Genomic DNA, 64,329 nt, shown 5'->3' on the forward strand with positions numbered 1-64,329 from the left:
GAGCGGCGAGACGCTGGAACAGGTTGTGCCAAGGGAAGTTGTGGCTGCCCCATCCCCGGAGGTGTTTGAGGCCAGGTTGGATGGGGCCTCGGGGCAGCCTGATTTAGTGGGGTGTCCTTGCCCGCGGCAGGGAGGTCGGAACTAGATGATCTTTAAGGTCCCTTCCAGCCCCGCGCTGTTCTAGGATTCTCTGAGGCTCCCAAAGCTTCTTCCTGCCCCTGAGGAAAGGGCAAGAAATATTTCTGCTTGTTTCTTTCAGGTGTCCGGGTTCGAAGCTCTGCCTTCGTCTGACCGTGTGAAGCTGCCGGAGGAGGTCAGAAGCCCAACTCAGCCCGAGCTGTTCCTTCTGCGGGTGGATGAACGGGATGCTGCTGCCCTCCAGAGCTGAACGCGGCCGGTAGGATGAGAAGGAAGGGTGAGGGGCACAGCTGGACTTGAAGCGGCGTGTGTCGTTGCGATTGTTTTCAGCAAGCGTCCTGCCCGAGTTGTACGGGGATTGATATTCGAGCAATGACCTGTCCCGTCCTGGGGGAGAGACTTGTCCTGTGGATTGGGGGGGGGGGGACCGGTGCGTTTGAGGATTTCCTTCCCCCTTTGAGGTCAGCGATGGGATTTCCCACAACTGTATGAAGAGCTGTGAGGTATTTTGCGAGCAGGTCTGTGCCCAGCTGGATCCCTTTGCTGATCCCTTTGTGCCTGGGCACTTATCGGCGTGTAAACGACCCGCTGCTTTTCTCGTGGGAAGCCTGCAGTGGGCACCTGAAATTTTCTCGAGGTGATGTTTGGCAAAAGTAACTGGCAGGCAACACGGGACGTGACTTTCTGGTTTCGCTACGGTTTTCTAAGCAAAGGATTTCCTCGGCCTGCCTTTTCCAGTGCTGCGAGTGGTGAAGTTGGGGCGGGGGGAGAGGGTCTTTTTGTTAACATCTGGCACCGGATGTGGACTCTCTTCCCTCGCTGCTTGAACAGGGCTTGGAAAGGCAGGAGGGTTTAAAGCTCGTCCCGTCACGGTGGCGTTGCCGGGAGCTTTCTGTCCTTCGAAAGGAAACGGAGCTGTTGTCGGGTCGAGTGACAGAGGCTTGGCTGCTAACTCAGCACTGACGCTGCTGAATGATGGTTAGGCTGGCCGCTGCCTCTTCTGTGTCGGCAGAGCCGCCAGTGCCCTGCGCTTACCTGAGCGATTCCGTAGCGGCTCGTGTCCCCAGGGAGCGGGGGGAGGTTTTCATCTCTGCACCGTTCCCCTGTCCCACGCTAAGGTGGCGGCTGCATTGAACGAGTGACTGGTGTGCGTGCCGGCTCGGGATCTGGGTCAGTGGGACGTGGGGAGCACCCCGCGGAGAGAGCTGTCGCTCTTCCCGTTCCTAAGGGGGTGAAGGCATCTATAGCCAAGGGCAGACTGAGCTTCGTTGGGCACGGAACCAGCGAAAAACTCATCCGTATTAACAATTGCGTGCGTGCCTCTCCCATGAGAACATCTGTGACGGGGTGACGTCTGTGCGAACAGGTCTCACGTTTGGGCGTAAGGTTTCCCCTTTTCCTGAGGCCCGGAGGTATCTAGTACCTGCCCGCACGAGCTGAAGCGCTCCAGAGGGAGGCTTCCGTTCGACGCTAGTACCGCGCTGCTTCGCCGGACTGTCTGTGCGCCAATGTTGTCTCCTCCTGCTGCTAAACTTAGAGAGTCCTTTCGGTGCTGCAGTTCTTGAAAGCCTTGTGCCGGCAACGAACAGGGAGCTGCGAGCGTTTGAGAAACGGTGGGCAGGTAGAGGAGCCGTAAGGAAGAGGCGCCGAGAGCGGGTCAGGCAAGACAAGAGCAGTGGGAACAGGAAGAAGTTTCTCTGCCAAGACGAGAAAATGGTAAGTGTGCTCTTTGTGAAGGGGGGGGCTGCAAAGTAACCCGGAGGGATGCGAGGGTTTGCTAAACGAGCCAGTGTCGCTGTCGAGCTGCTTTAAGACGGTCTTTTCGAGTTTTCCTGTTGCAAACTGACTCCTCCTTAACTTTACGGCTGGTCTGGAAAAAAAAAAAAAAAAAAAAAAACCAAAAAAAACCCCGCAAAACCACCCCCACAAACGAAAGAGGCAGCTCTGCTGAGACGGCCGGGTTTCGGAGCTGCACAAGCGTAGTTGCGGGAGCAAGAATGATCTTTGTAAAATCCACAACCTCGAAGCATGCCTTGCCTGTTCCTGGTGGCTCGCTCCGGTGCCCGAGGCAGCGAGCAGTCTCGCAGACCGACGCCCGCCTTCGTCACACCGATGAACTCCCCTGCGAGTTCCACCTTCCTCAAAACTACAACCGTTTGCCTCGTTTTGGCTTTGATTTCTTTTTTTTCACAGGTTCACGAGGCAAACCCGGTGCGCAAACACCGCAGCGCAGGAGTGGAGCCCAGCGATCAGCCGCTGACTGTGCCGAAGTCTGCCGACGTCTCAAGTAGACTCCGGTGCTGACGGGCATCTGTGTCCGCTCTCCGGACAGGCAGAGAAGAGAGGGAGCAGTTACTTTTGTGCCATCGCTCTGTCTCAGTGCTATGCTTGGTTCCATTCTCGTTAACGCTTGAAACGGCGGATGGAGGCGAGCTCCATCTGAGGCAGGTGTCTCGGGCACGGCAGGTGGGCAGTGCCGCGTGTTCTCTCTGTGGCCTGGCTTCGGGTCTAGGCGCCTCGTCCTCCGGAGACTAACCCCTTGGCCTTGTTACTTTGTACAAATATCGGGTACCTGAACTAGATCAAAATTCCTAACCGGACTGCTGTCCCTCACTGCTGGGCTGAATCCCTTTCCTGCAGAGGCTTTGGTGAAAGGCACTTGCCCAACGTGCAACAGTGTGCGTGTCTGGAAGAGGCGCCTTGCTGTCGTACCTCTCGCTCTCCAGTGAGTGTTTCTTAGGCTCGTGGTCGGTGTTCAGCTGGAATTGTGTGCAGTCTCCGGGGCTGCGTGTGTGTGCGCAGTGCAGGCAGGAATGCGTGTGCACGGCTCGAGGTGTGCAGAGCCGAGCGTGTGCCCGCAGGTTGAGTGTGCAGGGCTGTGTGCGGGCGCGTGCGTGTGCAGATATGTATTGTGCGTGTGCACATCTGTGTGCGTGTGCTGGCGAGGGGACGCCCCGGGGGCTCTGGGGACACCCCGGGGGCGGTGGGTGCTGGCGGTCCACGATGTCCGCACCCTCCAGCCGCCCCTCACCCCCACCCCACCCCCCCCCCCCAGACCCCTCCAGGTGAGGCTGCGGGTACTGAGGAAGAAGAGGTTGAAGGCTTCGGCCAAGGGCGCCGCAGCCCCACGCCAGCCCCGTGAGTACACGCGTGTGAAGATGCCCCAGACGGCACTCGGGTGTGAGCACACCCTGCACACGCATACGAATGTGGTTGGCGTGTGGAGTGTTACTGGTGTGCGATTGTCATGTCGTTAGTGTGTGACTGGCATGTGATTGGTGTAACTGGTGTGTGAATGGTGATTTGCGTGTGCCTGGCACGTGGAGTGCGAGTGGCATGTGATTAGCCTATGAGTAGCACGTTATTGGTGTGTGACTGGTGTGTGATTAGCGTGTGATTTGTGTGTTGTTGGTGTGGTCTTGGCGTGTGTCTGGCGTGTGATTGGGTTGTGCCTGGTGTGTGACTGGCGTGGGGTGTGTCGGCATGTGACTGGCGTGCGGTTGGCGTGCGATAGGGGTGTGGTAGGCGTGTGGCTGTCATGTAACTGGCACGTGACTGGCATGCGATTGGTGTGTGACTGGAAGGTGATTGGCGTGTGGTGCGTACTCGGTGTGTGGAGTGACTGGCGTGTGACTGGTGTGCGATTGGTGTGTGGAGCGTTACTGGTGTGCGATTAGGATGGGATTGGCGTGCAGCTGGCGTGTGACGTGTGATTGGTGTGTGATTAGTTTGTTGTTGGCGCGTGACTGGCGTGTGATTGGGTTGTGACTGCGTGTGTTTGGCGTGTGCTGTTTAATTGGCACGTGTCTCCCTTTGGCCGGGATCCCTGTGCTCGGGAGGGAACGGAGCAGGGGCTCAGTGCTGCCGTGCCGTGGCCGCAGAGCGGTACTGCAGCCTGTGGGAGGTTGGGGGGGGTAAGTGTGTGTGCGCGCGGGGCGGGGCACGGTGGGGCGGTGCGTTTCAAAGCTCGTCTGGGCTCCGCCCGGCGACCGTTCGGCACGGCTCGCCTCTGCTCTGCTCTTCGGCGCCCTTCCTTTCCCCCCGCCCGCTGCCGACTGCGGCCGGTGGGACGCAGGCTGGGGCTGGGAGAGGGACAGCGCCCCGCGTCCTCCCGCCGAAGCCTCCCCATCCCTGACCCGGGTGTCCGCGTGCCCCGTGTCCCTTGACAGCCCCGTGTGTCCCGGCCCGGCTCGGCTCGGTTGGGCTGCGTTGGGCTCTTCTCTTTTCATTTTAGTTGCGCTCGTTGTCGGCAAACTACCAATGGGGCGGTGCGGTGCAGAGAGCTCAAAGCTCGGCAGCGAATCGGCGCCGGCAGAGTGCTCGAAGGGGGGGGGGGGGGAGGAGACATCGCTCCCATTGGCTGAGCCGCGCGTCACTCAGCGAGAAGCGACCAATCGGCGGCGAGGGGGCGGGCGTAGGGGAGACAGCGGCCATTGGCTGAGACGGCCGTCACTCAGCGAGAAGCGACCAATCGGCGGTGGCAGAGCGCCGAGGGGGCGGGCGGAAGGGAGAGCGCTCCCATTGGCTGAGACGGCCGTCACTCAGCGGGCAGCGGCCAATCAGCGGCGGAAGACGGTCGAGGGGGCGGGCGGAGGAGGGAGCTCTTCCATTGGCTGGCACCCCTAGGCTCCGGCATGAAAGCAGCGGTGGCTCAGTGCTGCCGTGCCGCGGCCGCGAAGCGGTACTGCAGCCTTGGGGAGAAAAGGGGTTTGTGGGGGGGGGGGGGGGGGGGGGTGCGGCGCGCGGCCGGCCGGCGCGTTTCAAAGCTCGGCTCGGCTTCTGCTCGTCGGTGCCATTCGTGCGGCAGCGGCCGCCTGCGGCCCGTGGGATGCAGGGTGGGGCTGGGAGAGGGACAGCGCCCCGTTGTTTCCCCCCCGCTGCGGTCTCCCGCCGGGAGTCGCCCTGTCCCAGCCCGGGGCAGGGGGCGGTGCGCTGTGGGTGGGCTCACGGGGCTGGGCTAGCCGTGCCGGCGAGGCGAGGGGGGCGGGCGAAAGAGAGGTCGCTCCCATTGGCTGAGATGCCCGTCACTCAGCGGGAAGGGAGCAATCAACGACGGCAGAGCATCGGGGGGGGGGGGGAGGGCGGGCTGCGGGGGGGCGAAAGGGAGAGCGCTCCCATTGGCTGAGACGCCCGTCACTCAGAGGGAAGTGACTAATCAGCGGCAGCAAAGGGTCGAGGGGGCGGGCGAAAGACAGGTCGCTCCCATTGGCTGATGCGCCCGTCACTCAGCGGGCAGGAACCAATCAGCGGCGGCAGCGGGCCGAGAGGGCGGGCAAAGGAGCCAGCGCACCCATTGGCTGAGGCGCCCGTCACTCAGCGGGCAGCGACCAATCAGCGGCGGCAGCGGGCCGAGGGGGCGGGCGGGGGAGCCAGCGCTCCCATTGGCTGAGGCGCCCGTCACTCAGCGGGCAGCGACCAATCAGCGGCAGCAGGGGGGCGAGGGGGCGGGCGGGCGAGCCAGCGCTCCCATTGGCTGGTACGCCCGTCACTCAGCGGGTAGCGACCAGTCAGCGGCGGCAGGGGGGCGAGGGGGCGGGCGGGGGAGCCAGTGCTCCCATTGGCTGGTACGCCCGTCACTCAGCGGGCAGCGACCAATCAGCGGTGGAAGACGGTCGAGGGGGCGGGCGGAGGAGGGAGCTCTTCCATTGGCTGGCAGCCCTAGGCTCCGGCATGAAAGCAGCGGTGGCTCAGTGCTGCCGTGCCGCGGCCGCGAAGCGGTACTGCAGCCTTGGGGAGGAAGGGGTTTGTGGGAGTGGGGGGGGGGGGGGTGCGGCGCGCGGCCGGCCGGCGCGTTTCAAAGCTCGGCTCGGCTTCTGCTCGTCGGTGCCATTCGTGCGGCAGCGGCCGCCTGCGGCCCGTGGGATGCAGGGTGGGGCTGGGAGAGGGACAGCGCCCCGTTGTTTCCCCCCCGCTGCGGTCTCCCGCCGGGAGTCGCCCTGTCCCAGCCCGGGGCAGGGGGCGGTGCGGTGTGGGTGGGCTCACGGGGCTGGGCTAGCCGTGCCGGCGAGGCGAGGGGGGCGGGCGAAAGAGAGGTCGCTCCCATTGGCTGAGATGCCCGTCACTCAGCGGGAAGGGAGCAATCAACGACGGCAGAGCATGGGGGGGGGGGGGGGGAGGGGGAGGGCGGGCTCCGGGGGGGGGGGGGGGAAAGGGAGAGCGCTCCCATTGGCTGAGACGCCCGTCACTCAGAGGGAAGTGACTAATCAGCGGCAGCAAAGGGTCGAGGGGGCGGGCGAAAGACAGGTCGCTCCCATTGGCTGATGCGCCCGTCACTCAGCGGGCAGGAACCAATCAGCGACAGCAGCGGGCCGAGGGGGGCGGGCAAAGGAGCCAGCGCTCCCATTGGCTGAGGCGCACGTCACTCAGCGGGCAGCGACCAGTCAGCGACGGCAGCGGGCCGAGGGGGGCGGGCAAAGGAGCCAGCGCTCCCATTGGCTGAGGCGCACGTCACTCAGCGGGCAGCGACCAATCAGCGGCGGCAGGGGGGCGAGGGGGCGGGCGGGGAAGCCAGCGCTCCCATTGGCTGAGGCGCTCCTCACTCAGCGGGCAGCGACCAATCAGCGGCAGCAGCGGGCCGAGGGGGCGGGCGGGGGAGCCAGCGCTCCCATCTGCTGAGGCGCTCCTCACTGAGCGGGCAGCGACCAATCAGCGGCGGCAGCGGGCCGAGGGGGCGGGCGGGGGAGCCAGCGCTCCCATTGGCTGAGGCGCTCCTCACTGAGCGGGCAGCGACCAATCAGCGGCGGCAGCGGGCCGAGGGGGCGGGCGGAGGAGGCAGCGCTCTCATTGGCTGCACCGCGTGTCACTCCGCCGGTAGCGACCAATCAGCCGCAGAGGAGGGTTCGAGGGGGCGGACGGAGGAGAGCGGGCTCCCATTGGCCGAGCCGCATGTCACTCAGCGGGCAGCGACTAATCAGCGATGGCAGCGGGCCGAGAGGGCGGGCAAAGGAGCCAGCGCTCCCATTGGCTGAGGCGCGCGTCACTCAGCGGGCAGCGACCAATCAGGCGCACCGGAGGCTTCGAGGGGGCGGGCGGAGGAGAGAGGGCTCCCATTGGCTGACCGAAACGTCAGTCATGGAGCAGCGACCAATCAGCGGCGGGACAGGGCCGAGGGGGGCAGGCAGAGAAGGTACCGCTCCCATTGGCTGAGCCGCGTGTCACTCGGAGAGCATCGACCAATCAGCGGCGGAAGTCGGCCGAGGGGGCGGGTGGAGGAGGTCGTTAATGGCGCCGCTCCTGCCCGCGCGGCCGCTCCCCGCGGTTGACGGCGCCGCTCCGGGCTCGCTCTCCGGGAGCCGCGGTACTCCCGCGGCCGGGCTGTGCGTTGCTGGCGCCGGGACCGGCTCGGGCTCGGGGCCGTTCGGGGCCTTCGGTGCTGTGTCCGTGCTCTGCGTGAGACGCCGCGGGGGGGGAATCCCCGCTTTGGGGCGGGGGGGCGAAGGGTTAAAAGGAGGGGGAAAGGGGGCCAGCTGGGGAAAAACGGGGCGGGGGGGAAAGAAGGGGGGGGGAGGGGGAGGGGAAAAGGGGAAGGAGACAGTTAGGAGGGAGGTGGCTTTTTTGAATCCCTTCTGTAACCGGGGTTCTTTGCCTTTCAAACCCTCCCACCTCCCACGGTTTTACAACGATGCAACATCCGGTTTCGCCTGCTACAAATCCTCTCGGTTTAGACTTTTCTCTCTTTGCGTTGGCACAGGATATCTGCTTAGCCTTGTCGTGTAGTTGAGGCTTACCATCTCTTTCAACTTATTTTTAGTATCGCAAGCGAGTGCGGAAGGCTGCGTGTGCTCCTGGCTGTCCTAGAACGTGAAGGTGGTGGATTGCCCAGCTGCGGTAAGCTCTGCTGCCTTAGGATGGTTGTGTTGAAGACGCCCCTTGCGTAGGGAGGCTGACGCGCTGACGTCAGCAGTCTCCCGCAGACGGTGCTTGGGACCGGCAAGGGGGGTGCTGGAACTGTTTCCTTGGGCAGAATTTGCCCACGGCTGAGAGGGTGCTTTCCGGGGAGGCGACCGAAACCCGACTCCCAATCCCGGTTCCGTGAAGGGGACGGTTTCTTGAGCAAACCGTGTCCAGTCGGGTCTTTCTCTGAAGCGTGCGCTTGTGAACAGAGCACCGGCGTGCCGCTGTTACGAACGCGGCTCGACCGCTCGTGGCTTTGTTTGGGAGGAGTTGCGGCCTCCCTGCGAAAACCTAAAGCTCCGGCTGCTGCTGTGCCGGATCCTAACGGTCCCCGTGAGCAAAGCTAGCCTCTGCGGTGCCCTTCGAACCGAGCGACGCCAGAGCAGAGGCACGTGGAAGTTTGCCCCTTCTCTTCCGGTGCCCGTGACGGAGCGCAGCGAATACGAAAAGAGGCAGTGCTGGAAGAATTGCCGAAGGAGAGGGTACGAGCTCAAAGCTGCCTCGGGTTCCGGTGCTGAAGCGAAGCGGGTGCGGCAGGACTTACCTCGTGTTGTCGTCTGTTAAACTCCCAAAGCTTTTCCTGCCTCTGAGGAAAGGGCAAGAAATATATTTCTGCTTGTTTCTTTCAGGTGCCCCGGTTCAAGGCTCTACCTCTGCCTTCCTTTGACCGTCTGAGGGCGCCAGAGAAGGTCGAAACCCACGCTCGGCCCGAGCCGTTCCGTCTGCGCGTGGATGAACGGAGAGCGCTTGCCACCGTACGGAGCTGCAAACAGCAGATGGGAGGAGAAGGGTAAGGGGCGCGGCCGGACTCGAAGCAGCGCGTGTGGTTGCGATTGTTTCACAAGGCGTCCTGCCCGAGTTGTATGGGGATGTGAGTTTGAGCAACGGCCTGTCCTGTCCTTGGCGTGAGACTCGCGCTGTGGGTTAGGGATTGGTGTGTTGGAGGCTTTTTTCCCTCCCCCCGCCGTGGGGTTTCCCCCAAGTGGATGAAGAGCTGTGGGGTGTTTTCTGAGCAGCAGCTGTGCGCAGCTGGATCCCTTTGCTGACCGTCTCTGTGCCTGGGGATTTACTGACCTGCAAGCGACCCGCTGCTTTTCCTGTGGGAAGCCTGCAGCGGACAACTGACGTTCTCCTGAGGCGACGTTGGGCAAGAGTAGGCGGCAGGCAACACGGGACACAACTTTCTGGCTTTGATACGATTTTCTAGGCAACCAGTTTGCTCTGAGTCAACCTGCCTTTTCCAGCGTTGCGAGGGCGGAAGTTGGGGCGGGGGGAGAGGGTCTTTTTGTTAACGTCTGGCGCTAGATGGGCTCTCTTCTCTCGCAGCTTCGACGGGGCTCGGAAAGGCAGGAGGGTTGAAAAGCTCATCCCGTCACGGTGGCGTTGCCGGGAGCTTTCTGTCCTTCGAAAGGAAACGAAGCTGTTTTCAGCCAGGGTTCTGGAGACTCGGCTGATGGGCACCGAGAGCCAGTCAGATGGTGGCGAGAGCGGTGGGAAAAGGAAGAAGCTGCTCCTCCGAGGAGACGAGCGACGGATGGTAGGTGGGCTGTTTTCTGTGGACGAGGGCAGCAAAGTAACCCGAGGGGAGGTGAGAGCGTACTGAACGTACACCTCACGCTGTTGTCTGTTAAACCGGTCGGGGGGCTGGAGCACCTTCCCTATGAGGACGGGCTGAGAGAGTCGAGCTTGGAGAAGAGAAGGCCCAGAGGAGATCTTATAGTGACCTTCCAGTTACCTGGAAGGGGCCTACGAGAAATCTGGAGGGGGAACTATTCATAAAGGCTCGTCGGGGACAGGGCGAGGGGGGGAACGGGTATAAACCAGACAGAGGCAGATTTAGACTAGACGTTAGGAAGGATTTCCTCACCGTGAGAGCGGCGAGACGCTGGAACAGGTTGCCAAGGGAAGTTGTGGCTGCCCCATCCCCGGAGGTGTTTGAGGCCAGGTTGGATGGGGCCTCGGGGCAGCCTGATTTAGTGGGGTGTCCTTGCCCGCGGCAGGGAGGTCGGAACTAGATGATCTTTAAGGTCCCTTCCAGCCCCGCGCTGTTCTAGGATTCTCTGAGGCTCCCAAAGCTTCTTCCTGCCCCTGAGGAAAGGGCAAGAAATATTTCTGCTTGTTTCTTTCAGGTGTCCGGGTTCGAAGCTCTGCCTTCGTCTGACCGTGTGAAGCTGCCGGAGGAGGTCAGAAGCCCAACTCAGCCCGAGCTGTTCCTTCTGCGGGTGGATGAACGGGATGCTGCTGCCCTCCAGAGCTGAACGCGGCCGGTAGGATGAGAAGGAAGGGTGAGGGGCACAGCTGGACTTGAAGCGGCGTGTGTCGTTGCGATTGTTTTCAGCAAGCGTCCTGCCCGAGTTGTACGGGGATTGATATTCGAGCAATGACCTGTCCCGTCCTGGGGGAGAGACTTGTCCTGTGGATTGGGGGGGGGGGGACCGGTGCGTTTGAGGATTTCCTTCCCCCTTTGAGGTCAGCGATGGGATTTCCCACAACTGTATGAAGAGCTGCGAGGTATTTTGCGAGCACGTCTGTGCCCAGCTGGATCCCTTTGCTGATCCCTTTGTGCCTGGGCACTTATCGGCGTGTAAACGACCCGCTGCTTTTCTCGTGGGAAGCCTGCAGTGGGCACCTGAAATTTTCTCGAGGTGATGTTTGGCAAAAGTAACTGGCAGGCAACACGGGACGTGACTCTCTGGTTTCGCTACGGTTTTCTAAGCAAAGGATTTCCTCGGCCTGCCTTTTCCAGTGCTGCGAGTGGTGAAGTTGGGGCGGGGGGAGAGGGTCTTTTTGTTAACATCTGGCACCGGATATGGACTCTCTTCCCTCGCTGCTTGAACAGGGCTTGGAAAGGCAGGAGGGTTTAAAGCTCGTCCCGTCACGGTGGCGTTGCCGGGAGCTTTCTGTCCTTCGAAAGGAAACGGAGCTGTTGTCGGGTCGAGTGACAGAGGCTTGGCTGCTAACTCAGCACTGACGCTGCTGAATGATGGTTAGGCTGGCCGCTGCCTCTTCTGTGTCGGCAGAGCCGCCAGTGCCCTGCGCTTACCTGAGCGATTCCGTAGCGGCTCGTGTCCCCAGGGAGCGGGGGCAGGTTTTCATCTCTGCACCGTTCCCCTGTCCCACGCTAAGGTGGCGGCTGCATTGAACGAGTGACTGGTGTGCGTGCCGGCTCGGGATCCGGGTCAGTGGGACGTGGGGAGCACCCCGCGGAGAGAGCTGTCGCTCTTCCCGTTCCTAAGGGGGTGAAGGCATCTATAGCCAAGGGCAGACTGAGCTTCGTTGGGTACGGAACCAGCGAAAAACTCATCCGTACTAACAATTGCGTGCGTGCCTCTCCCATGAGAACATCTGTGACGGGGTGACGTCTGTGCGAACAGGTCTCACGTTTGGGCGTAAGGTTTCCCCTTTTCCTGAGGCCCGGAGGTATCTAGTACCTGCCCGCGCGAGCTGAAGCGCTCCAGAGGGAGGCTTCCGTTCGACGCTAGTACCGCGCTGCTTCGCCGGACTGTCTGTGCGCCAATGTTGTCTCCTCCTGCTGCTAAACTTAGAGAGTCCTTTCGGTGCTGCAGTTCTTGAAAGCCTTGTGCCGGCAACGAACAGGGAGCTGCGAGCGTTTGAGAAACGGTGGGCAGGTAGAGGAGCCGTAAGGAAGAGGCGCCGAGAGCGGGTCAGGCAAGACAAGAGCAGTGGGAACAGGAAGAAGTTTCTCTGCCGAGACGAGAAAATGGTAAGTGTGCTCTTTGTGAAGGGGGGGGGGGGGGCTGCAAAGTAACCCGGAGGGATGCGAGGGTTTGCTAAACGAGCCAGTGTCGCTGTCGAGCTGCTTTAAGACGGTCTTTTCGAGTTTTCCTGTTGCAAACTGACTCCTCCTTAACTTTACGGCTGGTCTGTAAAAAAAAAAAAAAAAAAAAAACCAAAAAAAACCCCGCAAAACCACCCCCACAAACGAAAGAGGCAGCTCTGCTGAGACGGCCGGGTTTCGGAGCTGCACAAGCGTAGTTGCGGGAGCAAGAATGATCTTTGTAAAATCCACAACCTCGAAGCATGCCTTGCCTGTTCCTGGTGGCTCGCTCCGGTGCCCGAGGCAGCGAGCAGTCTCGCAGACCGACGCCCGCCTTCGTCACACCGATGAACTCCCCTGCGAGTTCCACCTTCCTCAAAACTACAACCGTTTGCCTCGTTTTGGCTTTGATTTCTTTTTTTTCACAGGTTCACGAGGCAAACCCGGTGCGCAAACACCGCAGCGCAGGAGTGGAGCCCAGCGATCAGCCGCTGACTGTGCCGAAGTCTGCCGACGTCTCAAGTAGACTCCGGTGCTGACGGGCATCTGTGTCCGCTCTCCGGACGGGCAGAGAAGAGAGGGAGCAGTTACTTTTGTGCCATCGCTCTGTCTCAGTGCTATGCTTGGTTCCATTCTCGTTAACGCTTGAAACGGCGGATGGAGGCGAGCTCCATCTGAGGCAGGTGTCTCGGGCACGGCAGGTGGGCAGTGCCGCGTGTTCTCTCTGTGGCCTGGCTTCGGGTCTAGGCGCCTCGTCCTCCGGAGACTAACCCCTTGGCCTTGTTACTTTGTACAAATATCGGGTACCTGAACTAGATCAAAATTCCTAACCGGACTGCTGTCCCTCACTGCTGGGCTGAATCCCTTTCCTGCAGAGGCTTTGGTGAAAGGCACTTGCCCAACGTGCAACAGTGTGCGTGTCTGGAAGAGGCGCCTTGCTGTCGTACCTCTCGCTCTCCAGTGAGTGTTTCTTAGGCTCGTGGTCGGTGTTCAGCTGGAATTGTGTGCAGTCTCCGGGGCTGCGTGTGTGTGCGCAGTGCAGGCAGGAATGCGTGTGCACGGCTCGAGGTGTGCAGAGCCGAGCGTGTGCCCGCAGGTTGAGTGTGCAGGGCTGTGTGCGGGCGCGTGCGTGTGCAGATATGTATTGTGCGTGTGCACATCTGTGTGCGTGTGCTGGCGAGGGGACGCCCCGGGGGCTCTGGGGACACCCCGGGGGCGGTGGGTGCTGGCGGTCCACGATGTCCGCACCCTCCAGCCGCCCCTCACCCCCACCCCACCCCCCCCCCCCCAGACCCCTCCAGGTGAGGCTGCGGGTACTGAGGAAGAAGAGGTTGAAGGCTTCGGCCAAGGGCGCCGCAGCCCCACGCCAGCCCCGTGAGTACACGCGTGTGAAGATGCCCCAGACGGCACTCGGGTGTGAGCACACCCTGCACACGCATACGAATGTGGTTGGCGTGTGGAGTGTTACTGGTGTGCGATTGTCATGTCGTTAGTGTGTGACTGGCATGTGATTGGTGTAACTGGTGTGTGAATGGTGATTTGCGTGTGCCTGGCACGTGGAGTGCGAGTGGCATGTGATTAGCCTATGAGTAGCACGTTATTGGTGTGTGACTGGTGTGTGATTAGCGTGTGATTTGTGTGTTGTTGGTGTGGTCTTGGCGTGTGTCTGGCGTGTGATTGGGTTGTGCCTGGTGTGTGACTGGCGTGGGGTGTGTCGGCATGTGACTGGCGTGCGGTTGGCGTGCGATAGGGGTGTGGTAGGCGTGTGGCTGTCATGTAACTGGCACGTGACTGGCATGCGATTGGTGTGTGACTGGAAGGTGATTGGCGTGTGGTGCGTACTCGGTGTGTGGAGTGACTGGCGTGTGACTGGTGTGCGATTGGTGTGTGGAGCGTTACTGGTGTGCGATTAGGATGGGATTGGCGTGCAGCTGGCGTGTGACGTGTGATTGGTGTGTGATTAGTTTGTTGTTGGCGCGTGACTGGCGTGTGATTGGGTTGTGACTGCGTGTGTTTGGCGTGTGCTGTTTAATTGGCACGTGTCTCCCTTTGGCCGGGATCCCTGTGCTCGGGAGGGAACGGAGCAGGGGCTCAGTGCTGCCGTGCCGTGGCCGCAGAGCGGTACTGCAGCCTGTGGGAGGTTGGGGGGGGTAAGTGTGTGTGCGCGCGGGGCGGGGCACGGTGGGGCGGTGCGTTTCAAAGCTCGTCTGGGCTCCGCCCGGCGACCGTTCGGCACGGCTCGCCTCTGCTCTGCTCTTCGGCGCCCTTCCTTTCCCCCCGCCCGCTGCCGACTGCGGCCGGTGGGACGCAGGCTGGGGCTGGGAGAGGGACAGCGCCCCGCGTCCTCCCGCCGAAGCCTCCCCATCCCTGACCCGGGTGTCCGCGTGCCCCGTGTCCCTTGACAGCCCCGTGTGTCCCGGCCCGGCTCGGCTCGGTTGGGCTGCGTTGGGCTCTTCTCTTTTCATTTTAGTTGCGCTCGTTGTCGGCAAACTACCAATGGGGCGGTGCGGTGCAGAGAGCTCAAAGCTCGGCAGCGAATCGGCGCCGGCAGAGTGCTCGAATGGGGGGGGGGGAGGAGACATCGCTCCCATTGGCTGAGCCGCGCGTCACTCAGCGAGAAGCGACCAATCGGCGGCGAGGGGGCGGGCGTAGGGGAGACAGCGGCCATTGGCTGAGACGGCCGTCACTCAGCGAGAAGCGACCAATCGGCGGTGGCAGAGCGCCGAGGGGGCGGGCGGAAGGGAGAGCGCTCCCATTGGCTGAGACGGCCGTCACTCAGCGGGCAGCGGCCAATCAGCGGCGGAAGACGGTCGAGGGGGCGGGCGGAGGAGGGAGCTCTTCCATTGGCTGGCACCCCTAGGCTCCGGCATGAAAGCAGCGGTGGCTCAGTGCTGCCGTGCCGCGGCCGCGAAGCGGTACTGCAGCCTTGGGGAGAAAAGGGGTTTGTGGGAGGGGGGGGGGGGGGGGGGGTGCGGCGCGCGGCCGGCCGGCGCGTTTCAAAGCTCGGCTCGGCTTCTGCTCGTCGGTGCCATTCGTGCGGCAGCGGCCGCCTGCGGCCCGTGGGATGCAGGGTGGGGCTGGGAGAGGGACAGCGCCCCGTTGTTTCCCCCCCGCTGCGGTCTCCCGCCGGGAGTCGCCCTGTCCCAGCCCGGGGCAGGGGGCGGTGCGCTGTGGGTGGGCTCACGGGGCTGGGCTAGCCGTGCCGGCGAGGCGAGGGGGGCGGGCGAAAGAGAGCTCGCTCCCATTGGCTGAGATGCCCGTCACTCAGCGGGAAGGGAGCAATCAACGACGGCAGAGCATCGGGGGGGGGGGGGGGAGGGGGAGGGCGGGCTGCGGGGGGGGGGGGCGAAAGGGAGAGCGCTCCCATTGGCTGAGACGCCCGTCACTCAGAGGGAAGTGACTAATCAGCGGCAGCAAAGGGTCGAGGGGGCGGGCGAAAGACAGGTCGCTCCCATTGGCTGATGCGCCCGTCACTCAGCGGGCAGGAACCAATCAGCGACAGCAGCGGGCTGAAAGGGCGGGCGGGGGAGCCAGTGCTCCCATTGGCTGAGGCGCCCGTCACTCAGAGGGCGGTGACCAATCAGCGGCGGCAGTGGGGCGAGGGGGCGGGCAAAGGAGCCAGCGCTCCCATTGGCTGAGGCGCACGTCACTCAGCGGGCAGCGACCAGTCAGCGACGGCAGCGGGCCGAGGGGGCGGGCAAAGGAGCCAGCGCTCCCATTGGCTGATGCGCCCGTCACTCAGCGGGCAGCGACCAGTCAGCGACGGCAGCGGGCCGAGGGGGGCGGGCAAAGGAGCCAGCGCTCCCATTGGCTGAGGCGCACGTCACTCAGCGGGCAGCGACCAATCAGCGGCGGCAGGGGGGCGAGGGGGCGGGCGGGGAAGCCAGCGCTCCCATTGGCTGAGGCGCTCCTCACTCAGCGGGCAGCGACCAATCAGCGGCAGCAGCGGGCCGAGGGGGCGGGCGGGGGAGCCAGCGCTCCCATCTGCTGAGGCGCTCCTCACTGAGCGGGCAGCGACCAATCAGCGGCGGCAGCGTGCCGAGGGGGCGGGCGGGGGAGCCAGCGCTCCCATTGGCTGAGGCGCTCCTCACTGAGCGGGCAGCGACCAATCAGCGGCGGCAGCGGGCCGAGGGGGCGGGCGGAGGAGGCAGCGCTCTCATTGGCTGCACCGCGTGTCACTCCGCCGGTAGCGACCAATCAGCCGCAGAGGAGGGTTCGAGGGGGCGGACGGAGGAGAGCGGGCTCCCATTGGCCGAGCCGCATGTCACTCAGCGGGCAGCGACTAATCAGCGATGGCAGCGGGCCGAGAGGGCGGGCAAAGGAGCCAGCGCTCCCATTGGCTGAGGCGCGCGTCACTCAGCGGGCAGCGACCAATCAGGCGCACCGGAGGCTTCGAGGGGGCGGGCGGAGGAGAGAGGGCTCCCATTGGCTGACCGAAACGTCAGTCATGGAGCAGCGACCAATCAGCGGCGGGACAGGGCCGAGGGGGGCAGGCAGAGAAGGTACCGCTCCCATTGGCTGAGCCGCGTGTCACTCGGAGAGCATCGACCAATCAGCGGCGGAAGTCGGCCGAGGGGGCGGGTGGAGGAGGTCGTTAATGGCGCCGCTCCTGCCCGCGCGGCCGCTCCCCGCGGTTGACGGCGCCGCTCCGGGCTCGCTCTCCGGGAGCCGCGGTACTCCCGCGGCCGGGCTGTGCGTTGCTGGCGCCGGGACCGGCTCGGGCTCGGGGCCGTTCGGGGCCTTCGGTGCTGTGTCCGTGCTCTGCGTGAGACGCCGCGGGGGGGGAATCCCCGCTTTGGGGCGGGGGGGCGAAGGGTTAAAAGGAGGGGGAAAGGGGGCCAGCTGGGGAAAAACGGGGGGGGGGGGGAAAGAGGGGGGGGGGGAGGGGGAGGGGAAAAGGGGAAGGAGACAGTTAGGAGGGAGGTGGCTTTTTTGAATCCCTTCTGTAACCGGGGTTCTTTGCCTTTCAAACCCTCCCACCTCCCACGGTTTTACAACGATGCAACATCCGGTTTCGCCTGCTACAAATCCTCTCGGTTTAGACTTTTCTCTCTTTGCGTTGGCACAGGATATCTGCTTAGCCTTGTCGTGTAGTTGAGGCTTACCATCTCTTTCAACTTATTTTTAGTATCGCAAGCGAGTGCGGAAGGCTGCGTGTGCTCCTGGCTGTCCTAGAACGTGAAGGTGGTGGATTGCCCAGCTGCGGTAAGCTCTGCTGCCTTAGGATGGTTGTGTTGAAGACGCCCCTTGCGTAGGGAGGCTGACGCGCTGACGTCAGCAGTCTCCCGCAGACGGTGCTTGGGACCGGCAAGGGGGGTGCTGGAACTGTTTCCTTGGGCAGAATTTGCCCACGGCTGAGAGGGTGCTTTCCGGGGAGGCGACCGAAACCCGACTCCCAATCCCGGTTCCGTGAAGGGGACGGTTTCTTGAGCAAACCGTGTCCAGTCGGGTCTTTCTCTGAAGCGTGCGCTTGTGAACAGAGCACCGGCGTGCCGCTGTTACGAACGCGGCTCGACCGCTCGTGGCTTTGTTTGGGAGGAGTTGCGGCCTCCCTGCGAAAACCTAAAGCCCCGGCTGCTGCTGTGCCGGATCCTAACGGTCCCCGTGAGCAAAGCTAGCCTCTGCGGTGCCCTTCGAACCGAGCGACGCCAGAGCAGAGGCACGTGGAAGTTTGCCCCTTCTCTTCCGGTGCCCGTGACGGAGCGCAGCGAATACGAAAAGAGGCAGTGCTGGAAGAATTGCCGAAGGAGAGGGTACGAGCTCAAAGCTGCCTCGGGTTCCGGTGCTGAAGCGAAGCGGGTGCGGCAGGACTTACCTCGTGTTGTCGTCTGTTAAACTCCCAAAGCTTTTCCTGCCTCTGAGGAAAGGGCAAGAAATATATTTCTGCTTGTTTCTTTCAGGTGCCCCGGTTCAAGGCTCTACCTCTGCCTTCCTTTGACCGTCTGAGGGCGCCAGAGAAGGTCGAAACCCACGCTCGGCCCGAGCCGTTCCGTCTGCGCGTGGATGAACGGAGAGCGCTTGCCACCGTACGGAGCTGCAAACAGCAGATGGGAGGAGAAGGGTAAGGGGCGCGGCCGGACTCGAAGCAGCGCGTGTGGTTGCGATTGTTTCACAAGGCGTCCTGCCCGAGTTGTATGGGGATGTGAGTTTGAGCAACGGCCTGTCCTGTCCTTGGCGTGAGACTCGCGCTGTGGGTTAGGGATTGGTGTGTTGGAGGCTTTTTTCCCTCCCCCCGCCGTGGGGTTTCCCCCAAGTGGATGAAGAGCTGTGGGGTGTTTTCTGAGCAGCAGCTGTGCGCAGCTGGATCCCTTTGCTGACCGTCTCTGTGCCTGGGGATTTACTGACCTGCAAGCGACCCGCTGCTTTTCCTGTGGGAAGCCTGCAGCGGACAACTGACGTTCTCCTGAGGCGACGTTGGGCAAGAGTAGGCGGCAGGCAACACGGGACACAACTTTCTGGCTTTGATACGATTTTCTAGGCAACCAGTTTGCTCTGAGTCAACCTGCCTTTTCCAGCGTTGCGAGGGCGGAAGTTGGGGCGGGGGGAGAGGGTCTTTTTGTTAACGTCTGGCGCTAGATGGGCTCTCTTCTCTCGCAGCTTCGACGGGGCTCGGAAAGGCAGGAGGGTTGAAAAGCTCATCCCGTCACGGTGGCGTTGCCGGGAGCTTTCTGTCCGTCGAAAGGAAACGAAGCTGTTTTCAGCCAGGGTTCTGGAGACTCGGCTGATGGGCACCGAGAGCCAGTCAGATGGTGGCGAGAGCGGTGGGAAAAGGAAGAAGCTGCTCCTCCGAGGAGACGAGCGACGGATGGTAGGTGGGCTGTTTTCTGTGGACGAGGGCAGCAAAGTAACCCGAGGGGAGGTGAGAGCGTACTGAACGTACACCTCACGCTGTTGTCTGTTAAACCGGTCGGGGGGCTGGAGCACCTTCCCTATGAGGACGGGCTGAGAGAGTCGAGCTTGGAGAAGAGAAGGCCCAGAGGAGATCTTATAGTGACCTTCCAGTTACCTGGAAGGGGCCTACGAGAAATCTGGAGGGGGAACTATTCATAAAGGCTCGTCGGGGACAGGGCGAGGGGGGGAACGGGTATAAACCAGACAGAGGCAGATTTAGACTAGACGTTAGGAAGGATTTCCTCACCGTGAGAGCGGCGAGACGCTGGAACAGGTTGCCAAGGGAAGTTGTGGCTGCCCCATCCCCGGAGGTGTTTGAGGCCAGGTTGGATGGGGCCTCGGGGCAGCCTGATTTAGTGGGGTGTCCTTGCCCGCGGCAGGGAGGTCGGAACTAGATGATCTTTAAGGTCCCTTCCAGCCCCGCGCTGTTCTAGGATTCTCTGAGGCTCCCAAAGCTTCTTCCTGCCCCTGAGGAAAGGGCAAGAAATATTTCTGCTTGTTTCTTTCAGGTGTCCGGGTTCGAAGCTCTGCCTTCGTCTGACCGTGTGAAGCTGCCGGAGGAGGTCAGAAGCCCAACTCAGCCCGAGCTGTTCCTTCTGCGGGTGGATGAACGGGATGCTGCTGCCCTCCAGAGCTGAACGCGGCCGGTAGGATGAGAAGGAAGGGTGAGGGGCACAGCTGGACTTGAAGCGGCGTGTGTCGTTGCGATTGTTTTCAGCAAGCGTCCTGCCCGAGTTGTACGGGGATTGATATTCGAGCAATGACCTGTCCCGTCCTGGGGGAGAGACTTGTCCTGTGGATTGGGGGGGGGGGGACCGGTGCGTTTGAGGATTTCCTTCCCCCTTTGAGGTCAGCGATGGGATTTCCCACAACTGTATGAAGAGCTGCGAGGTATTTTGCGAGCACGTCTGTGCCCAGCTGGATCCCTTTGCTGATCCCTTTGTGCCTGGGCACTTATCGGCGTGTAAACGACCCGCTGCTTTTCTCGTGGGAAGCCTGCAGTGGGCACCTGAAATTTTCTCGAGGTGATGTTTGGCAAAAGTAACTGGCAGGCAACACGGGACGTGACTCTCTGGTTTCGCTACGGTTTTCTAAGCAAAGGATTTCCTCGGCCTGCCTTTTCCAGTGCTGCGAGTGGTGAAGTTGGGGCGGGGGGAGAGGGTCTTTTTGTTAACATCTGGCACCGGATATGGACTCTCTTCCCTCGCTGCTTGAACAGGGCTTGGAAAGGCAGGAGGGTTTAAAGCTCGTCCCGTCACGGTGGCGTTGCCGGGAGCTTTCTGTCCTTCGAAAGGAAACGGAGCTGTTGTCGGGTCGAGTGACAGAGGCTTGGCTGCTAACTCAGCACTGACGCTGCTGAATGATGGTTAGGCTGGCCGCTGCCTCTTCTGTGTCGGCAGAGCCGCCAGTGCCCTGCGCTTACCTGAGCGATTCCGTAGCGGCTCGTGTCCCCAGGGAGCGGGGGCAGGTTTTCATCTCTGCACCGTTCCCCTGTCCCACGCTAAGGTGGCGGCTGCATTGAACGAGTGACTGGTGTGCGTGCCGGCTCGGGATCCGGGTCAGTGGGACGTGGGGAGCACCCCGCGGAGAGAGCTGTCGCTCTTCCCGTTCCTAAGGGGGTGAAGGCATCTATAGCCAAGGGCAGACTGAGCTTCGTTGGGTACGGAACCAGCGAAAAACTCATCCGTACTAACAATTGCGTGCGTGCCTCTCCCATGAGAACATCTGTGACGGGGTGACGTCTGTGCGAACAGGTCTCACGTTTGGGCGTAAGGTTTCCCCTTTTCCTGAGGCCCGGAGGTATCTAGTACCTGCCCGCAGCGAGCTGAAGCGCTCCAGAGGGAGGCTTCCGTTCGACGCTAGTACCGCGCTGCTTCGCCGGACTGTCTGTGCGCCAATGTTGTCTCCTCCTGCTGCTAAACTTAGAGAGTCCTTTCGGTGCTGCAGTTCTTGAAAGCCTTGTGCCGGCAACGAACAGGGAGCTGCGAGCGTTTGAGAAACGGTGGGCAGGTAGAGGAGCCGTAAGGAAGAGGCGCCGAGAGCGGGTCAGGCAAGACAAGAGCAGTGGGAACAGGAAGAAGTTTCTCTGCCGAAGACGAGAAAATGGTAAGTGTGCTCTTTGTGAAGGGGGGGGGGGGCTGCAAAGTAACCCGGAGGGATGCGAGAGGTTTGCTAAACGAGCCAGTGTCGCTGTCGAGCTGCTTTAAGACGGTCTTTTCGAGTTTTCCTGTTGCAAACTGACTCCTCCTTAAGCTTTACGGCTGGTCTGGACAAAAAAAAAAAAAAAAAAAAAACCAAAAAAACCCCGCAAAACCACCCCCACAAACGAAAGAGGCAGCTCTGCTGAGACGGCCGGGTTTCGGAGCTGCACAAGCGTAGTTGCGGGAGCAGAATGATCTTTGTAAAATCCACAACCTCGAAGCATGCCTTGCCTGTTCCTGGTGGCTCGCTCCGGCTGCCCGAAGGCAGCGAGCAGTCTCGCAGACCGACGCCCGCCTTCGTCACACCGATGAACTCCCCTGCGAGTTTCCACCTTCCTCAAAACTACAACCGTTTGCCTCGTTTTGGCTTTGATTTCTTTTTTTTCACAGGTTCACGAGGCAAACCCGGTGCGCAAATACCGCAGCGCAGGAGTGGAGCCCAGCGATCAGCCGCTGACTGTGCCGAAGTCTGCCGACGTCTCAAGTAGACTCCGGTGCTGACGGGCATCTGTGTCCGCTCTCCGGACAGGGCAGAGAAGAGAGGGAGCAGTTACTTTTGTGCCATCGCTCTGTCTCAGTGCTATGCTTGGTTCCAGTTCTCGTTAACGCTTGAAACGGCGGATGGAGGCGAGCTCCATCTGAGGCAGGTGTCTCGGGCACGGCAGGTGGGCAGTGCCGCGTGTTGTCTCTGTGGCCTGGCTTCGGGTCTAGGCGCCTCGGTCCTCCGGAGACTAACCCCTTGGCCTTGTTACTTTGTACAAATAGTCGTGTACCTGAACTAGATCAAAATTCCTAACCCGACTGCTGTCCCTCACTGCTGGGCTGAATCCCTTTCCTGCAGAGGCTTTGGTGAAAGGCACTTGCCCAACGTGCAACAGTGTGCGTGTCTGGAAGAGGCGCCTTGCTGTCGTACCTCTCGCTCTCCAGTGAGTGTTTCTTAGGCTCGTGGTCGGTGTTAAGCTGGAATTGTGTGCAGTCTCCGGGGCTGCGTGTGTGTGCGCAGTGCAGGCAGGAATGCGTGTGCACGGCTCGAGGTGTGCAGAGCCGAGCGTGTGCCCGCAGGTTGAGTGTGCAGGGCTGTGTGCGGGCGCGTGCGTGTGCAGATATGTATTGTGCGTGTGCACATCTGTGTGCGTGTGCTGGCGAGGGGACGCCCCGGGGGCTCTGGGGACACCCCGGGGGCGGTGGGTGCTGGGGGTCCACGATGTCCGCACCCTCCAGCCGCCCCCCCCCCCCCCCCCCCCCCACCCCAGACCCCTCCAGGTGAGGCTGCGGGTACTGAGGAAGAAGAGGTTGAAGGCTTCGGCCAAGGGCGCCGCAGCCCCACGCCAGCCCCGTGAGTACACGCGTGTGAAGATGCACCAGACGGCACTCGGGTGTGAGCACACCCTGCACACGCATACGAATGTGGTTGGCGTGTGGAGTGTTACTGGTGTGCGATTGTCATGTCGTTAGTGTGTGACTGGCATGTGATTGGTGTAACTGGTGTGTGAATGGTGATTTGCGTGTGCCTGGCACGTGGAGTGCGAGTGGCATGTGATTAGCCTATGAGTAGCACGTTATTGGTGTGTGACTGGTGTGTGATTAGCGTGTGATTTGTGTGTTGTTGGTGTGGTCTTGGCGTGTGTCTGGCGTGTGATTGGGTTGTGCCTGGTGTGTGACTGGCGTGGGGTGTGTCGGCATGTGACTGGCGTGCGATTGGTGTGTGATAGGGGTGTGGTAGGCGTGTGGCTGTCATGTAACTGGCACGTGACTGGCATGCGATTGGTGTGTGACTGGAAGGTGATTGGCGTGTGGTGCGTACTCGGTGTGTGGAGTGACTGGCGTGTGACTGGTGTGCGATTGGTGTGTGGAGCGTTACCGGTGTGCGATTAGGATGGGATTGGCGTGCAACTGGCGTGTGACGTGTGATTGGTGTGTGATTAGTTTGTTGTTGGCGCGTGACTGGCGTGTGATTGGGTTGTGACTGCGTGTGTTTGGCGTGTGCTGTTTAATTGGCACGTGTCTCCCTTTGGCCGGGATCCCTGTGCTCGGGAGGGAACGGAGCAGGGGCTCAGTGCTGCCGTGCCGTGGCCGCAGAGCGGTACTGCAGCCTGTGGGAGGTTGGGGGCGGGTGGGGGGGGGGAAGGGTGTGTGCGCGCGGGGCGGGGCGGGGCGGGGCCCGGTGGGGCGGTGCGTTTCAAAGCTCGCCTGGGCTCCGCCCGGCGACCGTTCGGCACGGCTCGCCTCTGCTCTGCTCTTCGGCGCCCTTCCTTTCCCCCCCGCCCGCTGCCGACTGCGGCCGGTGGGACGCAGGCTGGGGCTGGGAGAGGGACAGCGCCCCGCGTCCTCCCGCCGAAGCCTCCCCATCCCTGACCCGGGTGTCCGCGTGCCCCGTGTCCCTTGACAGCCCCGTGTGTCCCGGCCCGGCTCGGCTCGGTTGGGCTGCGTTGGGCTCTTCTCTTTTCATTTTAGTTGCGCTCGTTGTCGGCAAACTACCAATGGGGCGGTGCGGTGCAGAGAGCTCAAAGCTCGGCAGCGAATCGGCGCCGGCAGAGTGCTCGAATGGGGGGGGGGGGAGGAGACAACGCTCCCATTGGCTGAGCCGCGCGTCACTCAGCGAGAAGCGACCAACCGGCGGCGGCAGAGGGGCGAGGGGGCGGGCGTAGGGGAGACAGCGGCCATTGGCTGAGACTGCCGTCACTCAGCGAGAAGCGACCAATCGGCGATGGCAGAGCGCCGAGGGGGCGGGCGGAAGGGAGAGCGCTCCCGTTGGCTGAGACGGCCGTCACTCAGCGGGCAGCGACCAATCAGCGGCGGAAGACGGTCGAGGGGGCGGGCGGAGGAGGGAGCTCTTCCATTGGCTGGCACCCCTAGGCTCCGGCATGAAAGGAGCGGTGGCTCAGTGCTGCCGTGCCGCGGCCGCGAAGCGGTACTGCAGCCTTGGGGAGGAAAGGGGTTTGTGGGAGTGGGCGGGGGGGGGGTGCGGCGCGCGGCCGGCCGGCGCGTTTCAAAGCTCGGCTCGGCTTCTGCTCGTCGGTGCCATTCGTGCGGCAGCGGCCGCCTGCGGCCCGTGGGATGCAGGGTGGGGCTGGGAGAGGGACAGCGCCCCGTTTCCCCCCCCCGCTGCGGTCTCCCGCCGGGAGTCGCCCTGTCCCAGCCCGGGGCAGGGGGCGGTGCGGTGTGTGGGCTCACGGGGCTGGGCTAGCCGTGCCGGCTAGGCGAGGGGGGGGCGGGCGAAAGAGAGGTCGCTCCCATTGGCTGAGATGCCCGTCACTCAGCGGGAAGGGAGCAATCAACGACGGCAGAGCATCGGGGGGGGGGGGGGAGGGAGGAGGGGGCGGGAGAGGGCGGGCTGCGGGGGGGGGGGGGGGCGAAAGGGAGAGCGCTCCCATTGGCTGAGACGCCCGTCACTCAGAGGGAAGTGACTAATCAGCGGCAGCAAAGGGTCGAGGGGGCGGGCGAAAGACAGGTCGCTCCCATTGGCTGAAGCGCCCGTCACTCAGCGGGCAGGAACCAATCAGCGACAGCAGCGGGCTGAAAGGGCGGGCGGGGGAGCCAGCGCTCCCATTGGCTGAGGCGCCCGTCACTCAGCGGGCAGCGACCAATCAGCGGCGGCAGGGGGGGCGAGGGGGCGGGCGGGGAAGCCAGCGCTCCCATTGGCTGAGGCGCACGTCACTCAGCAGGCAGCGACCAATCAGCGGCGGCAGGGGGGCGAGGGGGCGGGCGGGGAAGCCAGCGCTCCCTTTGGCTGAGGCGCGCGTCACTCAGCGGGCAGCGACCAATCAGCGGCGGCAGCGGGCCGAGGGGGCGGGCGGGGGAGCCAGCGCTCCCATTGGCTGAGGCGCTCGTCACTCAGCGGGCAGCGACCAATCAGCGGCGGCAGAGGGGCGAGGGGGCGGGCGGGGGAGGCAGCGCTCCCATTGGCTGGTACGCCCGTCACTCAGCGAGAAGCGACCAATCGGCGATGGCAGAGGGGCGAGGGGGGCGGGCAAAGGAGCCAGCGCTCCCATTGGCTGAGGCGCCCGTCACTCAGCGGGCAGCGACCAATCAGCGGCGAAAGACGGTCGAGGGGGCGGGCGGAGGAGGGAGCTCTTCCATTGGCTGGCACCCCTAGGCTCCGGCATGAAAGGAGCGGTGGCTCAGTGCTGCCGTGCCGCGGCCGCGAAGCGGTACTGCAGCCTTGGGGAGGAAGGGGTTTGTGGGCGTAGGGGGGGGGGTGCGGCGCGCGGCCGGCCGGCGCGTTTCAAAGCTCGGCTCGGCTTCTGCTCGTCGGTGCCATTCGTGCGGCAGCGGCCGCCTGCGGCCCGTGGGATGCAGGGTGGGGCTGGGAGAGGGACAGCGCCCCGTTTCCCCCCCCGCTGCGGTCTCCCGCCGGGAGTCGCCCTGTCCCAGCCCGGGGCAGGGGGCGGTGCGGTGTGTGGGCTCACGGGGCTGGGCTAGCCGTGCCGGCTAGGCGAGGGGGGGGCGGGCGAAAGAGAGGTCGCTCCCATTGGCTGAGATGCCCGTCACTCAGCGGGCAGGAACCAATCAGCGACAGCAGCGGGCTGAAAGGGCGGGCGGGGGAGCCAGTGCTCCCATTGGCTGAGGCGCCCGTCACTCAGCGGGCAGCGACCAGTCATCGACGGCAGCGGGCCGAGGGGGCGGGCAAAGGAGCCAGCGCTCCCATTGGCTGAGGCACACGTCACTCAGCGGGCAGCGACCCATCAGCGGCGGCAGGGGGGCGAGGGGGCGGGCGGGGAAGCCAGCGCTCCCATTGGCTGAGGCGCTCCTCACTGAGCGGGCAGCGACCAATCAGCGGCGGCAGCGGGCCGAGGGGGCGGGCGGAGGAGCCAGCGCTCCCATTGGCTGAGGCGCACGTCACTCAGCGGGCAGCGACCAATCAGCGGCGGCAGGGGGGCGAGGGGGCGGGCGGGGAAGCCAGCGCTCCCATTGGCTGAGGCGCTCCTCACTGAGCGGGCAGCGACCAATCAGCGGCGGCAGCGGGCCGAGGGGGCGGGCGGGGGAGCCAGCGCTCCCATTGGCTGAGGCGCTCGTCACTGAGCGGGCAGCGACCAATCAGCGGCGGCAGAGGGGCGCGGGGGGGGCGGGCCGAGGAGCAGCGCTCTCATTGGCTGCACCGCGTGTCACTCCGCCGGTAGCGACCAATCAGCCGCAGAGGAGGGTTCGAGGGGGCGGACGGAGGAGAGCGGGCTCCCATTGGCCGAGCCGCATGTCAGTCAGCGGGCAGCGACTAATCAGCGATGGCAGCGGGCCGAGAGGGCGGGCAAAGGAGCCAGCGCTCCCATTGGCTGAGGCGCGCGTCACTCAGCGGGCAGCGACCAATCAGGCGCACCGGAGGCTTCGAGGGGGCGGGCGGAGGAGAGAGGGCTCCCATTGGCTGACCGAAACGTCAGTCATGGAGCAGCGACCAATCAGCGGCGGGACAGGGCCGAGGGGGGCAGGCAGAGAAGGTACCGCTCCCATTGGCTGAGCCGCGTGTCACTCGGAGAGCATCGACCAATCAGCGGCGGAAGTCGGCCGAGGGGGCGGGTGGAGGAGGTCGTTAATGGCGCCGCTCCTGCCCGCGCGGCCGCTCCCCGCGGTTGACGGCGCCGCTCCTGCCCGCGCGGCCGCTCCCCGCGGTTGACGGCGCCGCTCCGGGCTCGCTCTCCGGGAGCTGCGGTACTCCCGCGGCCGGGCTGTGCGTTGCTGGCGCCGGGACCGGCTCGGGCTCGGGGCCGTTCGGGGCCTTCGGGGGGGCGAAGGGTTAAAAGGAGGGGGAAAGGGGGCCAGCTGGGGAAAAACGGGGGGGAAAGAAGGGGGGGGGGGGGAAGGGGAAAAGGGGAAGGAGACAGTTAGGAGGGAGGTGGCTCTTTTGAATCCCTTCTGTAACCGGGGTTCTTTGCCTTTCAAACCCTCCCACCTCCCACGGTTTTACAACGATGCAACATCCGGTTTCGCCTGCTACAAATCCTCTCGGTTTAGACTTTTCTCTCTTTGCGTTGGCACAGGATATCTGCTTAGCCTTGTCGTGTAGTTGAGGCTTACCGTCTCTTTCAACTTATTTTTAGTATCGCAAGCGAATGCGGAAGGCTGCGTGTGCTCCTGGCTGTCCTAGGACGTGAAGGTGGTGGATTGCCCAGCTGCGGTAAGCTCTGCTGCCTTAGGATGGTTGTGTTGAAGACGCCCCTTGCGTAGGGAGGCTGACGCGCTGACGTCAGCAGTCTCCCGCAGACGGTGCTTGGGGCCGGCGAGGGGGGGCTGGAACTGTTTCCTTGGGCAGGATTTGCCCACGGCTGAGAGGGTGCTTTCCGGGGAGGCGACCGAAACCCGACTCCCAATCCCGGTTCCGTGAAGGGGACGGTTTCTTGAGCAAACCGCGTCCAGTCGGGTCTTTCTCTGAAGCGTGCGCTTGTGAACAGAGCACCGGCGTGCCGCTGTTACGAACGCGGCTCGACCGCTCGTTGGCTTTGTTTGGGAGGAGTTGCAGCCTCCCTGCGAAAACCTAAAGCTCCGGCTGCTGCTGTGCCGGATCCTAACGGTCCCCGTGAGCAAAGCTAGCCTCTGCGGTGCCCTTCGAACCGAGCAACGCCAGAGCAGAGGCACGTGGAAGTTTGCCCCTTCTCTTCCGGTGCCCGTGACGGAGCGCAGCGAATACGAAAAGAGGCAGTGCTGGAAGAATTGCCGAAGGAGAGGGTACGAGCTCAAAGCTGCCTCGGGTTCCGGTGCTGAAGCGAAGCGGGTGCGGCAGGACTTACCTCGTGTTGTCGTCTGTTAAACTCCCAAAGCTTTTCCTGCCTCTGAGGAAAGGGCAAGAAATATTTCTGCTTGTTTCTTTCAGGTGCCCCGGTTCAAGGCTCTACCTCTGCCTTCCTTTGACCGTCTGAGGGCGCCAGAGAAGGTCGAAACCCACGCTCGGCCCGAGCCGTTCCGTCTGCGCGTGGATGAACGGAGAGCGCTTGCCACCGTACGGAGCTGCAAACCGCAGATGGGAGGAGAAGGGTAAGGGGCGCGGCCGGACTCGAAGCAGCGCGTGTCGTTGCGATTGTTTCACAAGGCGTCCTGCCCGAGTTGTATGGGGATGTGAGTTTGAGCAACGGCCTGTCCTGTCCTTGGCGTGAGACTCGCGCTGTGGGTTAGGGATTGGTGTGTTGGAGGCTTTTTTCCCTCCCCCCGCCGTGGGGTTTCCCCCAAGTGGATGAAGAGCTGTGGGGTGTTTTCTGAGCAGCAGCTGTGCGCAGCTGGATCCCTTTGCTTGACCGTCTCTGTGCCTGGGGATTTACTGACCTGCAAGCGACCCGCTGCTTTTCCTGTGGGAAGCCTGCAGCGGACAACTGACGTTCTCCTGAGGCGACGTTGGGCAAGAGTAGGCGGCAGGCAACACGGGACACTACTTTCTGGCTTTGATACGATTTTCTAGGCAACCAGTTTGCTCTGAGTCAACCTGCCTTTTCCAGTGTTGCGAGGGCGGAAGTTGGGGCAGGGGGAGAGGGTCTTTTTGTTAACGTCTGGCGCTAGATGGGCTCTCTTCTCTCGCAGCTTCGACGGGGCTCGGAAAGGCAGGAGGGTTGAAAAGCTCATCCCGTCACGGTGGCGTTGCCGGGAGCTTTCTGTCCTTCGAAAGGAAACGAAGCTGTTTTCAGCCAGGGTTCTGGAGACTCGGCTGATGGGCACCGAGAGCCGGTCAGATGGTGGCGAGAGCGGTGGGAAAAGGAAGAAGCTGCTCCTCCGAGGAGACGAGCGACGGATGGTAGGTGGGCTGTTTTCTGTGGACGAGGGCAGCAAAGTAACCCGAGGGGAGGTGAGAGCGTACTGAACGTACACCTCACGCTGTTGTCTGTTAAACCGGTCGGGGGGCTGGAGCACCTTCCCTATGAGGACGGGCTGAGAGAGTCGAGCTTGGAGAAGAGAAGGCCCAGAGGAGATCTTATAGTGACCTTCCAGTTACCTGGAAGGGGCCTACAAGAAATCTGGAGGGGGAACTATTCATAAAGGCTCGTCGGGGACAGGGCGATGGGGGGAACGGGTATAAACCAGACAGAGGCAGATTTAGACTAGACGTTAGGAAGAATTTCCTCACCGTGAGAGCGGCGAGACACTGGAACAGGTTGCCAAGGGAAGTTGTGGCTGCCCCATCCCCGGAGGTGTTTGAGGCCAGGTTGGATGGGGCCTCGGGGCAGCCTGATTTAGTGGGGCGTCCTTGCCCGCGGCAGGGAGGTCGGAACTAGATGATCTTTAAGGTCCCTTCCAGCCCCGCGCTGTTCTAGGATTCTCTGAGGCTCCCAAAGCTTCTTCCTGCCCCTGAGGAAAGGGCAAGAAATATTTCTGCTTGTTTCTTTCAGGTGTCCGGGTTCGAAGCTCTGCCTTCGTCTGACCGTGTGAAGCTGCCGGAGGAGGTCAGAAGCCCAACTCAGCCCGAGCTGTTCCTTCTGCGGATGGATGAACGGGATGCTGCTGCCCTCCAGAGCTGAACGCGGCCGGTAGGATGAGAAGGAAGGGTGAGGGGCACAGCTGGACTTGAAGCGGCGTGTGTCGTTGCGATTGTTTTCAGCAAGCGTCCTGCCCGAGTTGTACGGGGATTGATATTCGAGCAATGACCTGTCCCGTCCTGGGGGAGAGACTTGTCCTGTGGATTGGGGGGGGGGACCGGTGCGTTTGAGGATTTCCTTCCCCCTTTGAGGTCAGCGATGGGATTTCCCACAACTGTATGAAGAGCTGTGAGGTATTTTGCGAGCACGTCTGTGCCCAGCTGGATCCCTTTGCTGATCCCTTTGTGCCTGGGCACTTATCGGCGTGTAAACGACCCGCTGCTTTTCTCGTGGGAAGCCTGCAGTGGGCACCTGAAATTTTCCCGAGGTGATGTTTGGCGAAAGTAACTGGCAGGCAACACGGGACGTGACTCTCTGGTTTCGCTACGGTTTTCTAAGCAAAGGATTTCCTCGGCCTGCCTTTTCCAGTGCTGCGAGTGGTGAAGTTGGGGCGGGGGGAGAGGGTCTTTTTGTTAACATCTGGCACCGGATATGGACTCTCTTCCCTCGCTGCTTGAACAGGGCTTGGAAAGGCAGGAGGGTTTAAAGCTCGTCCCGTCACGGTGGCGTTGCCGGGAGCTTTCTGTCCTTCGAAAGGAAACGGAGCTGTTGTCGGGTCGAGTGACAGAGGCTTGGCTGCTAACTCAGCACTGACGCTGCTGAATGATGGTTAGGCTGGCCGCTGCCTCTTCTGTGTCGGCAGAGCCGACAGTGCCCTGCGCTTACCTGAGCAATTCCGTAGCGTCTCGTGTCCCCAGGGAGCGGGGGGAGGTTTTCATCTCTGCACCGTTCCCCTGTCCCACGCTAAGGTGGCGGCTGCATTGAACGAGTGACTGGTGTGCGTGCCGGCTCGGGATCCGGGTCAGTGGGACGTGGGGAGCACGGCGCGGAGAGAGCTGTCGCTCTTCCCGTTCCTAAGGGGGTGAAGGCATCTATAGCCAAGGGCAGACTGAGCTTCGTTGGGTACGGAACCAGCGAAAAACTCATCCGTACTAACAATTGCGTGCGTGCCTCTCCCATGAGAACATCTGTGACGGGGTGACGTCTGTGCTAACAGGTCTCACGTTTGGGCGTAAGGTTTCCCCTTTTCCTGAGGCCCGGAGGTATCTAGTACCTGCCCGCACGAGCTGAAGCGCTCCAGAGGGAGGCTTCCGTTCGACGCTAGTACCGCGCTGCTTCGCCGGACTGTCTGTGCGCCAATGTTGTCTCCTCCTGCTTCTAAACTTAGAGAGTCCTTTCGGTGCTGCAGTTCTTGAAAGCCTTGTGCCGGCAACGAACAGGGAGCTGCGAGCGTTTGAGAAACGGTGGGCAGGTAGAGGAGCCGTAAGGAAGAGGCGCCGAGAGCGGGTCAGGCAAGACAAGAGCAGTGGGAACAGGAAGAAGTTTCTCTGCCAAGACGAGAAAATGGTAAGTGTGCTCTTTGTGAAGGGGGGGGGGCTGCAAAGTAACCCGGAGGGATGCGAGAGTTTGCTAAACGAGCCAGTGTCGCTGTCGAGCTGCTTTAAGACGGTCTTTTCGAGTTTTCCTGTTGCAAACTGACTCCTCCTTAGCTTTACGGCTGGTCTGGACAAAAAAAAAAAAAAAAAGAAAACCAAAAAAACCCCGCAAAACCACCCCCGCAAACGAAAGAGGCAGCTCTGCTGAGACGGCCGGGTTTCGGAGCTGCACAAGCGTAGTTGCGGGAGCAAGAATGATCTTTGTAAAATCCACAACCTCGAAGCATGCCTTGCCTGTTCCTGGTGGCTCGCTCCGGCGCCCAAGGCAGCGAGCAGTCTCGCAGACCGACGCCCGCCTTCGTCACACCGATGAACTCCCCTGCGAGTTTCACCTTCCTCAAAACTACAACCGTTTGCCTCGTTTTGGCTTTGATTTCTTTTTTTTCACAGGTTCACGAGGCAAACCCGGTGCGCAAATACCGCAGCGCAGGAGTGGAGCCCAGCGATCAGCCGCTGACTGTGCCGAAGTCTCCCGACGTCTCAAGTAGACTCCGGTGCTGACGGGCATCTGTGTCCGCTCTCCGGACAGGCAGAGAAGAGAGGGAGCAGTTACTTTTGTGCCATCGCTCTGTCTCAGTGCTATGCTTGGTTCCGTTCTCGTTAACGCTTGAAACGGCGGATGGAGGCGAGCTCCATCTGAGGCAGGTGTCTCGGGCACGGCAGGTGGGCAGTGCCGCGTGTTGTCTCTGTGGCCTGGCTTCGGGTCTAGGCGCCTGGTCCTCCGGAGACTAACCCCTTGGCCTTGTTACTTTGTACAAATGTCGTGTACCTGAACTAGATCAAAATTCCTAACCCGACTGCTGTCCCTCGCTGCTGGGCTGAATCCCTTTCCTGCAGAGGCTTTGGTGAAAGGCACTTGCCCAACGTGCAACAGTGTGCGTGTCTGGAAGAGGCGCCTTGCTGTCGTACCTCTCGCTCTCCAGTGAGTGTTTCTTAGGCTCGTGGTCGGTGTTAAGCTGGAATTGTGTGCAGTCTCCGGGGCTGCGTGTGTGTGCGCAGTGCAGGCAGGAATGCGTGTGCACGGCTCGAGGTGTGCAGAGCCGAGCGTGTGCCCGCAGGTTGAGTGTGCAGGGCTGTGTGCGGGCGCGTGCGTGTGCAGATATGTATTGTGCGTGTGCACATCTGTGTGCGTGTGCTGGCGAGGGGACGCCCCGGGGGCTCTGGGGACACCCCGGGGGGCGGTGGGTGCTGGGGGTCCACGATGTCCGCACCCTCCAGCCGCCCCTCACCCCCACCCCCCACCCCAGACCCCTCCAGGTGAGGCTGCGGGTACTGAGGAAGAAGAGGTTGAAGGCTTCGGCCAAGGGCGCCGCAGCCCCACGCCAGCCCCGTGAGTACACGCGTGTGAAGATGCACCAGACGGCACTCGGGTGTGAGCACACCCTGCACACGCATACGAATGTGGTTGGCGTGTGGAGTGTTACTGGTGTGCGATTGTCATGTCGTTAGTGTGTGACTGGCATGTGATTGGTGTAACTGGTGTGTGAATGGTGATTTGCGTGTGCCTGGCACGTGGAGTGCGAGTGGCATGTGATTAGCCTATGAGTAGCACGTTATTGGTGTGTGACTGGTGTGTGATTAGCGTGTGATTTGTGTGTTGTTGGTGTGGTCTTGGCGTGTGTCTGGCGTGTGATTGGGTTGTGCCTGGTGTGTGACTGGCGTGGGGTGTGTCGGCATGTGACTGGCGTGCGATTGGTGTGTGATAGGGGTGTGGTAGGCGTGTGGCTGTCATGTAACTGGCACGTGACTGGCATGCGATTGGTGTGTGACTGGAAGGTGATTGGCGTGTGGTGCGTACTCGGTGTGTGGAGTGACTGGCGTGTGACTGGTGTGCGATTGGTGTGTGGAGCGTTACCGGTGTGCGATTAGGATGGGATTGGCGTGCAACTGGCGTGTGACGTGTGATTGGTGTGTGATTAGTTTGTTGTTGGCGCGTGACTGGCGTGTGATTGGGTTGTGACTGCGTGTGTTTGGCGTGTGCTGTTTAATTGGCACGTGTCTCCCTTTGGCCGGGATCCCTGTGCTCGGGAGGGAACGGAGCAGGGGCTCAGTGCTGCCGTGCCGTGGCCGCAGAGCGGTACTGCAGCCTGTGGGAGGTTGGGGGGGGGGGGGGGGGGGAAGGAAGTGTGTGGGCGCGCGGGGCGGGGCGGGGCGGGGCACGGTGGGGCGGTGCGTTTCAAAGGTCGTCTGGGCTCCGCCCGGCGACCGTTCGGCACGGCTCGCCTCTGCTCTGCTCTTCGGCGCCCTTCCTTTCCCCCCCGCCCGCTGCCGACTGCGGCCGGTGGGACGCAGGCTGGGGCTGGGAGAGGGACAGCGCCCCGCGTCCTCCCGCCGAAGCCTCCCCATCCCTGACCCGGGTGTCCGCGTGCCCCGTGTCCCTTGACAGCCCCGTGTGTCCCGGCCCGGCTCGGCTCGGTTGGGCTGCGTTGGGCTCTTCTCTTTTCATTTTAGTTGCGCTCGTTGTCGGCAAACTACCAATGGGGCGGTGCGGTGCAGAGAGCTCAAAGCTCGGCAGCGAATCGGCGCCGGCAGAGTGCTCGAATGGGGGGGGGGGGAGGAGACATCGCTCCCATTGGCTGAGCCGCGCGTCACTCAGCGAGAAGCGACCAATCGGCGGCGGCAGAGGGGCGAGGGGGCGGGCGTAGGGGAGACAGCGGCCATTGGCTGAGACGGCCGTCACTCAGCGAGAAGCGACCAATCGGCGGTGGCAGAGCGCCGAGGGGGCGGGCGGAAGGGAGAGCGCTCCCATTGGCTGGTACGCCCGTCACTCAGCGGGCAGCGACCAATCAGCGGCGGAAGACGGTCGAGGGGGCGGGCGGAGGAGGGAGCTCTTCCATTGGCTGGCACCCCTAGGCTCCGGCATGAAAGGAGCGGTGGCTCAGTGCTGCCGTGCCGCGGCCGCGAAGCGGTACTGCAGCCTTGGGGAGGAAGGGGTTTGTGGGAGTGGGCGGGGGGGGTGCGGCGCGCGGCCGGCCGGCGCGTTTCAAAGCTCGGCTCGGCTTCTGCTCGTCGGTGCCATTCGTGCGGCAGCGGCCGCCTGCGGCCCGTGGGATGCAGGGTGGGGCTGGGAGAGGGACAGCGCCCCGTTTCCCCCCCCGCTGCGGTCTCCCGCCGGGAGTCGCCCTGTCCCAGCCCGGGGCAGGGGGCGGTGCGGTGTGTGGGCTCACGGGGCTGGGCTAGCCGTGCCGGCTAGGCGAGGGGGGGGCGGGCGAAAGAGAGGTCGCTCCCATTGGCTGAGATGCCCGTCACTCAGCGGGAAGGGAGCAATCAACGACGGCAGAGCATCGGGGGGGGGGGGGGGAGGGAGGAGGGGGCGGGAGAGGGCGGGCTGCGGGGGGGGGGGGGGGCGAAAGGGAGAGCGCTCCCATTGGCTGAGACGCCCGTCACTCAGAGGGAAGTGACTAATCAGCGGCAGCAAAGGGTCGAGGGGGCGGGCGAAAGACAGGTCGCTCCCATTGGCTGAAGCGCCCGTCACTCAGCGGGCAGGAACCAATCAGCGACAGCAGCGGGCTGAAAGGGCGGGCGGGGGAGCCAGCGCTCCCATTGGCTGAGGCGCCCGTCACTCAGCGGGCAGCGACCAATCAGCGGCGGCAGGGGGGGCGAGGGGGCGGGCGGGGAAGCCAGCGCTCCCATTGGCTGAGGCGCACGTCACTCAGCAGGCAGCGACCAATCAGCGGCGGCAGGGGGGCGAGGGGGCGGGCGGGGAAGCCAGCGCTCCCTTTGGCTGAGGCGCCCGTCACTCAGCGGGCAGCGACCAATCAGCGGCGGCAGCGGGCCGAGGGGGGCGGGCGGGGGAGGCAGCGCTCCCATTGGCTGGTACGCCCGTCACTCAGCGAGAAGCGACCAATCGGCGATGGCAGAGGGGCGAGGGGGGCGGGCGGGGGAGCCAGCGCTCCCATTGGCTGAGGCACCCGTCACTCAGCGGGCAGCGACCAATCAGCGGCGGCAGCGGGCCGAGGGGGCGGGCGGGGGAGCCAGCGCTCCCATTGGCTGAGGCGCTCGTCACTCAGCGGGCAGCGACCAATCAGCGGCGGCAGAGGGGCGAGGGGGCGGGCGGGGGAGGCAGCGCTCCCATTGGCTGGTACGCCCGTCACTCAGCGAGAAGCGACCAATCGGCGATGGCAGAGGGGCGAGGGGGGGCGGGCAAAGGAGCCAGCGCTCCCATTGGCTGAGGCGCCCGTCACTCAGCGGGCAGCGACCAATCAGCGGCGAAAGACGGTCGAGGGGGCGGGCGGAGGAGGGAGCTCTTCCATTGGCTGGCACCCCTAGGCTCCGGCATGAAAGGAGCGGTGGCTCAGTGCTGCCGTGCCGCGGCCGCGAAGCGGTACTGCAGCCTTGGGGAGGAAGGGGTTTGTGGGAGTGGGGGGGGGGTGCGGCGCGCGGCCGGCCGGCGCGTTTCAAAGCTCGGCTCGGCTTCTGCTCGTCGGTGCCATTCGTGCGGCAGCGGCCGCCTGCGGCCCGTGGGATGCAGGGTGGGGCTGGGAGAGGGACAGCGCCCCGTTTCCCCCCCCGCTGCGGTCTCCCGCCGGGAGTCGCCCTGTCCCAGCCCGGGGCAGGGGGCGGTGCGGTGTGTGGGCTCACGGGGCTGGGCTAGCCGTGCCGGCTAGGCTTGGGGGGGGGCGGGCGAAAGAGAGGTCGCTCCCATTGGCTGAGATGCCCGTCACTCAGCGGGCAGGAACCAATCAGCGACAGCAGCGGGCTGAAAGGGCGGGCGGGGGAGCCAGTGCTCCCATTGGCTGAGGCGCCCGTCACTCAGCGGGCAGCGACCAGTCATCGACGGCAGCGGGCCGAGGGGGCGGGCAAAGGAGCCAGCGCTCCCATTGGCTGAGGCACACGTCACTCAGCGGGCAGCGACCCATCAGCGGCGGCAGGGGGGCGTGGGGGCGGGCGGGGAAGCCAGCGCTCCCATTGGCTGAGGCGCTCCTCACTGAGCGGGCAGCGACCAATCAGCGGCGGCAGCGGGCCGAGGGGGCGGGCGGAGGAGCCAGCGCTCCCATTGGCTGAGGCGCTCGTCACTGAGCGGGCAGCGACCAATCAGCGGCGGCAGAGGGGCGAGGGGGGGGCGGGCCGAGGAGCAGCGCTCTCATTGGCTGCACCGCGTGTCACTCCGCCGGTAGCGACCAATCAGCCGCAGAGGAGGGTTCGAGGGGGCGGACGGAGGAGAGCGGGCTCCCATTGGCCGAGCCGCATGTCAGTCAGCGGGCAGCGACTAATCAGCGATGGCAGCGGGCCGAGAGGGCGGGCAAAGGAGCCAGCGCTCCCATTGGCTGAGGCGCGCGTCACTCAGCGGGCAGCGACCAATCAGGCGCACCGGAGGCTTCGAGGGGGCGGGCGGAGGAGAGAGGGCTCCCATTGGCTGACCGAAACGTCAGTCATGGAGCAGCGACCAATCAGCGGCGGGACAGGGCCGAGGGGGGCAGGCAGAGAAGGTACCGCTCCCATTGGCTGAGCCGCGTGTCACTCGGAGAGCATCGACCAATCAGCGGCGGAAGTCGGCCGAGGGGGCGGGTGGAGGAGGTCGTTAATGGCGCCGCTCCTGCCCGCGCGGCCGCTCCCCGCGGTTGACGGCGCCGCTCCTGCCCGCGCGGCCGCTCCCCGCGGTTGACGGCGCCGCTCCGGGCTCGCTCTCCGGGAGCCGCGGTCTTCCCGCGGCCGGGCTGTGCGTTGCTGGCGCCGGGACCGGCTCGGGCTCGGGGCCGTTCGGGGCCTTCGGGGGGGCGAAGGGTTAAAAGGAGGGGGAAAGGGGGCCAGCTGGGGAAAAACGGGGGGGAAAGAAGGGGGGGGGGGGGGGAAGGGGAAAAGGGGAAGGAGACAGTTAGGAGGGAGGTGGCTCTTTTGAATCCCTTCTGTAACCGGGGTTCTTTGCCTTTCAAACCCTCCCACCTCCCACGGTTTTACAACGATGCAACATCCGGTTTCGCCTGCTACAAATCCTCTCGGTTTAGACTTTTCTCTCTTTGCGTTGGCACAGGATATCTGCTTAGCCTTGTCGTGTAGTTGAGGCTTACCGTCTCTTTCAACTTATTTTTAGTATCGCAAGCGAATGCGGAAGGCTGCGTGTGCTCCTGGCTGTCCTAGGACGTGAAGGTGGTGGATTGCCCAGCTGCGGTAAGCTCTGCTGCCTTAGGATGGTTGTGTTGAAGACGCCCCTTGCGTAGGGAGGCTGACGCGCTGACGTCAGCAGTCTCCCGCAGACGGTGCTTGGGGCCGGCGAGGGGGGGCTGGAACTGTTTCCTTGGGCAGGATTTGCCCACGGCTGAGAGGGTGCTTTCCGGGGAGGCGACCGAAACCCGACTCCCAATCCCGGTTCCGTGAAGGGGACGGTTTCTTGAGCAAACCGCGTCCAGTCGGGTCTTTCTCTGAAGCGTGCGCTTGTGAACAGAGCACCGGCGTGCCGCTGTTACGAACGCGGCTCGACCGCTCGTTGGCTTTGTTTGGGAGGAGTTGCAGCCTCCCTGCGAAAACCTAAAGCTCCGGCTGCTGCTGTGCCGGATCCTAACGGTCCCCGTGAGCAAAGCTAGCCTCTGCGGTGCCCTTCGAACCGAGCAACGCCAGAGCAGAGGCACGTGGAAGTTTGCCCCTTCTCTTCCGGTGCCCGTGACGGAGCGCAGCGAATACGAAAAGAGGCAGTGCTGGAAGAATTGCCGAAGGAGAGGGTACGAGCTCAAAGCTGCCTCGGGTTCCGGTGCTGAAGCGAAGCGGGTGCGGCAGGACTTACCTCGTGTTGTCGTCTGTTAAACTCCCAAAGCTTTTCCTGCCTCTGAGGAAAGGGCAAGAAATATTTCTGCTTGTTTCTTTCAGGTGCCCCGGTTCAAGGCTCTACCTCTGCCTTCCTTTGACCGTCTGAGGGCGCCAGAGAAGGTCGAAACCCACGCTCGGCCCGAGCCGTTCCGTCTGCGCGTGGATGAACGGAGAGCGCTTGCCACCGTACGGAGCTGCAAACCGCAGATGGGAGGAGAAGGGTAAGGGGCGCGGCCGGACTCGAAGCAGCGCGTGTCGTTGCGATTGTTTCACAAGGCGTCCTGCCCGAGTTGTATGGGGATGTGAGTTTGAGCAACGGCCTGTCCTGTCCTTGGCGTGAGACTCGCGCTGTGGGTTAGGGATTGGTGTGTTGGAGGCTTTTTTCCCTCCCCCCGCCGTGGGGTTTCCCCCAAGTGGATGAAGAGCTGTGGGGTGTTTTCTGAGCAGCAGCTGTGCGCAGCTGGATCCCTTTGCTTGACCGTCTCTGTGCCTGGGGATTTACTGACCTGCAAGCGACCCGCTGCTTTTCCTGTGGGAAGCCTGCAGCGGACAACTGACGTTCTCCTGAGGCGACGTTGGGCAAGAGTAGGCGGCAGGCAACACGGGACACTACTTTCTGGCTTTGATACGATTTTCTAGGCAACCAGTTTGCTCTGAGTCAACCTGCCTTTTCCAGTGTTGCGAGGGCGGAAGTTGGGGCAGGGGGAGAGGGTCTTTTTGTTAACGTCTGGCGCTAGATGGGCTCTCTTCTCTCGCAGCTTCGACGGGGCTCGGAAAGGCAGGAGGGTTGAAAAGCTCATCCCGTCACGGTGGCGTTGCCGGGAGCTTTCTGTCCTTCGAAAGGAAACGAAGCTGTTTTCAGCCAGGGTTCTGGAGACTCGGCTGATGGGCACCGAGAGCCGGTCAGATGGTGGCGAGAGCGGTGGGAAAAGGAAGAAGCTGCTCCTCCGAGGAGACGAGCGACGGATGGTAGGTGGGCTGTTTTCTGTGGACGAGGGCAGCAAAGTAACCCGAGGGGAGGTGAGAGCGTACTGAACGTACACCTCACGCTGTTGTCTGTTAAACCGGTCGGGGGGCTGGAGCACCTTCCCTATGAGGACGGGCTGAGAGAGTCGAGCTTGGAGAAGAGAAGGCCCAGAGGAGATCTTATAGTGACCTTCCAGTTACCTGGAAGGGGCCTACAAGAAATCTGGAGGGGGAACTATTCATAAAGGCTCGTCGGGGACAGGGCGATGGGGGGAACGGGTATAAACCAGACAGAGGCAGATTTAGACTAGACGTTAGGAAGAATTTCCTCACCGTGAGAGCGGCGAGACACTGGAACAGGTTGCCAAGGGAAGTTGTGGCTGCCCCATCCCCGGAGGTGTTTGAGGCCAGGTTGGATGGGGCCTCGGGGCAGCCTGATTTAGTGGGGCGTCCTTGCCCGCGGCAGGGAGGTCGGAACTAGATGATCTTTAAGGTCCCTTCCAGCCCCGCGCTGTTCTAGGATTCTCTGAGGCTCCCAAAGCTTCTTCCTGCCCCTGAGGAAAGGGCAAGAAATATTTCTGCTTGTTTCTTTCAGGTGTCCGGGTTCGAAGCTCTGCCTTCGTCTGACCGTGTGAAGCTGCCGGAGGAGGTCAGAAGCCCAACTCAGCCCGAGCTGTTCCTTCTGCGGATGGATGAACGGGATGCTGCTGCCCTCCAGAGCTGAACGCGGCCGGTAGGATGAGAAGGAAGGGTGAGGGGCACAGCTGGACTTGAAGCGGCGTGTGTCGTTGCGATTGTTTTCAGCAAGCGTCCTGCCCGAGTTGTACGGGGATTGATATTCGAGCAATGACCTGTCCCGTCCTGGGGGAGAGACTTGTCCTGTGGATTGGGGGGGGGGACCGGTGCGTTTGAGGATTTCCTTCCCCCTTTGAGGTCAGCGATGGGATTTCCCACAACTGTATGAAGAGCTGTGAGGTATTTTGCGAGCACGTCTGTGCCCAGCTGGATCCCTTTGCTGATCCCTTTGTGCCTGGGCACTTATCGGCGTGTAAACGACCCGCTGCTTTTCTCGTGGGAAGCCTGCAGTGGGCACCTGAAATTTTCCCGAGGTGATGTTTGGCGAAAGTAACTGGCAGGCAACACGGGACGTGACTCTCTGGTTTCGCTACGGTTTTCTAAGCAAAGGATTTCCTCGGCCTGCCTTTTCCAGTGCTGCGAGTGGTGAAGTTGGGGCGGGGGGAGAGGGTCTTTTTGTTAACATCTGGCACCGGATATGGACTCTCTTCCCTCGCTGCTTGAACAGGGCTTGGAAAGGCAGGAGGGTTTAAAGCTCGTCCCGTCACGGTGGCGTTGCCGGGAGCTTTCTGTCCTTCGAAAGGAAACGGAGCTGTTGTCGGGTCGAGTGACAGAGGCTTGGCTGCTAACTCAGCACTGACGCTGCTGAATGATGGTTAGGCTGGCCGCTGCCTCTTCTGTGTCGGCAGAGCCGACAGTGCCCTGCGCTTACCTGAGCAATTCCGTAGCGTCTCGTGTCCCCAGGGAGCGGGGGGAGGTTTTCATCTCTGCACCGTTCCCCTGTCCCACGCTAAGGTGGCGGCTGCATTGAACGAGTGACTGGTGTGCGTGCCGGCTCGGGATCCGGGTCAGTGGGACGTGGGGAGCACGGCGCGGAGAGAGCTGTCGCTCTTCCCGTTCCTAAGGGGGTGAAGGCATCTATAGCCAAGGGCAGACTGAGCTTCGTTGGGTACGGAACCAGCGAAAAACTCATCCGTACTAACAATTGCGTGCGTGCCTCTCCCATGAGAACATCTGTGACGGGGTGACGTCTGTGCTAACAGGTCTCACGTTTGGGCGTAAGGTTTCCCCTTTTCCTGAGGCCCGGAGGTATCTAGTACCTGCCCGCACGAGCTGAAGCGCTCCAGAGGGAGGCTTCCGTTCGACGCTAGTACCGCGCTGCTTCGCCGGACTGTCTGTGCGCCAATGTTGTCTCCTCCTGCTTCTAAACTTAGAGAGTCCTTTCGGTGCTGCAGTTCTTGAAAGCCTTGTGCCGGCAACGAACAGGGAGCTGCGAGCGTTTGAGAAACGGTGGGCAGGTAGAGGAGCCGTAAGGAAGAGGCGCCGAGAGCGGGTCAGGCAAGACAAGAGCAGTGGGAACAGGAAGAAGTTTCTCTGCCAAGACGAGAAAATGGTAAGTGTGCTCTTTGTGAAGGGGGGGGGCTGCAAAGTAACCCGGAGGGATGCGAGAGTTTGCTAAACGAGCCAGTGTCGCTGTCGAGCTGCTTTAAGACGGTCTTTTCGAGTTTTCCTGTTGCAAACTGACTCCTCCTTAGCTTTACGGCTGGTCTGGACAAAAAAAAAAAAAAAAAAGAAAACCAAAAAAACCCCGCAAAACCACCCCCGCAAACGAAAGAGGCAGCTCTGCTGAGACGGCCGGGTTTCGGAGCTGCACAAGCGTAGTTGCGGGAGCAAGAATGATCTTTGTAAAATCCACAACCTCGAAGCATGCCTTGCCTGTTCCTGGTGGCTCGCTCCGGCGCCCAAGGCAGCGAGCAGTCTCGCAGACCGACGCCCGCCTTCGTCACACCGATGAACTCCCCTGCGAGTTTCACCTTCCTCAAAACTACAACCGTTTGCCTCGTTTTGGCTTTGATTTCTTTTTTTTCACAGGTTCACGAGGCAAACCCGGTGCGCAAATACCGCAGCGCAGGAGTGGAGCCCAGCGATCAGCCGCTGACTGTGCCGAAGTCTCCCGACGTCTCAAGTAGACTCCGGTGCTGACGGGCATCTGTGTCCGCTCTCCGGACAGGCAGAGAAGAGAGGGAGCAGTTACTTTTGTGCCATCGCTCTGTCTCAGTGCTATGCTTGGTTCCGTTCTCGTTAACGCTTGAAACGGCGGATGGAGGCGAGCTCCATCTGAGGCAGGTGTCTCGGGCACGGCAGGTGGGCAGTGCCGCGTGTTGTCTCTGTGGCCTGGCTTCGGGTCTAGGCGCCTGGTCCTCCGGAGACTAACCCCTTGGCCTTGTTACTTTGTACAAATGTCGTGTACCTGAACTAGATCAAAATTCCTAACCCGACTGCTGTCCCTCGCTGCTGGGCTGAATCCCTTTCCTGCAGAGGCTTTGGTGAAAGGCACTTGCCCAACGTGCAACAGTGTGCGTGTCTGGAAGAGGCGCCTTGCTGTCGTACCTCTCGCTCTCCAGTGAGTGTTTCTTAGGCTCGTGGTCGGTGTTAAGCTGGAATTGTGTGCAGTCTCCGGGGCTGCGTGTGTGTGCGCAGTGCAGGCAGGAATGCGTGTGCACGGCTCGAGGTGTGCAGAGCCGAGCGTGTGCCCGCAGGTTGAGTGTGCAGGGCTGTGTGCGGGCGCGTGCGTGTGCAGATATGTATTGTGCGTGTGCACATCTGTGTGCGTGTGCTGGCGAGGGGACGCCCCGGGGGCTCTGGGGACACCCCGGGGGGCGGTGGGTGCTGGGGGTCCACGATGTCCGCACCCTCCAGCCGCCCCTCACCCCCACCCCCCACCCCAGACCCCTCCAGGTGAGGCTGCGGGTACTGAGGAAGAAGAGGTTGAAGGCTTCGGCCAAGGGCGCCGCAGCCCCACGCCAGCCCCGTGAGTACACGCGTGTGAAGATGCACCAGACGGCACTCGGGTGTGAGCACACCCTGCACACGCATACGAATGTGGTTGGCGTGTGGAGTGTTACTGGTGTGCGATTGTCATGTCGTTAGTGTGTGACTGGCATGTGATTGGTGTAACTGGTGTGTGAATGGTGATTTGCGTGTGCCTGGCACGTGGAGTGCGAGTGGCATGTGATTAGCCTATGAGTAGCACGTTATTGGTGTGTGACTGGTGTGTGATTAGCGTGTGATTTGTGTGTTGTTGGTGTGGTCTTGGCGTGTGTCTGGCGTGTGATTGGGTTGTGCCTGGTGTGTGACTGGCGTGGGGTGTGTCGGCATGTGACTGGCGTGCGATTGGTGTGTGATAGGGGTGTGGTAGGCGTGTGGCTGTCATGTAACTGGCACGTGACTGGCATGCGATTGGTGTGTGACTGGAAGGTGATTGGCGTGTGGTGCGTACTCGGTGTGTGGAGTGACTGGCGTGTGACTGGTGTGCGATTGGTGTGTGGAGCGTTACCGGTGTGCGATTAGGATGGGATTGGCGTGCAACTGGCGTGTGACGTGTGATTGGTGTGTGATTAGTTTGTTGTTGGCGCGTGACTGGCGTGTGATTGGGTTGTGACTGCGTGTGTTTGGCGTGTGCTGTTTAATTGGCACGTGTCTCCCTTTGGCCGGGATCCCTGTGCTCGGGAGGGAACGGAGCAGGGGCTCAGTGCTGCCGTGCCGTGGCCGCAGAGCGGTACTGCAGCCTGTGGGAGGTTGGGGGGGGGGGGGGGGGGGAAGGAAGTGTGTGTGCGCGCGGGGCGGGGCGGGGCGGGGCACGGTGGGGCGGTGCGTTTCAAAGCTCGCCTGGGCTCCGCCCGGCGACCGTTCGGCACGGCTCGCCTCTGCTCTGCTCTTCGGCGCCCTTCCTTTCCCCCCCGCCCGCTGCCGACTGCGGCCGGTGGGACGCAGGCTGGGGCTGGGAGAGGGACAGCGCCCCGCGTCCTCCCGCCGAAGCCTCCCCATCCCTGACCCGGGTGTCCGCGTGCCCCGTGTCCCTTGACAGCCCCGTGTGTCCCGGCCCGGCTCGGCTCGGTTGGGCTGCGTTGGGCTCTTCTCTTTTCATTTTAGTTGCGCTCGTTGTCGGCAAACTACCAATGGGGCGGTGCGGTGCAGAGAGCTCAAAGCTCGGCAGCGAATCGGCGCCGGCAGAGTGCTCGAATGGGGGGGGGGGAGGAGACATCGCTCCCATTGGCTGAGCCGCGCGTCACTCAGCGAGAAGCGACCAACCGGCGGCGGCAGAGGGGCGAGGGGGCGGGCGTAGGGGAGACAGCGGCCATTGGCTGAGACTGCCGTCACTCAGCGAGAAGCGACCAATCGGCGATGGCAGAGCGCCGAGGGGGCGGGCGGAAGGGAGAGCGCTCCCGTTGGCTGAGACGGCCGTCACTCAGCGGGCAGCGACCAATCAGCGGCGGAAGACGGTCGAGGGGGCGGGCGGAGGAGGGAGCTCTTCCATTGGCTGGCACCCCTAGGCTCCGGCATGAAAGGAGCGGTGGCTCAGTGCTGCCGTGCCGCGGCCGCGAAGCGGTACTGCAGCCTTGGGGAGGAAGGGGTTTGTGGGAGTGGGCGGGGGGGGGTGCGGCGCGCGGCCGGCCGGCGCGTTTCAAAGCTCGGCTCGGCTTCTGCTCGTCGGTGCCATTCGTGCGGCAGCGGCCGCCTGCGGCCCGTGGGATGCAGGGTGGGGCTGGGAGAGGGACAGCGCCCCGTTTCCCCCCCCGCTGCGGTCTCCCGCCGGGAGTCGCCCTGTCCCAGCCCGGGGCAGGGGGCGGTGCGGTGTGTGGGCTCACGGGGCTGGGCTAGCCGTGCCGGCTAGGCGTGGGGGGGGGCGGGCGAAAGAGAGGTCGCTCCCATTGGCTGAGATGCCCGTCACTCAGCGGGAAGGGAGCAATCAACGACGGCAGAGCATCGGGGGGGGGGGGGGGAGGGAGGAGGGGGCGGGGAGAGGGCGGGCTGCGGGGGGGGGGGGGGCGAAAGGGAGAGCGCTCCCATTGGCTGAGACGCCCGTCACTCAGAGGGAAGTGACTAATCAGCGGCAGCAAAGGGTCGAGGGGGCGGGCGAAAGACAGGTCGCTCCCATTGGCTGATGCGCCCGTCACTCAGCGGGCAGGAACCAATCAGCGACAGCAGCGGGCTGAAAGGGCGGGCGGGGGAGCCAGCGCTCCCATTGGCTGAGGCGCACGTCACTCAGCGGGCAGCGACCAATCAGCGGCGGCAGGGGGGGCGAGGGGGCGGGCGGGGAAGCCAGCGCTCCCATTGGCTGAGGCGCACGTCACTCAGCAGGCAGCGACCAATCAGCGGCGGCAGGGGGGCGAGGGGGCGGGCGGGGAAGCCAGCGCTCCCTTTGGCTGAGGCGCGCGTCACTCAGCGGGCAGCGACCAATCAGCGGCGGCAGCGGGCCGAGGGGGGCGGGCGGGGGAGGCAGCGCTCCCATTGGCTGGTACGCCCGTCACTCAGCGAGAAGCGACCAATCGGCGATGGCAGAGGGGCGAGGGGGGCGGGCGGGGGAGCCAGCGCTCCCATTGGCTGAGGCACCCGTCACTCAGCGGGCAGCGACCAATCAGCGGCGGCAGCGGGCCGAGGGGGCGGGCGGGGGAGCCAGCGCTCCCATTGGCTGAGGCGCTCGTCACTCAGCGGGCAGCGACCAATCAGCGGCGGCAGAGGGGCGAGGGGGCGGGCGGGGGAGGCAGCGCTCCCATTGGCTGGTACGCCCGTCACTCAGCGAGAAGCGACCAATCGGCGATGGCAGAGGGGCGAGGGGGGCGGGCAAAGGAGCCAGCGCTCCCATTGGCTGAGGCGCCCGTCACTCAGCGGGCAGCGACCAATCAGCGGCGAAAGACGGTCGAGGGGGCGGGCGGAGGAGGGAGCTCTTCCATTGGCTGGCACCCCTAGGCTCCGGCATGAAAGGAGCGGTGGCTCAGTGCTGCCGTGCCGCGGCCGCGAAGCGGTACTGCAGCCTTGGGGAGGAAGGGGTTTGTGGGAGTGGGGGGGGGGGTGCGGCGCGCGGCCGGCCGGCGCGTTTCAAAGCTCGGCTCGGCTTCTGCTCGTCGGTGCCATTCGTGCGGCAGCGGCCGCCTGCGGCCCGTGGGATGCAGGGTGGGGCTGGGAGAGGGACAGCGCCCCGTTTCCCCCCCCGCTGCGGTCTCCCGCCGGGAGTCCCCCTGTCCCAGCCCGGGGCAGGGGGCGATGCGGTGTGTGGGCTCACGGGGCTGGGCTAGCCGTGCCGGCGAGGCGAGGGGGGCGGGCGAAAGAGAGGTCGCTCCCATTGGCTGATGCGCCCGTCACTCAGCGGGCAGGAACCAATCAGCGACAGCAGCGGGTAGAAAGGGCGGGCGGGGGAGCCAGTGCTCCCATTGGCTGAGGCGCCCGTCACTCAGCGGGCAGCGACCAATCAGCGATGGCAGCCAGCCAAGGGAGCGGGCAAAGGAGCCAGCGCTCCCATTGGCTGAGTCACACGTCACTCAGCGGGCAGCGACCCATCAGCGGCGGCAGGGGGGCGAGGGGGCGGGCGGGGAAGCCAGCGCTCCCATTGGCTGAGGCGCTCCTCACTGAGCGGGCAGCGACCAATCAGCGGCGGCAGCGGGCCGAGGGGGCGGGCGGAGGAGCCAGCGCTCCCATTGGCTGAGGCGCTCGTCACTGAGCGGGCAGCGACCAATCAGCGGCGGCAGAGGGGCGAGGGGGGGGCGGGCCGAGGAGCAGCGCTCTCATTGGCTGCACCGCGTGTCACTCCGCCGGTAGCGACCAATCAGCCGCAGAGGAGGGTTCGAGGGGGCGGACGGAGGAGAGCGGGCTCCCATTGGCCGAGCCGCATGTCAGTCAGCGGGCAGCGACTAATCAGCGATGGCAGCGGGCCGAGAGGGCGGGCAAAGGAGCCAGCGCTCCCATTGGCTGAGGCGCGCGTCACTCAGTGGGCAGCGACCAATCAGCTGCAGCGGAGGCTTCGAGGGGGCGGGCGGAGGAGGGAGAGCTCCCATTGGCTGACCGAAACGTCAGTCATGGAGCAGCGACCAATCAGCGGCGGGACAGGGCCGAGGGGGGCAGGCAGAGAAGGTACCGCTCCCATTGGCTGAGCCGCGTGTCACTCGGAGAGCATCGACCAATCAGCGGCGGAAGTCGGCCGAGGGGGCGGGTGGAGGAGGTCGTTAATGGCGCCGCTCCTGCCCGCGCGGCCGCTCCCCGCGGTTGACGGCGCCGCTCCTGCCCGCGCGGCCGCTCCCCGCGGTTGACGGCGCCGCTCCGGGCTCGCTCTCCGGGAGCCGCGGTCTTCCCGCGGCCGGGCTGTGCGTTGCTGGCGCCGGGACCGGCTCGGGCTCGGGGCCGTTCGGGGCCTTCGGGGGGGCGAAGGGTTAAAAGGAGGGGGAAAGGGGGCCAGCTGGGGAAAAACGGGGGGGAAAGAAGGGGGGGGGGGGGGAAGGGGAAAAGGGGAAGGAGACAGTTAGGAGGGAGGTGGCTCTTTTGAATCCCTTCTGTAACCGGGGTTCTTTGCCTTTCAAACCCTCCCACCTCCCACGGTTTTACAACGATGCAACATCCGGTTTCGCCTGCTACAAATCCTCTCGGTTTAGACTTTTCTCTCTTTGCGTTGGCACAGGATATCTGCTTAGCCTTGTCGTGTAGTTGAGGCTTACCGTCTCTTTCAACTTATTTTTAGTATCGCAAGCGAATGCGGAAGGCTGCGTGTGCTCCTGGCTGTCCTAGGACGTGAAGGTGGTGGATTGCCCAGCTGCGGTAAGCTCTGCTGCCTTAGGATGGTTGTGTTGAAGACGCCCCTTGCGTAGGGAGGCTGACGCGCTGACGTCAGCAGTCTCCCGCAGACGGTGCTTGGGGCCGGCGAGGGGGGGCTGGAACTGTTTCCTTGGGCAGGATTTGCCCACGGCTGAGAGGGTGCTTTCCGGGGAGGCGACCGAAACCCGACTCCCAATCCCGGTTCCGTGAAGGGGACGGTTTCTTGAGCAAACCGCGTCCAGTCGGGTCTTTCTCTGAAGCGTGCGCTTGTGAACAGAGCACCGGCGTGCCGCTGTTACGAACGCGGCTCGACCGCTCGTTGGCTTTGTTTGGGAGGAGTTGCAGCCTCCCTGCGAAAACCTAAAGCTCCGGCTGCTGCTGTGCCGGATCCTAACGGTCCCCGTGAGCAAAGCTAGCCTCTGCGGTGCCCTTCGAACCGAGCAACGCCAGAGCAGAGGCACGTGGAAGTTTGCCCCTTCTCTTCCGGTGCCCGTGACGGAGCGCAGCGAATACGAAAAGAGGCAGTGCTGGAAGAATTGCCGAAGGAGAGGGTACGAGCTCAAAGCTGCCTCGGGTTCCGGTGCTGAAGCGAAGCGGGTGCGGCAGGACTTACCTCGTGTTGTCGTCTGTTAAACTCCCAAAGCTTTTCCTGCCTCTGAGGAAAGGGCAAGAAATATTTCTGCTTGTTTCTTTCAGGTGCCCCGGTTCAAGGCTCTACCTCTGCCTTCCTTTGACCGTCTGAGGGCGCCAGAGAAGGTCGAAACCCACGCTCGGCCCGAGCCGTTCCGTCTGCGCGTGGATGAACGGAGAGCGCTTGCCACCGTACGGAGCTGCAAACCGCAGATGGGAGGAGAAGGGTAAGGGGCGCGGCCGGACTCGAAGCAGCGCGTGTCGTTGCGATTGTTTCACAAGGCGTCCTGCCCGAGTTGTATGGGGATGTGAGTTTGAGCAACGGCCTGTCCTGTCCTTGGCGTGAGACTCGCGCTGTGGGTTAGGGATTGGTGTGTTGGAGGCTTTTTTCCCTCCCCCCGCCGTGGGGTTTCCCCCAAGTGGATGAAGAGCTGTGGGGTGTTTTCTGAGCAGCAGCTGTGCGCAGCTGGATCCCTTTGCTGACCGTCTCTGTGCCTGGGGATTTACTGACCTGCAAGCGACCCGCTGCTTTTCCTGTGGGAAGCCTGCAGCGGACAACTGACGTTCTCCTGAGGCGACGTTGGGCAAGAGTAGGCGGCAGGCAACACGGGACACTACTTTCTGGCTTTGATACGATTTTCTAGGCAACCAGTTTGCTCTGAGTCAACCTGCCTTTTCCAGTGTTGCGAGGGCGGAAGTTGGGGCAGGGGGAGAGGGTCTTTTTGTTAACGTCTGGCGCTAGATGGGCTCTCTTCTCTCGCAGCTTCGACGGGGCTCGGAAAGGCAGGAGGGTTGAAAAGCTCATCCCGTCACGGTGGCGTTGCCGGGAGCTTTCTGTCCTTCGAAAGGAAACGAAGCTGTTTTCAGCCAGGGTTCTGGAGACTCGGCTGATGGGCACCGAGAGCCGGTCAGATGGTGGCGAGAGCGGTGGGAAAAGGAAGAAGCTGCTCCTCCGAGGAGACGAGCGACGGATGGTAGGTGGGCTGTTTTCTGTGGACGAGGGCAGCAAAGTAACCCGAGGGGAGGTGAGAGCGTACTGAACGTACACCTCACGCTGTTGTCTGTTAAACCGGTCGGGGGGCTGGAGCACCTTCCCTATGAGGACGGGCTGAGAGAGTCGAGCTTGGAGAAGAGAAGGCCCAGAGGAGATCTTATAGTGACCTTCCAGTTACCTGGAAGGGGCCTACAAGAAATCTGGAGGGGTAACTATTCATAAAGGCTCGTCGGGGACAGGGCGATGGGGGGAACGGGTATAAACCAGACAGAGGCAGATTTAGACTAGACGTTAGGAAGAATTTCCTCACCGTGAGAGCGGCGAGACACTGGAACAGGTTGCCAAGGGAAGTTGTGGCTGCCCCATCCCCGGAGGTGTTTGAGGCCAGGTTGGATGGGGCCTCGGGGCAGCCTGATTTAGTGGGGGCGTCCTTGCCCGCGGCAGGGAGGTCGGAACTAGATGATCTTTAAGGTCCCTTCCAGCCCCGCGCTGTTCTAGGATTCTCTGAGGCTCCCAAAGCTTCTTCCTGCCCCTGAGGAAAGGGCAAGAAATATTTCTGCTTGTTTCTTTCAGGTGTCCGGGTTCGAAGCTCTGCCTTCGTCTGACCGTGTGAAGCTGCCGGAGGAGGTCAGAAGCCCAACTCAGCCCGAGCTGTTCCTTCTGCGGATGGATGAACGGGATGCTGCTGCCCTCCAGAGCTGAACGCGGCCGGTAGGATGAGAAGGAAGGGTGAGGGGCACAGCTGGACTTGAAGCGGCGTGTGTCGTTGCGATTGTTTTCAGCAAGCGTCCTGCCCGAGTTGTACGGGGATTGATATTCGAGCAATGACCTGTCCCGTCCTGGGGGAGAGACTTGTCCTGTGGATTGGGGGGGGGACCGGTGCGTTTGAGGATTTCCTTCCCCCTTTGAGGTCAGCGATGGGATTTCCCACAACTGTATGAAGAGCTGTGAGGTATTTTGCGAGCACGTCTGTGCCCAGCTGGATCCCTTTGCTGATCCCTTTGTGCCTGGGCACTTATCGGCGTGTAAACGACCCGCTGCTTTTCTCGTGGGAAGCCTGCAGTGGGCACCTGAAATTTTCCCGAGGTGATGTTTGGCGAAAGTAACTGGCAGGCAACACGGGACGTGACTCTCTGGTTTCGCTACGGTTTTCTAAGCAAAGGATTTCCTCGGCCTGCCTTTTCCAGTGCTGCGAGTGGTGAAGTTGGGGCGGGGGGAGAGGGTCTTTTTGTTAACATCTGGCACCGGATATGGACTCTCTTCCCTCGCTGCTTGAACAGGGCTTGGAAAGGCAGGAGGGTTTAAAGCTCGTCCCGTCACGGTGGCGTTGCCGGGAGCTTTCTGTCCTTCGAAAGGAAACGGAGCTGTTGTCGGGTCGAGTGACAGAGGCTTGGCTGCTAACTCAGCACTGACGCTGCTGAATGATGGTTAGGCTGGCCGCTGCCTCTTCTGTGTCGGCAGAGCCGACAGTGCCCTGCGCTTACCTGAGCAATTCCGTAGCGTCTCGTGTCCCCAGGGAGCGGGGGGAGGTTTTCATCTCTGCACCGTTCCCCTGTCCCACGCTAAGGTGGCGGCTGCATTGAACGAGTGACTGGTGTGCGTGCCGGCTCGGGATCCGGGTCAGTGGGACGTGGGGAGCACGGCGCGGAGAGAGCTGTCGCTCCTCCCGTTCCTAAGGGGGTGAAGGCATCTATAGCCAAGGGCAGACTGAGCTTCGTTGGGTACGGAACCAGCGAAAAACTCATCCGTACTAACAATTGCGTGCGTGCCTCTCCCATGAGAACATCTGTGACGGGGTGACGTCTGTGCTAACAGGTCTCACGTTTGGGCGTAAGGTTTCCCCTTTTCCTGAGGCCCGGAGGTATCTAGTACCTGCCCGCACGAGCTGAAGCGCTCCAGAGGGAGGCTTCCGTTCGACGCTAGTACCGCGCTGCTTCGCCGGACTGTCTGTGCGCCAATGTTGTCTCCTCCTGCTTCTAAACTTAGAGAGTCCTTTCGGTGCTGCAGTTCTTGAAAGCCTTGTGCCGGCAACGAACAGGGAGCTGCGAGCGTTTGAGAAACCCTATTGGCGGAGACGCGTGCCACTCAGCTGGCAGCGACCTATCAGCCATAGCAGAGTGTTGAGGAGGCGGGCCGAGGAGTGAGCACACCCATTGGTAGAGGCACGCGTCACTCAGGAAGCAGCAGCCAATCAGCGGCGAGCGCTGGGGGTTGGGGGGCAAAGGGAGGCACGGGCTGGTGGGGAGAGAGGGAGTGTGAGTGTCCACGGTGTGTGCACGAGTGTGTGTGCAGGAATGTGTCTGCATGGCTCTGAGTGTGCAGGAATGTGTACATGAGCGTGTGCGTGTGTGTCCGTGCTTGCTGTGTATGTGTGCGCAGGGCAGGCAGGAATGCGCGTGCACAGCTCGGGGTGTGCAGAGCCGAGCGTGTGTCTGCAGCTGAGTGTCCAGGGCTGGGGGTGTGTGCATGTGCAGATGTGTATGTGCACGTGCACATCCATGTGCGTGTGCTGGCGAGGGGGTGCCCGGGGGGCTGTGGAGACGCTGGGGATGATGGTTGCTCAGGGTCCTCAATGCCACCCCTCAGCCCTTCAACCCCCCCTTCTCCCCCAAATCCCTCTTGCAGCCCTCCGTGACCTCCAACCCCTTCATACCCCCCCAGGTGAGGCTGAGGAAGAAGCTGGTGAAGAAGGTGCTGAGGTAGAAGAGGCCCAAGGCTCTGGTCAAGGTCGCCGCAGCCCCACAACAGCCCTGTGAGTACATGCGTGTGAACACGCACCACACGGCACACAGGTGTGAGCACACCCTGCACACACATGGGAATGGGATTGCCGTGTGATTGACCTGTGGAGTGACTGGCGTGTCACTGGTGTGTCACTGGCATGTGAATTGTGTGTGACTGCATGTAACTGGCATGTGAATGGCGTGTGATGGGCATTTGACTGACGTGTGATGGTGTGTGACTGGCATGTGACTGGCCTCTAACTGCCGTATGATGCCGTGTCACTGCGTGTTACTGGCACGTCACAGCGTGTTACTGGCGTGTCACTGGCATTCGACATGTGTGTGACTGGCGTGTCAATGACACGGCTTGTCACACGCCATTTACACGCCAATGACTGGTGTGTCACTGTCATGTGACAGACGTGTCATTGGCATGTAAATGGCGTGTGGTAGCGTGTTACTGCGTGTGACTGGCATGTAACTGGTGTGTGACGTGTGTGTCACTGGCGTGTTACTGCGTGTTACTGGCATGTGACTGGCGTCCGAAACTTGTGTCTGGCGTGTCACTGGTGTGTTATTGCGTGTCACTGGCGTGTGACAGCGTGTCACTGGCGTGTGACAGCGTGTCACTGGCGTGTGACAGCGTGTCACTGGCGTGTGACTGCTTGTGATGGCGTGTCACTCGCATGTAAATGTCATGTGACTGGCATGTGATAACATGTTACTGCGTGTGACTGGCGTGTAATTGGCGTGTGACGGTTGTGTTACTGGCGTTTATTGCGTGTGACTGGCGTGTGACTGGCATCTGACGGTGTCACTGGCGTGTCACTGTCGTGTCATTGGCGTGTTAAAGCATGTGAATGGTGTGTGAATGGCATGTAATACCATGTTTCTGAGGCAGGAACACACCATCACATGCCAGTTACACGCCATTTACACGCCTGTGACATGCCAGTCACAAGCAGTCACATGCCAGTGACACGCTGTCACAGGCCAGTCACACGCAATAACACACCAATCACATGCTTTAACATGCCAGTGACATGCCAGTCATACACGTGTCGGACGCCAGTCACATGGCAGTAACACGCCAGTGACACACACGCCACACACCAGTTACATGCCAGTAACACGCTATCACACGCCAGTCACACGCCGTTTACATGCCAATGACTGGTGTGTCACTGGCATGTGACAGACGTGTCGTTGGCGTGTAAATGGCATGTGACAGGCGTGTGATAACGTGTTACTGCGTGTGACTGGTGTGTGGTGTGTGTGAATAGCGTGTTACTGGCATGTGACTGGCGTCTGACACTTGTGTGACTGGCGTGTCACTGGCATGTTAAAGCATGTGACTGGCGTGTTATTGCATGTGACTGGCATGTGAGCGTGTCACTGGCGTGTGAATGCTTGTGATGGCGTGTCACTCGTATGTAAATGTCATGTCACTGGCATGTGTTAACATGTTACTGCGTGTGACTGGCGTGTAATTGGCGTGTGATGGTTGTGTCACTGGCGTTTACTGCCTGTGACTGGCGTGTGACTGGCATCTGACAGTGTGTCACTGGCGTGTCATTGGCGTGTTAAACTATGTGAATGGTGTGTGAATGGCATGTAATAGCATGTTTCTGAGGCAGGAACACACCATCACATGCCAGTCACACGCAGTAACACGCTACCACACGCCAGTCACATGCCATTTACACGCCAATGACACACTGTCACACGCCACTCACACGCAATAACACGCCAGTCACACGCTTTAACACGCCAGTGACTGGCTTGTCACACGCCATTTACACGCCAATGAGTGTTGTGTCACTGGCATGTGACAGACGTGTCATTGGCGTGTAAATGGTGTGTGACTGGCGTGTGGTAGCGTTACTGCGTGTGACTGGCATGTAACTGGTGTGTGGCGTGCGTGTTATTGGCGTGTTACTGCGTGTTACTGGCATGTGACTGGCGTCTGACACTTGTGTGACTGGCGTGTCACTGGCATGTTAAAGCGTGTCAGTGGCGTGTTATTGCGTGTGACTGGCGTGTGACAGCGTGTTACTGGTGTGTGACTGCTTGTGATGGCGTGTAACTGGCATGTAAATGTCATGTGACTGGCGTGTGATAACATGTTACTGCGTGTGACTGGCGTGTAAATGGTGTGTGACGGTTGTGTCACTGGCGTTTACTGCGTGTGACAGGCGTGTGACTGGCGTGTGACTGGCATCTGACAGCGTGTCACTGGCGTGTCACTGGCGTGTCATTGGCGTGTTAAACTATGTGAATGGTGTGTGAATGGCATGTAATAGCATGTTTGTGAGGCAGTAACACACCATCACATGCCAGTTACACGCCATTTACACGCCTGTGACACGCCAGTCACAAGCAGTCACATGCAGTGACACGCTGTCACACGCCAATCACACGCAATAACACGCCAGGCACACACTTTAACACGCCAGTGACTGGCTTGTCACACGCCATTTACACGCAAATGACTGGTGTGTCCCTGGCATGTGACAGACGTGTCATTGGCGTGTAAATGGCGTGTGACTGGCGTGTGGTAGCGTGTTATTGCGTGTGACTGGCATGTAACTAGTGTGTGGCGTGCGTGTCATTGGCGTATTAGTGCGTGTTACTGGCATGTGACTGGCGTCTGACACTTGTGTGACTGGCGTGTGACTGGCATGTTAAAGCGTGTCACTGGCGTGTTATTGCGTGTGACTGGCGTGTGACAGCGTGTCACTGGTGTGTGACTGCTTGTGATGGCGTGTTACTGGCATGTAAATGTCATGTGACTGGCGTGTGATAACATGTTACTGTGTGTGAATGGCGTGTGATGGCATGTTACTGCATGTGACTGGCGTGTGACTGGCATGTGATTGGCGTGTCACGCCATGTGACTGTGTGTGACCGGCGTGTGACCTGCGTGTGACTGTGTGTGAGTGGCGTTTGACTGGCATGTGACTGCTTGTGACTGCGTCGGTCTCGGATGAGTGGGAGGGCGAGACGTTCTTCTTCTAAACCTGCCTCTAGTCGCACGTTTGTATGTTGTGATGACAGCCACTGTCGCGAGCACCTGCACGAAATACCCCACCAGCATACCAACGCGCAGTGGTTCATTCCAGATTCCGGCCGTTTTTTCCGGTGGGATAGGTGAGTCTATTTGTGGCCTAGTTTCAGGCTAGTGGCTCGGCCGAAGCTATGTGCGCAATAAGACTCTGTCACCCCTCCTCGCCTCCTAGAAGGCGTGCGTAAGCCCTGGACGCGTGCGCTTTAAGTTAAAGAGGCATGGGAATCCAGTCTTTTTTTTTTTTATTTTTCCGCTGCGTGTGTTGACTCCGACCCCCAAACCCTTACCGCCCGGACCAACCGACCGCTTGTGTTTGGAGTTTTGCGTTGACCGAACCGTAGCTTTAGCGCTGCTAACCATTGTTTCAATTATTTTTGCAATATGTACCCTTTGCCCCTATAAATGTTTTTCTTCTGAACGTTTTCATTAGTTCCTGTTCACGTTATCGTTTGTCAAAAATAGTTGATTATTGACATGCTTATTGTTTGCTATAGCATACCGTTTCCTTTCCTTTTTCTTTTCTTTCTCTACCATTTCCTTTCTTTCTTTCTTTCTATCTCTCTATCTCTCTATTTCTCTATCTCTATTTTTGTTTTCTATGCCGCCACGGATCGCCATCCGTGAGACTGCAGCGTTGAGCCACGGGGTGGTGTAAAGGACTTTGTCGAAACCGTGTCTGCAAGGGATGTCTCGACGTTGCTGGAACGTCTTGCCTCGTTGCGGGCAACGTTGCTGGAACATCTTGCCCCGCCTCGCCGTTGCCGCAGCGACCACAAACCCACACCTCTCCTGTTTGTACCCTTACCCCGGCACGTGCGCCCAGACCCAGGGCCGAGCTCCCCGCGGAGACGGTATTGGGCACGTGCACCGCTGCTGGGTGCGGGGGTGGGGGGAGAAGGCTGAGACACCTCAATAAAAGAACCATGACTACCGGCACCCAGTGGAATTCCCCACCTGACGTGAAGTCGATTCAGACCGACGGGACGCCGCGGCTCCGTGGTGGTAGCTATTGCACCTTCTACTTTACTTTTTTTTTTTTCCTTCTCTTCCTCTCCCTTCCCTGTCTCTACGCAAACGTTCTTTCTGGAACTATTAAGCTTCCTTTTGTTACGGCGTCTGACCTCGTTTGCGTCTTAATCTCAGTTTTGCCTTCCTCCAAACTGCAAGCATTGGCCTCGTTTTGGCTTTAATTTCTTTTTTCGCAGGTTCACGAGGCGAAGCCAGTGCGCCAAGTACCGCAGCGTAGGAGCGGAGGCCAGCGATCGGCCAGTGACCGTACCAAAGCCTCTCGACGTCTCGGGTAGATTGCGACACCGGTGGGCGTCTGTGGGATAGGATAGTAGGAGGGAGGTCTCACACAGAATCACACACAGAATCACAAGGTTGGAAAGGACCCATTGGATCATCGAGTCCAACCATTCCTAGCACTCCCTAAACCATGTCCCTCAGCACTTCATCCACCCGTTCCTTAAACACCTCCAGGGAAGGCGACTCCACTACCTCCCTGGGCAGCCTTTTCCAGTACCCAATGACTCTTACTGTGAAGAATTTTTTTCTGATATCCAACCTGAACCTCCCCTGACGGAGCTTCAGGCCATTCCCTCTAGTCCTGTCCCCTGTCACTTGGGAGAAGAGCCCAGCTCCCTCCTCTCCACAACCTCCTTTCAGGTAGTTGTAGAGAGTAATAAGGTCTCCCCTCAGCCTCCTCTTCTCCAGGCTAAACAGCCCCAGCTCTCTCAGCCGCTCCTCGTAAGACTCGTTCTCCAGCCCCTTCACCAGCTTAGTTGCTCTTCTCTGGACACGCTCCAGAGCCTCAACATCCTTCTTGTGGTGAGGGGCCCAGAACTGAACACAGTATTCGAGGTGCGGTCTCACCAGTGCCGAGTACAGAGGGAGAATAACCTCCCTGGACCTGCTGGTGACCCCATTTCTGATCCAAGCCAAGATGCCGTTGGCCTTCTTGGCCACCTGGGCACACTGCTGGCTCATGTTCAGTCGGCTGTCAACCAGCACCCCCAGGTCCTTCTCTTCCGTGCAGCTCTCCAGCCATTCCTCCCCCAGTCTGTAGCGCTGCATAGGGTTGTTGTGCCCCAAGTGCAGGACCCGGCATTTGGCCTTGTTAAACCTCATCCCATTGGTCTCGGCCCAGCAGTCCAGCCTGTTCAGATCCCTTTGCAGAGCCTCCCTACCCTCCAGCAGATCGACACTTCCTCCCAGCTTGGTGTCATCTGCAGCTTGGTGTCTCGTCCCTCTGCGCTCTCTGGGCAGGCAGAGGAGAGAGGGAGCGGTTGCTTTTGTACCATCACTCTGTCTTAATGCTCTGCCCAGTTCCGTTCTCGTTCCGCTCGGAATGTGGATGGAGGCGAACTCCCTCCGAGGCAGGTGTCCGAGGCACGGCACGCGGGCGGTGTCGCGCGGTCTCCGTGGCCTCGCTTTGGGCCTAGGTGTCTTGTCCCCTGGGAATGAAACCGGGCCTTGTGGCTTTATACAAATATCGCGTGCCCGAACCGGACCGAAGTTCCTAACCCGATCGCCGTCCCTCGCTGCTGGGCCGAATCCCGTTCCCGCAGGGGCTCTGGTAGAAGGCACTTGCCGAACGGGCGGCGACGTGCGTGTCTGGAAGAGCTGCCTTGCCGTCTCGCTTTGCCCTGCGCGTCTCTTAAGCCCGTAGTCGGCGTTAAGCTTGAATCGTGCGCAGTCTCCGGGGCTCGTGCCCGAGTCGGCGCCTCGCGGTTCTGACTCTGGTGACAGAAGGCGTGCCGGGAGCCTTTTGTGCCTCGAAAGGAGGGTGAACATCAGTGTGCCCGGGCTGCTTTTCTGCGTCGGACTTTCACGTGGATGCGATTTGGACCGTCTCAGCGTAACGAGTTTCCGGCGGGTAAGATTCGGTGGGGTTTGGTGTGTCTTTTTGACAAAGTACGTCTGACAGAAAAAACGTTGGAAGGAATCTCGTTCTCTCCGGACGTTTCTGAAACGTGACCTGGCGCCGCCGCTTTCCGTCTCGCAAGTCCTCCGGTTCCTTGCGGTTTCCTTTCAGGGGGACAAGTGACAACTTTTGCCGTTCTTTGGAAGGAGATTGTCTTCTCGGCTTTCTTTGGGTGGACCGTAGTGCGGGGCGGGACGGGGGGTGTCAGAAGGTCAGAGAAGAAAGCACGGTCGAGGGAGGAAAGCGCATTCGTCTCGGGGACGAGGGCTGCTTTGTCTCGTCACCCTGCTAACGTTCTTTTCTGTGTGTTCTGCGCGGTCTCGCCAGGACCCTATGCAGGTGGCATTGTCGCCACCTATGCTGCGGGACCGGGAGCCGCGTGTCCCTCTCCGGGGACCCTTTGGCCTCTTGCGCCCAGGCCCGGGGAAGCCGGAGGAAGCCCCGTGTAAACCAGCGTCGTCTGCTGGTTCAGGCTTTGGATGGGTCACCGGGTGCTGTACGCGTTTCCCTTTTTCGTTGTTCGAGGAGCGTCCGTGCTCCGCCGGCGTCTCGGTCAGGGACGTCCCGAGGGAAGGCACGGTTTGCGATGCTCCGGAACCCGGCAGCGGGTGAGGGTTGTGCGGGCGGCGCCGCGGGAGCTGCTGTCTGCTCCGTCCGATTCGGCGCCCGTTGGTGGCGATCCCCAAAACGGCTGAAACGGTAAAAGCAGCAAAAGCAGCTTTGCCCGGGCTGAGGGAGGAGGGAGCGCTCCCAGTGGCTGCGATCCCTGCGCTCAGGCACGAAAGGAGCAGTGGCTCAGTGCTGCCGTGCCGCGGACGCGGAGCGGTACAGCAGCCTCGTGGAGGCGGCCGGGGCTGGGGGGCGGGTTGGGGGGGGTGTGTGCACAGGGCCGGGCTAGCCGCGAGGGGGCCGTTCGGGGCCTTCGGTGCTGTGTCCGTGCTCTGCGTGAGACCCCGCGGGGGGGGGGAATCCCTGCTTTGGGGCGGGGGGGCGAAGGGTTAAAAGGAGGGGGAAAGGGGGTCAGCTGGGGAAAAAACGGGGGGGAAAGAAGGGGGGGGGGAGGGGGAAAAGTGGAAGGAGACAGTTAGGAGGAAGGTGGCTTTTTTGAATCCCTTCTGTAACCGGGGTTCTTTGCCTTTCAACGATGCAACATCCGGTTTCGCCTGCTACAAATCCTCTCGGTTTAGACTTTTCTCTCTTTGCGTTGGCACAGGATATCTGCTTAGCCTTGTCGTGAAGTTGAGGCTTACCATCTCTTTCAACTTATTTTTAGTATCGCAAGCGAATGCGGAAGGCTGCGTGTGCTCCTGGCTCTCCTAGGACGTGAAGGTGGTGCATTGCCCAGCTGCGGTAAGCTCTGCAACGGCAGCGGGCCAAGAGGGCGGGCAAAGCAGCCAGCGCTCCCATTGGCTGATACGCCTGTCACTCAGCAGGCATCGGCCAATCAGCGGCTGCAGAGGGCCAAGGGAGCCTTGGGGAGGAAGGGGTTTGTGGGAGCGGGGGCGGTGCAGCAGCAGCTGCCTGCGGCCCGTGGGATGCAGGGCGGGGCTTGGAGAGGGACAGCGCCCCGTATTCCGCCCCCGCTGCGGTCTCCTGCCGGGAGTCACCCTGCCCAGCCCGGGGCAGGGGGCGGTGCGGTGTGTGGGCTCTCGGGGCTGGGCTAGCCGTGCCGGCTAGGCGAGGGGGGCGGGCGAAAGAGAGGTCACTCCCATTGGCTGAGATGCCCGTCACTCAGCGGGAAGGGAGCAATCAACGATGGCAGAGCGGGGGGGGGGGGTGTGCGGGCGAAAAGGACAGCGCTCCCATTGGCTGAGATGCCTGTCACTCATCGGGAAGCGACCAATCAGCGATGGCAGTGGGCCGGGGGGGGCGGGTGTAAGGGAGAGTGCTGCCATTGGCTGAAATACCCGTCACTCAGCGGGCAGAGACCAATCAGCGACGGCAGTGGGCCGAGAGGGCAGGCAAAGGAGCCAGCGCTGCCATTGGCTGAGACGCCCGTCACTCGTCAGGCAGTGACCAGTCAGCGACGGCAGCGGGCCGAGGGGGCGGGTGAAAGAGAGAGCGCTGCCATTGGCTTAAACGCCCATCACTCAGAGGGAAGTGACCAATCAGCGGCAGCAGAGGGTCGAGGGGGTCGGGCAAAAGAGAGAGTGCTGCCATTGGCTGAAATATGCGTCACTCAGCGGGCAGCGACTAATCAGCGAGGCAGCGGGCCAAGAGGGCGGGTGGAGGAGGAAGGGCTCCCATTGGCTTAAACGCCCGTCACTCAGCGGGCAGCGACCAATCAGCTGCGGAAGACGGCCAAGGGGGGGGTTGGTGGAGGAGAGAGAGTTCCCATTGGCTGACCGAAACGTCAGTCATGGAGTAGCGGCCAATTAGCGTTGGGACAGGGCCGAGGGGGCAGGCAGAGGAGGTACCGCTCTCATTGGCTGAATCGCGTGTCACTCGGAGAGCGTCGACCAATCAACGGCGGAAGTCGGCCGAGGGGGCGGGTGGAGGAGGCAGCGCTCCCATTGGCAGAGCCGAGCGTCCCTTACGGAGCGTCGAACAATCGGCGCCTTCACAGATCCCGGGAGGGCGGGGCGATGGGAGAGGAGCGCTGTCATTGGTCGAGCCGAACGTCACTCGGGGAGCGGCGACCAGTCGCCCCGGGGGGCTGGGGGGGGTTAGGGTTGTCGGGCCGAGGTGGGGGCGCTCCCATTGGGTGAGCGCGCGCGCGAGTGCTCCGCAGTTAATGGCGCCGCTCCTGCCCGCGCGGCCGCTCTCCGCCGTTAATGGCGCCGCTCCTCCCCGCGCGGCCGTTCTCCGCCGTTAATGGCGCCGCTCCTCCCCGCGCGGCCGCTCTCCGCGGTTGACGGCGCCGCTCCTGCCCGCGCGGCCGCTCTCCGCCGTTAATGGCGCCGCTCCTCCCCGCGCGGCTGCTCTCCGCGGTTGACGGCGACGCTCCGGGCTCGCTCTCCGGGAGCTGCGGTCCTCCCGCGGCCGGGCTGTGCTTTGCTGGCGCTGGGACCGGCTCGGGCTCGGGGCCGTTGGGGGCTTCGGTGCTTTGTCTGTGCTCTGCGTGAGACCCCGCGGGGGGGAATCGCCTCTTTGGTGGGGGGGGGGGGGGGGCGTTAAAAGGTTAAAAGGAGGGGGAAAGGGGGCCAACTGGGGAAAAACGGGGGGAAAGAAGCGGGGAAGGAAGGGAGGAAAGGAGGGGAAAAGGGGAAGGAGACAGTTAGGAGGGAAGTGGCTTTTTTGAATGCCTTTTTTTTTTATCTGCTTGCCACCGCCGCTGCTTTCAAAAGCTGTGCTTGTCCTGTTTTCCTGCCCAGTTGGCTGAGGCGAGCGCTGGGGGTTGGGGAATAAGGGAGGCACGGGCTGGGGGGGAGAGAGGGAGTGTGAGTGTGCATGGTGTGTGCAGGAATGCGTCTGCATGGCTCTGAGTGTGCAGGAATGTGTACATGAGCGTGTGCGTGTGTGTCTGTACGTGCTCTGTGTGCGTGTGCAGGGCAGGCAGGAATGCGCGTGCACAGCTCGGGGTGTGCAGGGCAGAGCGTGTGCCCGCAGCTGAGTGTGCAGGGCTGGGGGTGTGTGCATGCACAGATGTGTATGTGCACATGCACATCTGTGTGCGTGTGCTGGCGAGGGGATGCCCGGGGGGCTGTGGGGACGCTGGGGGTGATGGTTGCTCAGGGTCCCCAATGCCACCCCTCAGCTCTCCAACACCCCGCCGCTCCCCAAATCCCTCTTGCAGCCCCCCGTGACCTCCAACCCCCTCATACCCCCCCAGGTGAGGCTGAGGAAGAAGCTGGTGAAGAAGGTGCTGAGGGAGAAGAGGCCCAAGGCTCTGGTCAAGGTCACTGCAGCCCCACAACAGCCCTGTGAGTACACGCGTGTGAACACGCACCACACGGCACACAGGTGTGAGCACACCCTGCACACACATGGGAATGGGATTGCTGTGTGATTGGCCTGTGGAATGACTGGCGTGTGATGGCGTGTTACTGGCGTGTGACTGGCGTGTGACACCGTGTCACTGGCCTGTGACTGCATGTGACTGGCATGTCACTGGCATGTGAATGGCGTGTTACTGCATGTCACTGGCGTGTGACAGGCATTTGACTGACGTGTGGTGTGACTGGCATGTCACTAGTATGTGACTGGTATGTGACTGGGGTGTGACTGGTGTGTCACTGGCGTGTCACTGGCATGTGACAGCATTTGACTGGCGTGTTCCCGCTGTAAGAATGGTGTGTTATTGCATGTGAATGGTATGTGACTGCGTGTGATGGCATGTTACTGAGTGTCACTGGCGTGTCACTGGTGTGTGGAAGCATGTGAATGGCATGTTACTGCATGTGAATGGTGTGTTACAGCCTGTTACTAGCGTGTGACTGGTCTGTAACTGGCATGTGAAGTCGTGTTACGGGCGTGTCACTGGAATGTGATGGCGTGTCACTGGTGTGTAAATGGCATGTTACTGCCTGTGACCGGCATGTGACTGGCGTGTGACAGCATGTGACTGGCATGTGACGGGCGTGTTACTGGCGTGTGATGGCATATTATGCATGTTAGTGGCGTGTGATGGGCATTTGACTGACGTGATGATGTGTGACTGGTCTCTAACTTGGGTGTGATGGCATGTTACTGCGTGTGGCGTGTCATGTTCTGTGATTGACGTGTGAATGGTGTGTGAATCGTGTGTGACTGGTGTGTCACGGCATGTGACTAGCGTGTGACAGCGTTTGACTGGCATGTCACCGGCATGTGAATTGCGTGTGATGGCGTGTTACTGCTTGTGACTGGGGTGTCACTTGCATGTTACTGCATGTCACTGGTGTGTGAAAGTGTGTGACTGGCGTGTTACTGCGTGTGACTGGCATGTGACTGGCCTGTAACTGGTGTGTGATGGCGTGTGACTGCGTGTGAGTGGCGTGTCATGCCATGTCACTGGTGTGTCACTGTGTGTGACTGGCGTGTGACAGCGTTTCACTGGTGTGTCATTGGCATGTGAATTGCGTGTTATTGTGAGTGCTTGGCGTGTGACTGGCGTGTGATGGCATGTTACTGCCTGTGACTGGTGTGTCACTTGTGTGTTATTGTGTGTCACTGGTGTTTCGCTGGTTTCTGAAAGTGTGTGACTGGTGTGTGAATGGCTTGTTACTGCATGTGATAGGCATGTTACGGTGTGTCACTGGCATGTCACTGGGTGTGACTGGCCTGTGATGGCATGTAACTGGCGTTTGACTGGCGTGTGACTGGTGTGTCACTGGTGTGTGAAAGTGTGTGACTGGCGTGTGACAGGCATTTTACTGCGTATGACTAGCGTGTGACGATGTGTCACTGGCGTGTCAGTACGTTTCACTGGTGTGGGATGGCATGTCACTGGCATGTAAATGGCATGTGACTGGCGTGTGATGGCATGTTACTGTGTGTGACTGGCATGTGATGGTGTGTGATGGTTATGTGACTGGTGTGTGATTGGCATGTGATGGTGTGTCACTGGCATGTCACTGGCATGTGGAAGTGTGTTACTGGTGTGTAACTGTTGTGTGACTGGCGTGTAAAGGGTGTGTGACTGTTATGTGACTGACGTGTTACTGTGTGTTACTGGCATGTGACTAGTGTGTCACTGGCATGTGAATGGCGTGTGACTGACGTGTCATTGGCATGTGACTGGTGTGTAACTGGCTTGTGAATGGTGTGTTACTGCTTGTGACTGGCGTGTTACTGTCATGGAGCAGTATGTGACAGACGTGTAACTGGCGTGTCAGTGGTGTGTCACTGGCATGTCACTGGCGTGTGATTGGCTTGTGTGACTGCGTGTGGTGTGTCACTGGCGTGTCAGTGCGTGTGACTGAAGTGTGACTGTGTGTGACTGAAGTGTAACTAGAGTGTGACTGGCGTGTTATGGGTGTGTGACTGGTGTGTGACAGCGTGTGACTGGTGTGTGACAGCGTGTGACTGGCGTGTCACCAGCATTTGAATGGCGTGTTACTGCGTGTGACTGGCATGTGAGTAGCGTGTGTCTGGCGTGTCACGCAGTGTGACACCGTGTGATCTGCATGTGATTGTGTGTGAGTGGCGTTTGACTGGCATGTGACTGCTTGTGACTCCGTCGGTCTCGGATGAGTGGGAGGGCGACACGTTCTTCTTCTAAACCTGCCTCTAGTCGCACGTCTGTATGTTGTGATGACAGCCACTGTCGCGAGCACCTGCACGAAATACCCCACCAGCATACCAACGCGCAGTGATTCATTCCAGATTCCGGCCGTTTTTCCGGTGGGATAGGTGAGTCTATTTGTGGCCTAGTTTCAGGCTAGTGGCTCGGCCGAAGCTATGTGCGCAATAAGACTCTGTCACCCCTCCTCGCCTCCTAGAAGGCGTGCGTAAGCCCTAGACGCGTGTGCTTTAAGTTAAAGAGGCATGGGAATCCAGTCTTTTTTTTTTTTTCCGCTGCGTGTGTTGACTCCGACCCCCAAACCCTTACCGCCCGGACCAACTGACCGCTTGTGTTTGGAGTTTTGCGTTGACCGAACCATAGCTTTAGCGCTGCTAACCATTGTTTCAATTATTTTTGCAACATGTACCCTTTGCCCCATAAATGTTTTTCTTCTGAATGTTTTCATTTGTTCCTGTTCACATTATTGGCGTGTGACTGGCGTGTTATTGCATGTGAATGGTGTGTTACTGGTGTGTGGTTGGTGTGTAAATAGTGTGTGACTAGCTTGTAAGTAGCGTATGACAAGTGTGTGACTGGTATGTGACGGTGTGTGACTGACGTGTGACAGCATGTGACGTGTGTGACTTGCGTGTCACTGGCATGTGACTGTGTGTGACTGGTGTGTAACTGGCGTGTGACTGCATGTGACTGGCATTTGACAGTGTGTGGCCAGCGTGTGACTGCGTGTGACTTGCATGTGACTGACATGCCACTAGCGTGTGACTGCATGTTACTGCATGGGCCTGGCATGTGACTAACGTTTGATTGGTGTGTGACTGTCCTGTGACTGTTGTGTGACTATGTGTGACTGG

The 64,329-nt window shown here is 61.5% G+C and overlaps 4 protein-coding genes across 5 annotated transcripts; all 4 read left to right on the top strand.

Annotated features, from left to right (window-relative positions):
• The first annotated feature begins 7,359 nt into the window (after positions 1-7,359).
• On the top strand, positions 7,360-10,298 carry LOC128851701 (uncharacterized). Its single transcript, XM_054062368.1, has 5 exons — positions 7,360-7,527; positions 8,206-8,559; positions 8,661-8,821; positions 9,358-9,568; positions 10,161-10,298. The coding sequence occupies exons 1-5, from the start codon at positions 7,360-7,362 to the stop codon at positions 10,287-10,289; spliced, it is 1,023 nt and encodes a 340-aa protein (XP_053918343.1). The 3' UTR covers positions 10,290-10,298.
• On the top strand, positions 10,187-12,904 carry LOC128851596 (targeting protein for Xklp2-like). Of its 2 annotated transcripts, none has more exons than XM_054060904.1 (3): positions 10,187-10,316; positions 11,598-11,755; positions 12,238-12,903. In XM_054060904.1, the coding sequence occupies exons 1-3, from the start codon at positions 10,304-10,306 to the stop codon at positions 12,346-12,348; spliced, it is 282 nt and encodes a 93-aa protein (XP_053916879.1). In that variant the 5' UTR covers positions 10,187-10,303; the 3' UTR covers positions 12,349-12,903. The 2 variants fall into 2 exon arrangements, with proteins under 2 accessions (XP_053916879.1, XP_053916878.1); XM_054060903.1 differs by having other exon boundaries at positions 10,219-10,316; positions 11,577-11,755; positions 12,238-12,904.
• Positions 12,905-16,406: 3,502 nt separating this feature from the next.
• On the top strand, positions 16,407-31,758 carry LOC128851702 (uncharacterized). The gene is made up of 7 exons (XM_054062369.1): positions 16,407-16,554; positions 17,241-17,608; positions 17,710-17,870; positions 18,407-18,617; positions 19,210-19,347; positions 30,448-30,797; positions 31,277-31,758. The coding sequence occupies exons 1-5, from the start codon at positions 16,407-16,409 to the stop codon at positions 19,336-19,338; spliced, it is 1,017 nt and encodes a 338-aa protein (XP_053918344.1). The 3' UTR covers positions 19,339-19,347; positions 30,448-30,797; positions 31,277-31,758.
• LOC128851703 (uncharacterized) lies at positions 31,112-41,758 on the top strand. The gene is made up of 9 exons (XM_054062370.1): positions 31,112-31,207; positions 31,277-31,370; positions 35,731-36,253; positions 36,918-36,994; positions 37,269-37,588; positions 37,688-37,848; positions 38,386-38,596; positions 39,189-40,781; positions 41,261-41,758. Exons 1-8 carry the CDS (start codon positions 31,112-31,114, stop codon positions 39,315-39,317), a joined length of 1,611 nt encoding a protein of 536 aa, XP_053918345.1. The 3' UTR covers positions 39,318-40,781; positions 41,261-41,758.
• Positions 41,759-64,329: the final 22,571 nt, after the last annotated feature.

This window comes from Cuculus canorus, chromosome 3 (genome assembly GCF_017976375.1).
Source record: "Cuculus canorus isolate bCucCan1 chromosome 3, bCucCan1.pri, whole genome shotgun sequence".
Lineage (NCBI taxonomy): Eukaryota > Metazoa > Chordata > Aves > Cuculiformes > Cuculidae > Cuculus > Cuculus canorus.

Excerpts from the sequence above, each read along its gene's own strand:
- LOC128851596 (XM_054060903.1), top strand. Across the intron at positions 11,756-12,237 it reads TCTGCCGAGACGAGAAAATG|GTTCACGAGGCAAACCCGGT; the intron begins GTAAGTGTGCTC and ends TTTTTTTCACAG.
- LOC128851701 (XM_054062368.1), top strand. The coding sequence starts at position 7,360 with ATGGCGCCGCTCCTGCCCGCGCGGCCGCTCCCCGCGGTTGACGGCGCC. Across the intron at positions 7,528-8,205 it reads GTGCTGTGTCCGTGCTCTGC|TCGGGTCTTTCTCTGAAGCG; the intron begins GTGAGACGCCGC and ends AACCGTGTCCAG. Across the intron at positions 8,560-8,660 it reads CCGGTGCTGAAGCGAAGCGG|GTGCCCCGGTTCAAGGCTCT; the intron begins GTGCGGCAGGAC and ends TGTTTCTTTCAG.
- LOC128851703 (XM_054062370.1), top strand. The coding sequence starts at position 31,112 with ATGCCTTGCCTGTTCCTGGTGGCTCGCTCCGGCGCCCAAGGCAGCGAG. Across the intron at positions 31,208-31,276 it reads TCACACCGATGAACTCCCCT|GTTCACGAGGCAAACCCGGT; the intron begins GCGAGTTTCACC and ends TTTTTTTCACAG. Across the intron at positions 37,589-37,687 it reads CCGGTGCTGAAGCGAAGCGG|GTGCCCCGGTTCAAGGCTCT; the intron begins GTGCGGCAGGAC and ends TGTTTCTTTCAG.
- LOC128851702 (XM_054062369.1), top strand. The coding sequence starts at position 16,407 with ATGGCGCCGCTCCTGCCCGCGCGGCCGCTCCCCGCGGTTGACGGCGCC. Across the intron at positions 17,609-17,709 it reads CCGGTGCTGAAGCGAAGCGG|GTGCCCCGGTTCAAGGCTCT; the intron begins GTGCGGCAGGAC and ends TGTTTCTTTCAG. Across the intron at positions 18,618-19,209 it reads GAGGAGACGAGCGACGGATG|GTGTCCGGGTTCGAAGCTCT; the intron begins GTAGGTGGGCTG and ends TGTTTCTTTCAG.